The following is a 71,449-nucleotide window of genomic DNA, read 5'->3' as shown; positions in this document are numbered from 1 at the left end:
AAAAAAAACTGGAACTGGCACCGGGCTCTAGGTTAATAGGTTAGTCCCAAAAATCATATAAAATAGCATATTAATGCATATAAAACATCCAAAACAGATAATATAATAGCATGAAACAATCAAAAATTATAGATACGTTGGAGACGTATCAAATTCACGTTAAATAGGGCACCGTCTAAATCCGTTGAGATGACACCATATCAACTATGGTTTGGCAAGAAACCCAAGTTGTCGTTTCTTAAAATTTGGGGTTGTGACATTTATGTCAAAAGGCTTCAGCCTGATAAACTCGAACCCAAATCTGAGAAGTGTGTCTTCATAGGACACCCTAAGGAGACTATTGGGTACACCTTCTACCACAAATCCGAAGGCAAGATATTTGTTGCCAAGAATGGAAACTTTCTAGAGAAGGAGTTTCTCTCGAAAGAAGTGAGTGGGAGGGAAGTAGAACTTGATGAGGTAATTGTACCTTCTCTCGAATTGGAAAGTAGCTCATCATAGAAAACCGTTCCCGTGATGCCTACACCAAGTAGAGAGGAAGCTAATGATAATGATCATGAAACTTCGGATCAAGTTACTACTGAACCTCGTAGGTCAACCAGAGCACGATCCGCACCAGAGTGGTACAGTAATCTTGTTCTGAAAGTCATGTTACTTGACCATGACGAATCTATGAACTATGAAGAAGCTTTGATAAACCCAGATTTCGATAAATGGCTTGAGGCCATGAAATCTAAGATAGGATCCATGTATAAGAACAAAGTGTGGACTTTGGTGGACTTGCCCGATGATCAGCGAGCCATTGAAAATAAATGGATCTTCAAGAGGAAGACGGACAGTGATTGTAGTGTTACTATCTATAAAGCTCGACTTATCGCAAAAGGTTTTCTACAAGTTCAAGGTGTTGACTACGATGAGTTTTTTCTCACTTGTAGCGATGCTTAAGTCTGTCCACATCATGTTAGCAATTGCCATATTTTATAAAATCTGGCAAATGGATGTCAAGACTGCATTTCTTAATGGATTTCTTAAAGAAGAGTTGTATATGATGCAACCGAAAGGTTTTGTCGATCCTAAAGGTGCTAACAAAGTGTGGAAACTCCAACGATCCATCTATGGACTGGTGCAAGCATCTCGGAGTTGGAATATACGCTTTGATAAGGTGATCAAAACATATTGTTTTATATAGACTTATGGTGAAGCCTGTATTTACAAGAGAGTGAGTGGGAGCTCTATAGCATTTCTGATATTATATGTCGATGACATATTGTTGAATGGAAATGATGTAGAATTTCTGGATAGCATAAAAGCATATTTGAATAAGAATTTTTCAATGTAAGACCTTAGTGAAACTGCTTACATATTGGGCATCAAGATCTATAGAGATAAATCAAGACGCTTGATAAGACTTTCAATGAGTACATACCTTGACAAGATTTTGGAGGAGTTCAAGGTGGATCAGTCAAAGAAGGACTTCTTGCCTGTATTGTAAGGTGTAAAGTTGAGTAAAGACTCAAAACCCATCCACGGCAGAAGATAAAGAGAGAATGAAAGTCATTCCCTATGCCTCAGCCACAGGTTCTATAAAGTATGTCATGTTGTGTACCAAACATGTTATGTACCTTCCCATGAGTTTGGCAAGGGGGTACAATAGTGATCCAGGACTAGATCACTGGACAGCGGTCAAAATTATCCTTAGTTACCTTAAAGAGGACTAAGGAAATGTTTCTCAGTTATGGAGGTGATAAAGAGTTCGTCACAAAGAATTATGTCGATGCAAGCTTTGACACTGATCTAGATGACTCTAAGTCTCAATCTAGATACGTATTGAACGTGGGAGCAATTAGCTAGTGTAGCTCCATGTAGAACATTGTAGACATAGAAATTTACAAAATACATACGGAACTGAATGTGGCAGACCCGTTGACTAAACTTCTCTCACAAGCAAAACATGATCACACCTTAGTACTCTTTGGGTGTTAATCACATAGCGATGTGAACTAGATTATTGACTCTAGTAAACCCTTTGGGTGTTGGTCACATAGCGATGTGAACTATGGGTGTTAATCACATAAAGATGTTAACTATTGGTGTTAAATCACATGGCGATGTGAACTAGATTATTGACTCTAGTGCAAGTGGGAGACTGAAGGAAATATGCCCTAGCGGCAATAATAAAGTTGTTATTTTATATTTCCTTATATCATGATAAATGTTTATTATTCATGCTAGAATTATATTAACCGGAAACTTGATACATGTGTGGATACATAGACAAAACACTGTGTCCCTAGTAAGCCTCTACTAGACTAGCTCGTTAATCAAACATGGTTAAGTTTTCTAACCATAGACATGTGTTGTCATTTGATGAACAAGATCACATAATTAGGAGAATGATGTGATGGACAAGACCCATCTGTTAGCATAGCATATTGATCATTTTTTTTATTGCTATTGCTTTCTTCATGTCAAATACATATTCCTTCGACTATGAGATTATGCAACTCCCGGATACCAGAGGAATGCCTTGTGTGCTATCAAACGTCACAACATAACTGGGTGATTATAAAGATGCTCTACATGTATCTCCAAAGATGTTTGTTGGGTTGGCATAGATCGATATTAAGATTTGTCACTCCGAGTATCGAAGAGGTATCTCTGGGCCCTCTCGGTAATACACATCATAAGCTTGCAAGCAAACGACTAAGGAGTTGGTCACGAGGTGATGTATTACAGAACGAGTAAAGAGACTTGCCAGTAACGAGATTAAACTAGGTATGAAGATATCGACGACCGAATCTCGGGCAAGTAACATACCGATGGACAACGGGAATAACGTATGTTGTCATAACAGTTAGACCAATAAAGATCTTCGTAGAATATGTAGGAACCAATATGCGCATCCAGGTTCCACTGTTGGTTATTGAACGGAGAGGTGTCTCAATCATGTCTACGTAGTTCTCGAACCCGTAGGGTCCGCACGGTTAACGTTTGATGATGATTTAGTATTATATGAGTTATGTGATTTGGTGACCGAATGTTGTTCGGAGTCCCGGATGAGATCACAGACATGATGAGGAGTCTCGAAATGGTCGAGAGATAAAGATTGACATATAGGACGATAGTATTCGGACACTAGAAGTGTTCCAGAGTGTATCGGATATTTATCGAAGTACCGGAGGGGTTACCGGACACCCCGGGAGGTTAATGGGCCACATGGGCCAGAGGGGAAGGGGCACACCAGCCCACAAGGGGCTAGCGCACCCCTCCTAGGCCGCCGGCCAAGTGCGAGAAGGAAAGGGGGGAGTCAGCGTCCCCCTTCCTTTCCTCTCCCCTCTCTTCCTTTTCCCTTCCGGCAAATATGGTGGGGGGGTGGAATAGGCCTCCAAGTAGGATTACTCCTACTTGGGGTGCCCCAAGGCTATTCCCCTCCCCTCCCACTATATATATGTGGGGAGGGGGCGCCTAGTGATGAAGACATGTACCTAGGGTAGGGACACGGACCTGACCAAAGAGTCCTACCCTAGGACACCCCTAGGAGAAGTCACCTTTCAATCGACTTAAAGGTATCCCACTCGACGGACTCAAGACACTCGACCAGAAAGCTATCACTCGACCATGAAGCCAACCACTCGACCGCCAGGAGACCTACAGTCACTCCGCAGGCAAACGGTCAGCTGTTAAGTAGTTTTTATGGTCATCATAGCACTTTATTAGGGGCGTTACCAGTAACGCCCAACCTTAAATGTACCTTAAACCCTGCATTACTGAGGGCAGGAGGGGGCCGGCGAACTCTATATAAGCCACCCCCCTCCTCAGTATGAAGGGTTCGCACCCCAGTTATTCACACGCCAGTAATCCAATCGACCGCCTCCGGGCACCGAGACGTAGGGCTGTTACTTCCTCCGCGAAGGGCCTGAACTCGTACATCTTGGTGTGTTTACAACTTCCCAATAGCTGAGATCTAGTCTCTCCATACTTACCCCCCCTACATCACTGTCAGAGTTAGAACCACGACAATTGGCGCCCACCGTGGGGCAAGAATCTTAGCGTCTGATTGGAGAAGTTGCGATTTTTCCGATCCCTTTGATCATAGTTTCGTGCGGAGTTTTGGCGGAGGGCCGCGACATCCGTCTCGGCGCGCTCACGTTCATCGCCGAAAACTCCGCCTGGCTTCAAGAGGCGCCACTCGACGTCGACGCGCTCCCCGTCCGCGGTGCGACGCATTTCCGCGCATTAGTTCGTGGCGTCCTCCTGCGGCAGCCGTCGACCCAGTATCGGTCGGCCCCCGTATCGCCTCCCCGCTCTGTCTCCCACCGGCGCAAGCGCTCCGGTCGGTCGAGACTTCAGAGGTGGGTGAGGCATGCCGTGGCTCGCCAGTCGGCCACCCCGCATGTCGCGGCAATCGAGCCCGACGAATCCCTCTGCGGCCTATTCGACTGGCTCCGCGGAGACCGCATCCGAGTGCGACAGCAGCGACCCAGCGGCTGAGATCCTGGCGGTCGATGGAACACACAGTCCTCCCGGTTTCCCTCGCGCTGATGGGGGCGCGGGCGGGGGCGGCCTGTCGCATCCCCACGATGAGTATCTCCCCGAACCTCTCACGTCATCACAGCGAGAGGAGCTTCGCCGCCGGAACATGGACGCCCTCCGCACCCCTATCGTCGGAGAATCCCCCGAGGCCCGGGCCTTGGAGGACGCGCGTTTGGCTAATTTGGCCGAGCGCACTCGACTGGAGAATCTCCAGCGAGCACTCGACGAGCGAGCGCGTCAGCGCGCTCCCGAGTCCAGTCGACGCCAGCTCTTCCCGCCGACGCAGGTATATCGAACCCCAGTTCAGAATTTGGCCGCTGCGGCCCGTATAGCAGAATCAATTCAGCCCTCCCAGTCGGAGGCTGGCAGGGGCTTGTTACAGATCAGAGCGTTGCTCCGGGCGGCGGGAAACCAGAATTCCGCTGTTTCTCAGTCACGGAACAGGATCCACAGTCGATCCGTTGCAACCGATACAGTCCAGTCGGCTCACAGCCCGCGGTCGCCCCCGAGGCGTGAGGGACGTGGCGACCGGCATGATCAGTACAGAAGGAACGAGCAGTATGATCACCGATCCGATCGTGATGATCGACGTCGAGTGCCAACCCCTCCCCCGAGGAGTGGGTCATATGCGCCTCGACATCGAGATGACAGGCGCCCTCATAGCGTTGGGCAGAGGGTTCCCGTCGACCCCAGGGACCCAGGCTTTGACGCGAGATCTGTCCTCGTTCAAGGCTTGGTTGACAGGAACAGGGCTCATCGGGAAGGCCAGAACAGAGATGCGCCCGCCAGCAGCAGAGTACATGCTTCAGGGCCAGAGTGTTTCAGTCGAGCCATCAGAGCCGCAGTGATTCCTCCCAATTTCAGGCTGGCGACTGGAATCAGCAAGTTCACCGGTGAATCTAAGCCTGACACTTGGCTCGAAGATTACCGAGTGGCGGTACAGATTGGCGGTGGCAATGATGAGGTGGCCATGAAGCATTTACCTCTCATACTAGAGGGCTCAGCCAGAGCGTGGCTAAATCAGTTGGCACCCAGCAGCATTTACACTTGGGAGGATCTCTCCCGAGTGTTTATCACAACCTTTGAAGGAACATGCAAGCGACCTACAGGCCTTACAGAGTTGCGGTCTTGCGTGCAGAAGCCGAATGAAACCCTGAGGGAATACATCCAGAGGTGGATCACACTGCATCACTCGGTTGAGAATGTGCCAGACCATCAAGCAGTTTGTGCCTTCAAGGAAGGCGTTAAATACAGAGAGTTGAATCTGAAGTTCGGTCGAACTGGAGAGATGTCTCTGAATCGGATGATGGAGATTGCCACCAAGTACGCTAATGGTGAAGACGAGGACCGACTTCGGAGTGGCAAGCACAAGGCAGTCGCCCAAGAAACCGGAGGAAATTCCAGTCGGAAACAGAAGCGGAAGGCCGAGCCAGCCGCTCCTAGGGAGGCCCTGGCCGTAGCCCAGGGAAACTTCAAGGGAAAACCCAAGGGCACCTGGAAGCCCAAGAAAGTCAAGGATCAGGATGGAAACAATGTTTTGGACCTGCCGTGTCACATCCACACCAAGAAAGATGAAGAGGGTAATTTTATTTACCCAAAGCATACCACTCGACAGTGCCGGCTCCTAATCCAGCAGTTTCAAGGCAAACAGTCCAAGGATAAGGAAAAAGAGTCAGACAGAGTCGAGGACAAGGAAGATAGCGACGACGGATACCCCCAAATCAATTCCACCCTGATGATTTTTGCTGATGTCGAAAGCAAAAGTCGACTGAAAGTCATCAACCGTGAGGTGAATATGGTTGCTCCGGCAACACCCAGTTATCTGAAGTGGTCTCAGACTGCCATCACGTTCGACCAGTCTGATCACCCTACGCACATTGCCACCCCTGGGAGGCAAGCGTTGGTGGTCGATCCAATTGTCGAAGGCACTCGACTGACCAAAGTCTTGATGGATGGTGGCAGTGGCCTGAACATACTGTACGCCAAAACTTTGAAAGGAATGGGCATTCCGATGTCCAGACTAAGTACCAGTAACATGAGCTTCCACGGAGTCATTCCTGGCAAGAAAGCCGAATCACTCGGCCAGATTGCTCTTGATGTGGTTTTCGGTGATTCAAAGAATTACCGCAAGGAAAAGTTGACATTCGAGGTTGTGGACTTCCAAAGTGCTTATCATGCCATTTTGGGCAGGCCAGCTTATGCACGCTTCATGGCTCGACCATGTTACGTGTACCTCAAACTGAAGATGCCTGGCCCTAAAGGGGTAATCACTGTTACAGGCAATCGGAAGAAGGCAGAAGAGTGCTTTCAGAAAGGCTCAAAGATTGCAGATGCTCAGATGGCAGTGGTCGAGCTGCAAGAGTACCAAAAGACTGCCGATCCGAGTGAATTGCTACGGGCCAAGAAGCCTGCTTCAGAGTCAGCTTTTCAGTCGTCCGGTGAAACAAAGACAGCTCACATTCACCCGACCGACCCCGACGCTGCTCCGACTCACATCTCGACGACGCTCGACTCCAAATAGGAAGAAGCGCTCATCCAGTTCCTCCGTGAGAACTGGGACGTCTTCGCATGGAAGCCTTCTGACATGCCTGGAGTTCCCAGGGGGCTGGCTGAGCACCGTCTACGAGTCGACCCAAAGTTCAAGCCTATGAAGGAACATCTTCGACGGTCCGCCGTCCAGAAGAGGAAAGCCATTGGCGAGGAGGTGGCTCGGCTTTTAGCAGCGGAGTTCATCCGAGAGATTTACCACTCCGAGTGGCTCGCCAATGTCGTCATGGTCCCCAAGAAGGACAAGTCACTTCGCATGTGCATTGATTTCAAACATATCAATCAGGCCTGCCCGAAAGATCATTTCCCTCTCCCCCGCATCGACCAGATAGTGGACTCGACCGCGGGATGTGAGCGTTTGTCTTTTCTAGATGCTTATTCAGGGTACCATCAGATCCGTCTGTATGGACCCGACGAGATCAAAACGACTTTCATCACTCCATTCGGATGCTTCTGTTACGTCACCATGCCGTTCGGCCTCAAGAACGCCGGAGCCACGTTCATGAGAATGATTCAGAAGTGTCTACTCACTCAAATCAGTCGGAATGTGGAGGCATACATGGATGATATTGTGGTCAAGTCACGGAAAGGTTCCGACCTGCGGGCTGACCTTGCTGAAACTTTTGCCAACCTCAGGAGGTATGATATCAAGCTCAATCCATCAAAGTGCACGTTCGGAGTTCCAGGTGGAAAGTTACTCGGTTTTCTCGTTTTCGAACGGGGGATCGACGCCAATCCTGAAAAGGTTGGCACCATACTCCGGATGAAGCGTCCTGTACGCGTGCACGATGTCCAAATGCTTACAGGCTGCTTGGCCGCTCTAAGTCGATTCATTTCTCGTCTCGGTGAAAAGGCGTTGCCTCTTTACCGACTGATGAAGAAGTCTGACAAGTTCGAGTGGACTCCAGAAGCTGACGCAGCATTTGCAGAGCTCAAAGCTCTGCTCACCACCCAGCCGGTGCTTGCTGCCTCAATCAGCAAAGAGCCTCTGCTACTTTATATTGCAGCCACAGGACAAGTTGTCAGTATAGTACTTACGGTCGAGCGGGAAGAAGAAGGAAAGGCCTTCAGAGTTCAGCGCCCAGTCTATTATCTGTCTGAAGTTTTGACCCCTTCAAAACAAAGATACCCTCACTACCAGAAGCTTGTATATGGGATTTACATGACCACGAAGAAGGTTGCACATTACTTCTCTGACCACTCCATTACAGTCGTCAGCGACGCCCCACTTTCAGAGATTCTGCACAACAGAGATGCAACTGGTCGAGTGGCCAAGTGGGCGATTGAACTCCTTCCCTTAGATATCAAGTTTGAAGCAAAGAAGGCTATCAAGTCCCAAGCAATCGCAGATTTCATCGCCGAGTGGATTGAACAGAAACTTCCGACTCAAGTTCACTTGGAGCACTGGACCATGTTTTTTGATGGATTTAAGATGCTGAATGGTTCCGGTGCTGGGGTAGTTCTAGTCTCCCCCCGAGGAGATAAGCTCAGATATGTTCTCCAGATTCACTTCGATTCCTCCAATAATGAAGCAGAGTATGAAGCACTTTTGTATGGGTTGCGCATGGCCATTTCACTCGGCGTCCGTGCGTCATGGTCTATGGCGACTCAGATTTGGTGGTTAATCAGGTGATGAAGGAGTGGGACGTCAGAAGTCCGGCTATGACTGGTTATTGCAATGCAGTGAGAAAGCTAGAAAAGAAATTCGAGGGGTTAGAGCTTCATCACATCCCCCGACTGAAAAATCAGGCAGCTGATGATCTGGCAAAGATAGGCTCCAAGAGAGAAGCCATTCCCAGCAATGTGTTTTTGGAGCCCATCCGCTCGCCGTCAGTCCAGGAGGATCCTTTCACAGAAGAAGCCCCACAACCGAAAAGTGCCACAGATCCGACTGAAGTCGAAGTTCCTACTGTGGTTGACCTAATCATGGAAGTCTTGGCAATTACTCCCGACTGGACGATACCGTACATCGCGTATATCCTAAGGAAAGAGCTCCCAGAGGACGAGGAAGAGGCTCGACAGATCGTCTGCCGATCCAAGGCCTTCACAGTCATAAAGGGGCAGTTGTATAGAGAAAGCGCGACTGGAATCGGTCAGAAGTGCATAACACCAGAAGAAGGTCGGATAATCCTTGATGATATCCACTCGGGGACCTGTGGCCACCATGCGTCCTCTCGGACCATTGTGGCTAAAGCATACCGAGCGGGATTTTACTGCCCTAGAGCAAATGAGATGGCAAAAGAGATAGTCGACAAGTGTGGAGGGTGCCAGTTCTACTCCAACATGTCACACAAGCCTGCATCAGCCCTGAAGACCATTCCACTCATCTGGCCCTTTGCTGTTTGGGGACTAGACATGGTTGGTCCACTGAGAACAGGCAGAAGTGGTTTCACTCATGTGCTTGTGGCAGTCGACAAGTTTACCAAATGGATTGAAGCTAAGCCTATCAAGAATCTTGATGCATGCACTGCTATCAGTTTCGTTAGAGGGCTAACATTCAGATATGGAGTCCCGCATAGCATCATCACTGACAATGGGTTAAACTTCGATTCGGACAAGTTCAGAGCTTTTTGCGCCTCTCAAGGCACTCGAGTCGACTACGCATCGGTCGCCCATCCCCAGTCGAATGGACAAGCTGAAAGAGCAAATGGTCTGATTCTCAAAGGACTAAAGCCTCGACTGATGCGTGATCTCAAGCACGCGGCAGGTGCTTGGGTCGATGAGCTTCCGTCAGTTCTGTGGGGATTGAGGACCACCCCTAACCGGTCGACTGGAAGAACTCCATTCTTTCTGGTTTATGGAGCCGAAGCGGTTCTGCCAAGTGATCTTCTTCACAACGCGCCCCGAGTCGAGCTTTACACCGAAGATGAAGCAGAACAGGCCCGGCAAGACGCAGTCGACCTCCTAGAAGAAGAGAGGGAGATGGCCATGGTCAGATCGACCATTTATCAGCAAGACTTGCGTCTATTCCACGCCCGGAATGTGAAGAGTCGAGCCTTCCAAGAAGGAGATTTGGTCCTCCGAGTGGATCAACAGAAGCCACACAAGCTTGCTCCTACTTGGGAAGGCCCCTTCATCATCACCAGAGTCCTCCACAATGGAGCGTATCACCTCTACAATGTTGATCGCCAGATCGACGAGCCACGAGCTTGGAATGCGGAACTACTCCGCCCCTTTTACACTTGAGCTCTCCCTTGGACGAGACGTAATAAGAAAAATTCCTGCAGTTCGTTTTTATCAAAGGCAAGAGTGTTCCATTAATTGTTGTCACTTTTGTTTACATATGAAATCCCCCAGTGGGTGACTTAGCTGCGAATCCGTTTCGCCTAAGTTTGAAAAAATCCTACCGAGTGGAGAGCAAACCTCCCACTCGGGGGCTTAGCTGCAGCCCAGTGCTCGCCTAAGTGTTTAAAAACCCTACCGAGTGGAGAGCGATCCTCCCACTCGGGGGCTTAGCTGCAGTCCAGCACTCGCCTAAGCTCTCTCACTTAGAGACTTAGCTGCAGTCCGGCACTCGCCTAAGTTTGAAAAAATCCTACCGAGTGGAGAGCGATCCTCCCACTCGGGGGCTTAGCTGCAGTCCAGCACTCGCCTAAGTTCTCTCACTTAGAGACTTAACTGCGGTCCGGCACTCGCCTAAGTTTGAAAAAAATCCTACCGAGTGGAGAGCGATCCTCCCACTCGGGGGCTTAGCTGCAGTCCAGCACTCGCCTAAGTTCTCTCACCTAGAGACTTAGCTGCAGTCCAGTGCTCGCCTAAGTATTGAAAAAATCCTACCGAGTGAAGAGCAAACCTCCCACTCGGGGGCTTAGCTGCAGCCCAGTGCTCGCCTAAGTGTTTAAAAACCCTACCGAGTGGAGAGCGATCCTCCCACTCGGGGGCTTAGCTGCAGTCCAGCACTCGCCTAAGTTCTCTCACTTAGAGACTTAGCTGCGGTCCGGCACTCGCCTAAGTTTGAAAAAATCCTACCGAGTGGAGAGCGATCCTCCCACTCGGGGGCTTAGCTGCAGTCCAGCACTCGCCTAAGTTCTCTCACTTAGAGACTTAGCTGCAGTCCGGCACTTGCCTAAGTTTGAAAAAATCCTACCGAGTGGAGAGCAAACCTCCCACTCGGGGGCTTAGCTGCAGCCCAGTGCTCGCCTAAGTGTCGAAAAAATCCTACCGAGTGGAGAGCAAACCTCCCACTCGGGGGCTTAGCTGCAGCCCAGTGCTTGCCCAAGTGTTTAAAAATCCTACCGAGTGGAGAGTAAACCTCTCACTTGGAGGCTTAGCTACAGCCCAGTGCTCGCCTAAGTACAAGACTCGACCCAATCCGCGAGTCGACTGCTAACTCCCCCTTCGGAATTGCGCCGCAAATACAAGGTCATTCCGAGTGAAGATCAAGTTCCACTCGACGAATCAAACCATGAAGATGCCCAACGAGAAATCAATTTCGGATAAAGCCTAAAAGGTCCCAGACCTCTAAGTACTCGAGCCCTCGGCTCGGCAAAGTTTAACTGTTACAAGTCCACTCGGCATCCCGAGGCAAATTTAAGGCAGAGTTTAACGGTTACAAATCCACTCGGCATTCCAAGGTAAATTTAAAGTTTTTCACTCCTCAGGAGGAGGACTGGAAGGGGCGACGAACTCATCCAAGTCGATCCCGTCAGCGATACGGGTGGCAGCGGCGATGAAAGTCTCCATGAAGTCTTGAAAGCTGTGCTTCCTGGTATTTGCAACTTGGATGGCCGCCAGCTTTTCTTCTCGCGCCTCCTTGCAATGGACACGGACCAGAGACAGAGCGACATCAGCACCACATCTAGCAGAAGATTTCTTCCATTCCGCCACTCGACCTGGGACTTCGTTAAGTCGAGCCATCAGAGACTCGAGGTCGTTCTGAAGCGTCGTCCCAGGCCAGAGTGATGTATCGACATTGCAACTTTCAGCCGAGCCAGATAATCAACGACGCTGGTAACACGAGACTCCAGTCGGAGCACGTTCATGGCAGCCTCGTCCTTCACGAGAGAATTGGCGGGATCCAAGCTTGGCTCCACTCGACCGGTTTCCTCTTCGAAGTTCTGGCAGAATTCTGCAAACACAATTCAAGAATAAGACAGTGGCCGTACGCGGGCTCGGCAATTACAAGAGAGTCAGATTGGAATAATTACCTTCGAGCATGACGAACAGCTTCTTGGCGAGCCCATCGAGATAAGCCTCCAGATCTTTTGCCTTCCCCGCCAGCTCGCCCGCCTTGTCGTGCAGAGCCATCTTCTCCTTCTTCAGTCGACTGGCATCTCGATTAGCTGTCTCAAGAGCAGCTTTCAGTCTGGAGTTCTCATCTTCAAGAGTCCCGACCGAAGCCAACTTCTCTTCTACGAGCTTCGTTTTGCTCCAGGCCTCCTTCAGCGCCTCTGCAAGGTCTTGATCCTTCTTCTTCAGAGCTTCCTCCAGTTTATCTGCGGCGCGTTGAGTGGAACCAACATCAAGAATGGACAGGAAAGAAAAGCCACCTGTTAAGAGTGGAGAACCTCACCAGCCATACCTTTTGCCTCTTCTTGCGCCTTCTTCAAATTCTCCTAAGCGAGCTGCAAGTTAAGGTTGAGCTGGATCTGCTGATTCTCCAACTCAGTATAGCGAGCTACAAGTTCGCAAGATTTCTGCAAAAAGAAAAATCAGTCGACAGACGTCCAAGATAAGTTGCTTCCGAGTAACTCAGAGACAATGATGACGTTTCTAAGACCACAGCCGAATCAAAAACATTCGACAGTAGTCTCGGGGACTACACCCAGTGGGTGCACTCAGCATGCCCCACTGGTTTTAAAAAAAAAAGAAAGAGAGAAAAAGTCGACTGCCCGCAGTCGACCGGATACAGTTCCACTCGACCTGGCCCGACCAAACCGAGTGAAGAAATACACCTACAGCAACACAATAAAAAGACTACAGTCGACTGCCAGCAGTCCACCGTAGTCTCGGGGACTACACCCAGTGGGTGCACTTAGCGTGCCCCCACTCGTCCAAGGATTGGCAGACACACCCAGTGGGTGTACAGATACAAAAGATCTTCGGAAAAGAGACTCTTCAAACAGCATATCATAACAGACCAAGTGTTGAGTCGACTGACCTGGACGTTGCTCTGAAGAGCCGAACTCGCGTCATAGGCTGCTTGGCTGGCCTCCCGAGCCATCTTCACTTGCTCCATCATGATCCCCGCCTGGCGTATAGCCTCCTTTGCAGCAGCCGCTTGGTCCTCAGGGACGGGGTATGCGGCAAAAAGTGAAGACGGATCCGCAGTCGACGACGAGGGCCGCGCACTCGCCAAGGGAACGGCGAAGGTCACAGAGGCCCGAGCGGTGTCACCACCATCCCGAGCCACGGCCTCGGACGCCGGAGCGGATTGGGAGGTCTTGTCAGCCGACGCCCTCTTGTGCCTCCTCACTCTCAATGGACCGTTGTCGTCGTCATCCGGGAGGTCGATAACATGAGGAGGGGCTACAAAGGAAAAGTTCAATCGACCAGAGTTGCAGTAAATGATCAGTCGACTCAATACAGAACGTCAGTAATCGTACCAGGGTTGGAGGTAGCAGCATCCTCCATCTCTTGGTCGTCACCCTTGGCGGAGACCTCAGAAGTAGCAGCACTGCAAAACTCAAAAGTCAGTCGGTCGGCTCAATGAATCGACCAAGGATCTGTCCATGGTCGACGATGGAAAACAAGTTTTATTATTACCCAGAAATGGTAGGGACAGCTATCTTCATCTTGGGTAGAGCCTTGGGCGGCTTGGACAGCGTCGTGCGTGGGAGCTTGGGGACCTTCCCAGTCGGCGTAGGGGAAGAGGTCCGAGGGCGTTTCGACGACTGCCCAACAGAAGCAGTCGCCTTGCCACGTTCCCGCGCTGGGTCGTGTGTGTGCTTGGACCGCCCCTCTGGGCGAGGGGGTTCGACCTTCTCCTCCTCCTCCTCTTCGCTGGAGTCGACATTGTCGTCTCCCTCTCCTTCACCGTCGGACTCCCACTCGCCTTGGTCGTCCCCGCTCTCACCTCCGCTCGCCTCCCCTTCCTTAGTTGGCCCCTGAGCCCCGTTGGGCGTCGAGTACATCTCGGTGGTCGCCTGGAAAACAATAGACAAGACGAAAGTCAATCGACCAACTCAAAGAAGACCAATGCAGAAAACAAGATTTTAGTCGGGAGCATTTTCAGTCGGAATGCAAAGAACAAGACATACCTGGTCCACTTCATACGAGTTGTCGAGTGGAGTTACCCTCCTGGCTCCTCGGGGGTTGTCTTTGTTCCCCGTGATGCTCGACAGCCACCCCTCCAGCATCTCATCGGTGACCTCCTCCGGGTGGATCTGAGTGGTGTCATCAAGACCAGAATACAACCACATCGGGTGGTCACGGGCTTGGAGCGGTTGGATGCGCCTCTGGAGGAAGACCTCCAGTAGGTCCATCCCAGTCACACCCTCACGGACAAGCTCGACCACTCAACCGGCCAGCACTTTGACTTGGGCCCTTTCCTCCGGCGTCACTTTCAGAGAAGCGGATTTTTCAGCTCGGTCGAGGGAGAAAGGAGGAAGACCAGTCGACTGTCCTAGGGTCGCCTGGTCCTGACAGTAGAACCAGGTTGACTGCCAACCACGGACCGACTCCGGGAAAGTAATGGATGGAAAACAGCTCTTCCCCCTCGCCTGGATCGCCAAGCCCCCGCACAACTGGATCACCTGCGTCCTCTCGTCACTCGACTTGGCCTTCTTGACCGATTGAGAACGGCAAGTAAAGATGTGTTTGAAAAGTCCCCAATGGGGGCGGCAACCCAAGAAAGCCTCACACATGGAAATGAAAGCGGCAAGGTAGACAATGGAGTTGGGAGTGAAGTGGTGGAGCTGCGCTCCGAAGAAGTTCAAGAAGCTCCGGAAAAAAGGATAGGGCGGCAGAGAAAACCCTCGGTCGATGTGGGTGGCTAGGAGCACGCACTCACCGTCGCGGGGTTGAGGTTCGATCTCTCCCCCCGGGAGACGCGCAGCTTGGTGGGGAATGACTCCCCCCTCGACCATGTCGTCGAGATCCTCTTGCCGGAGCACCGACGACATCCAGTCGCCCTGGATCCAACCTTTGGGCAGAGCGGTCCTAGAGGAAGATCCGCCCCGAGCTGACCTCTTCCCTTTCCCCGCCGCCGCCGCCTTCTTCGCGCGCTCCAGAGCGGAGGTCTTGCTCTTCGTCATCGTCGCCAGCGAAGTCTCGCACGGGCCTGCTGCGCTGGGGCGGGAACGGAGGTGGCGGAAGGACTTGCGAAGGGGGAGAGGCGGAAGAAAGGAGGAGAAGAGAGCGCACTGCTTGGAAACCCCGAGCCGGCGATTTATAAGGGACCGCTTTCGAGTGGCTGACTGGTAGGCCCAGGCTATCCAGTCAAATCCCGCAGCAGACGCGCGCGCAGTACGTGGCGAAAAAGGCGACGCGGGGATCAAGGAGCTTCCGCTTTATCGCTTCCGATTACTGCGGCCGCTCCCGTCCCGCGCGCTTCCCAAAATCCGAATCCCGCAACATCCGCGGGCCACAAAAACAACTTGTCAAAACAGAAGACCCCGATCGCGCCGGCGCTCGGTATGTCACAAACAAAGAAATTCACTCGACGAAAGGCCTGGAATGGATCAAGGCGACTGAAAAAGGTTGGCAACGTCATCCGTGACGATTGACCCAAAACGAGGCGCTCATGTAGCCCGAAGAACCAGTCGGAAAGATCTCCAACTCTTTCCCCACTCTAACCTCGATCCATTCGGGGGCTAATGATGAAGACATGTACCTAGGGTAGGGACACGGACCTGACCAAAGAGTCCTACCCTAGGACACCCCTAGGAGAAATCACCTTTCAATCGACTTAAAGGTATCCCACTCGACGGACTCAAGACACTCGACCAGAAAGCTATCACTCGACCATGAAGCCAACCACTCGACCGCCAGGAGACCTACAGTCACTCCGCAGGCAAACGGTCAGCTGTTAAGTAGTTTTTATGGTCATCATAGCACTTTATTAGGGGCGTTACCAGTAACGCCCAACCTTAAATGTACCTTAAACCCTGCATTACTGAGGGCAGGAGGGGGCCGGCGAACTCTATATAAGCCACCCCCCTCCTCAGTATGAAGGGTTCGCACCCCAGTTATTCACACGCCAGTAATCCAATCGACCGCCTCCGGGCACCGAGACGTAGGGCTGTTACTTCCTCCGCGAAGGGCCTGAACTCGTACATCTTGGTGTGTTTACAACTTTCCAATAGCTGAGATCTAGTCTCTCCATACTTACCCCCCTACATCACTGTCAGAGTTAGAACCACGACACCTAGAACACACACACCAACAATGGTTAGCCGTGTGCGGCACCCCCCTTCACAGTTTACGCCTCCGGTTATATCTCCGTAGTGCTTAGGCGAAGCCCTACGCGGATCACTTCACCATCACCGTCACCACGCCGTCATGCTGACGGAACTCATCTTCTTCCTCGACACCTTTGCTGGATCAAGAGGACGAGGGACGTCATTGAGCTGAACATGTGCAGAACTCGGAGGTGACGTACGTTCGGTGCTTGATCGGTCGGATCCAGAAGAAGTTCGACTACATTAACCGCGTTCAAATGCTTCCGCTTTCGGTCTACGAGGGTACGTGGAGACACTCTCCCCCTCTCATTGCTATGCATCTCCTAGATAGATCTTGCGTGAGCGTAGAATTTTTTTTGTAATTGCATGCTACGTTTCCCAACAGGGCCTATATATACTCATTTCACACCTCCTCTCTAGGATTAGCAAAGATCATAACTAAACATAGAACTTTGCTCATGTATCTCCCCTTGTGGGAACCCCCCTAGAGGAGATCAAGGCCTCCAGAGGGAGAACACTCGGTTGGAGTACAAGGCCAATATTGGTGAAGACTCCAAAGAGCATTGTGATTCCTCGTAATTTCCCCCCTGCTTTTTGTTCAATTTGTGAGGATCGGGCCAGCCCTACGGTTTGCCATGTATCACTTAATCTCCATGGTTGTCAACGATGTCAACGCTAGGGTTATCCCGACCATGACATATATTTATTAATATTTTGTATTCTCTCCATTTCAAAATAGTATAAGTCTTTTTAGAGATTTCAATATGAATTACGTATACAAAGCAAAACGAGTGAATATATACTGTAAAATATGTCTATATACACCCATATGTAGCCCGTATTGGTATTAAAATCACTAAAAAAGTTATATTTAGAAACATAGGGAATACATAGTAGCATGTCTAGTTTCTCTTCTGGATTAAATTAACTCGATGCTGCTAATTTTTTTCAACACATCGCTTATACAAAATTACTTTCAGAGGCTCCCATGTACTATGTTTTTGTTTCTCGGTGATCCTTTTTCCAAATTGGTGGAGTAAATGTACACAACGTTCTGTATCAAGTGAATCTCATTATTTGGGCCCCATTGCAACGCAAGTGCATCCTCTTCCGCCAGTAATTGGACCCACTGCATCATCATCTTCCTGACTATGTTGGAAGGCCCACGCATGACCCCGCACGCACAAGCAAGCACCCGCACATGAGAGACCCCAGTTAACCGGACAAGATCAGCAATGTCAATGTGCCACATCTCGTATTATTTTTTCTCGAATATGTGAGTGTGCATATCATTCATTAAAGAAGAAAGGGGAAGAAGCCCCGAATCCACAAGTTCATAGTTACATGATTATTTACATTCGGGCTTCGCCCGAGACCACCCCAAACTTACAAAGGACTACTCGATATTGCCCCGCGCTACCGGCTCTACTTCAAAGCCTACCATGTCTTCTTTTAACATTCCGGCCTTTGCCCATAGTCTACCTTCATCTTGGATGCATTGAATGATTCGTGGGACGAACGGCCTCTCGCCATTAAAGACCACATTATGCCTGTGTTTCCAGATCATCCACATCACAAGAAGGCACTTGGCTTTATGAGCACGTCCACTAGTTGAGTTCCCGTCCTGCCTCAACGCCCATTGTTGTATTTGTTCGTTTTGCCTCGGTTCCAGGTCCACCCTCCTCGTTAGTCGTCCCATGCTTGACCATATCTGCCTCGCGAATACACAATCCATCACCAGGTGCTGCATGGTTTCGTCGTGTTGGTTGCATAATGGACATGAATCCTGGTGGGATAGTCCGCGTCGAGCTAGTCTATCCGAAGTCCAGCATCTGTTTCTTAGCGCCAGCCAAGAGAAAAATCGGCATCGCCTTGGCGCCTTAGTCTGCTAGGAAAACGAAGCAGTTGGGGACACCTCTCTCCCCATGAATCTCGCCGCATACGCCGAACGGGCCGAGAACTCGCCGTTCTGTTCCCACATCCACCTCACTGTGTCTTCCAACTCATCCAATAGTTGCACCTCCGCTACCCTTGGCCAAAGATTCAGGAACTCATCTATAGCCTCTGGAGATAGGTCAGTGCCAACATCATGTGCCCAACTGTTATTGTCGAGCGCCTCCGCCACCAGCTTGTTTTGACGCACTCTCTTCGGGACTCGGCTGTAGATGCGCGGGGCCAGCTCAGCCACCCGAAAGCCATCAATCCATCTATCTTCCCAAAAGAGTGTATTCCTGCCGTTGCCGATCGATGCTCGTGCACCCGCTTGTACCAAGGCTTGCGAGTCAGTTGGCACGATGATAGTGAACTCTGCCTAGGGCCTTTCCTTGTCTACCCTTTGAAGCCATGGCCATCGCGCCCGTAGTGCTTTATTCAACCAAAACAGATTCGAAAGTCCCAAGCCTCCTGCCCATTTGGGTGTACAAACTTCGCTCCACGCGACCATACAAGATCCACCATGTGCATCCTTCTTCCCACACCAAAGGAAGCCCCTGCAGATCTTGGTTAGCGCTACCAAAGTCTTCCTTGGCAGGTCTAGAGCCAGCATCGAGTGCACCGGGATGGCACAGAGTACCGATTGGATCAGCAACAGCCTGCTACTTTTTGGCAGCAAGGCTGCTTCCACATTGGCAAGCAATCAGCCACTTTGTCTACTAGATCTTGAAGTTGCGCCGCGGTGGGTTTTCTTATAGTGAGCGGCATGCCCAGATACTTGCACGGGAAGTTTGCATTGCCACATCCAAGGGAAGACGAGACCAGATCCATCTCCACCTGAGAGCATCTAATCGGTAAGGCCACACTCTTTGCCATGTTGACCGCAAGTCCAGAGGCCTGACCAAAAAGCGCAAGTATTTCTCGGCACGTCCTTATTTCCAGCTCATTTGGCTTGAAGAACACAACCACATCATCCTCGAACATGGAGACCCGTTGCTGCAAACCGTTCCGTGCCAAAGGTGCTAACATACATCTCTCCATGGCGAATGAGAACATGGCCCTTAGCGGCTCCATGCACAGTATGAATAGCATTGGTGATAGGGTATCACCCTGCCTTAGGCCTTGACATGCGAGTATTGGCTTGCCCGGAATGCCATTCACCATAATCCTTGTCGAGGAGGTTGCCAACAGCCCACAGATCCATGCAATCCACTTTTCTCCGAAACCAAAACGCCTCATAACCTCAATGACAAAAGGTCAGCTGATGGAGTCAAAAGCTTTGGAGATGTTGAGCTTGAGGAGGACCGTTGGGGATTTCAACACATGTAGACGTCGTGCCGTGCACTGAACAAGCATGAAGTTGTCATGTAGGGAGCGTCCCTTAACGAACGCGCTTTGGTGTTGTCCAATTAGCTTGGGTAGATCCGCCGCTAGCCGAATTGCTAGAACTTTGTCAAATATTTTGATGGGTCCACTTATGAGGCTAACCGGCCGGTACTCCTTTATGTCCATAGCGCCTTTCTTCTTGGGTAGCAACGTCACCAGGGCCTTGTTGATTGCAGACATGCCCCGCATATCCTCTCTATGAAACTGCTCAAGAGCCCTCATGAAATCCACCCTCACAATGTGCCAGCAAGTTGCATAGAACCTGCCCGTGAATCCATCGGGCCCCGGTGCCTTGTCCAGAGGCATGCCTTTGATTGCTTTACAAACTTCCTCGTCCGTGAACGGTGCCTCAAGCGTTGACAGATCCATAGATGGTAAGTCCAGTACATCCAGATTAATAGTGGCCTCTCTAGCCCCTGCTGTTCCCATCAAACCCTGAAAGTAGCCATCCACCGCATCTGCAATCCTCTCCTGCCCAGTGAAGGTCTCCCCATTGTGCTGCATGACCGTTATAGAGTTCTTCCTCTGTCGATGTCTCGCGTGACTTTGGAAGAAGGTAGTGTTTGCGTCCCCAACCTTAAGATGCAACAGGCGCGATCTTTGCCTCGCGATCATTCGTTCCAAGGAGCACAACCCAAGCAACTTCCTTTTTAACAATTTTCGGAGTTCGTGTTCCTTATCGGATAGCTCTCTAGATTCAGCCGCCACGTCCAATCTTGAGATGATCTCCATTGCCAAAGCAATCTGGAGGCGGGTGTTGCCAATCCAACGATCACTCCAACTCTGCAAGGCCTTCGCTGTGGTACGCAGCTTCCTGTCCAGAACTAGGAACGGATTGCCCACGGAGGGAATGGACTTCCACGCCTGCTCCACCGTATCATAAAATCCTACTGCTTTAGGCCAAAAGCACTCAAATTTGAAGCGGTGGCCCACCTCGAATTCCGCATCCAAATCCACTAGCAACGGGCAGTGGTCCGAGATTGCGTACCGAGAGTAGTAAGTAGACTCCTTGGGTATATATCTTCCCAACAGTTAGTAACGAACACGCGGTCTATTTTCTCCATCGTTGGCCGTCGACGTTCATTGCTCCACGTGTAGTGCCTTCCATTAAGGTATAACTCTTTGAGCTCTAGCCGATTAAGCATGGCCCTGAACCTAGCCCTCATGCGCCTATTGGACGTGGCCTTATTCTTGTCCTCCGGATTAACAAGCAAGTTGAAATCACCCACAATTGCCCACGGCCCTGCATGCAGGTCTCGGACATCACGAATCTCCTTAAGGAAATTCACCTTTTCCGCATCGCCCTGTGGCCCATAAACTCTAGTAAGCCACCACAAAGGCAGCCCATCCTGTTTGATGAGTGCCGTAAGGGTATTCGGCGTTAAGTGTCGATTGGTGACAGACACCACCAAGTGATCCCATGCAAGTAAAATTCCACCTCTAGTGCCCACCGCAGGAACGTAATAGAAATTCTCAAATCTATTGCCAAGGGTTTGTCGTACAATATCATCCGAAATGACCTCCATCTTAGTTTCTTGAAGACACACTATATCCACCTTGACCGCATCTACCACTTGGAAGATGGTATTTCTACATGCCGGCGAGTTAAGCCCTCTCACGTTCCACACCAGGATTTTAGGAGGTTGCGATGTCATTTTAGCATCCCACATCCACCATGCAACTAGGGACTAAAAGCCCTCCACCACCGCATCATCCTCCCCTTGAAGAGGTAAGATGGACTCCTCCCAACCAAACAACGCCAAGATCGCCTTGACATGGCAGTCCATGAGCGGCTTGTCGAACAACCTTGCGTATGCTTCTAGGGTGTCATCGCTTATCAGGTCAGCTTCGTTCGCAAGGCATAATTTCTTGATCAGGACAGCCTACTGTTTCGAAGCTCGAGATCCCCGTCCTCCCTTGGCGAGTCGCACGCTACGTCTGGGAGTTGTCACTGGTGCCCTCTTCTAGCGTGGTTTCCGCTGTCTCGGCTCTAGGCCCCTCGATGCTGGTTGTTCCAGGATGGGCATGGTGTTGCCCCTGAGCTCTGCACACACCTGTATCGCCCTATCCTGAGGAGATGGGTTCGGAATAGCAGGGGTAGGCAACAGGTCTGGTTCGTCAATATGCTCTGAAAGGCTCACCAAAAACCATCCATCTCCACGCCTGCATGGCTGCGTCCCATCCACATGCAGCTCGGGCCATGCCAGTCCCTCCTCGGAGCCATCTCCATGCATGCATGGCTGCGTCCCATCCACATGCCGCTCGGACCCCACCAGTCCCTCCTCGGAATCCAAACGGTGAGACAAATCCACCAGTAGGGAACTACCACAGTTGTCGCTGTCGAAATCCTCCTCGGTCGGGTCGCGTGTCTCCCTCTGCGGGCTTTCCTCAACATGAGAGAGGCGCAGCTCCCAATCCCCAACTCTGATCCCTGGCGAATCTCCTGTTACCACCAGGCCACCGGGCCCCCCGATCTAATGCGACCCAGACTGGCCCAGCATTGTTCGCCCAGCCACCGCCTCGGGCGGCACAAACTCCCCTTCTGGTTGGTTGATCGAAGCCACAGAGTTTTGTCGTATCAACAGCCTTGGCCCACAGCCCGCATGGCCCTCCCCTTGGAGACAAGAGGAGCCCACCCTGCTTTCCACCGACGGGGCCTCCATGCACCTCGAAACTCCCAGAGCCCGCTCCTCCACCAACGGTCGTTCCACGCTGACCTCACCCACGATCAGGGCCGCATCAGCCGAATCAGCCGCACCAGCCTTGTCGCCCGTACATTCCACCCGGTCATGTTGACTGGCCGCGCGGTTTCGAAATCCACCACCTTGCTGCGGCTGCGGCGGCGAGGGGGCCGAGCCCGCCGAGGAAGGTTTCGGCGAAGCCCTGGGTGGCGGCGCCGACGGACCCCCGTTCGCATCACCACGGCATCCACAACCATCATCATCAGCCGAAGGCAGAGAGGGGGGCGGCGGTGGAGGTGCCGCCTTGGCCAGCTCATCTACCCGCATCGCATCACCAACCTGCCTGATAGAAACCGGGTACCACAGAGCATTATCCTGATTCCCCGCGGCCATGGCCTGCTGGCCGCGTCCGCCCTGTTCCTCCACTACGAGAATTCGCTTGGCAGGGATCCTCGCCGGGTCGTCCGTCCGAAGCCAGACCCTGAACTCCGAAATATCATTACGGGACGCCGTGGAAGACGCAACCTTAATCACTAAACCAAGCCCATGAAGCAACACCTCTGCAGTCCGCCGCGTCCAGGCATTCGCCGGCACCCCACGGAGCGCCAGTTGCACTAGGAATGGCATGGTGATTCCGGTTGCCCGCGAACGGCGAGACCATGGCGAGAGCACCAAGTCGAATAGCGGCGTCCCAGCGCGGCCACGCCTGAGCATCCTGTTCCTCAGCTCAACTGATCTGCACATGACGATAAAATCCTCCGGAAAGTACCCTCTGATTGACATGTCACCGGGCAACAGCTCGAAATCATCCACCAAAACAGCTGCAGCCGAGGCCAGATCTGCAGCCTGATGCGAACCCACCACGGTCACCACCACCGCCCTGGACAGCTCCTCTTCCAGAGCACATAGGTCCGGACCGGACTCCAAGAAGACGCAGTCCACTGGCTCTTCCACCTGCGTGCGCGAGAGCACCGGCGACACCGCCGGCTCAAACGGGACCGAAAAGCCCGGACCTTGAACGCTGCCCGCTGATTCCTCCCGAACGATCTGGCTCCACGAGACGCCGAGACGGACCGCCCCGGCAGGCGGAGGCCCAGGCGGCGGAGGGGGAAGCCGCGGCGAAGGCGGCGACTGCCGTCCCGGCCGAGCGGCCACCAGGGGCGGCCCCGGCAAGGGGGGGCGCTGGCGCAGCGCCGGGGGCGCGCGGGGAGGGTCCGCCAGCGAAGGGCTCCGAGGGCGTCGGCGCGGGTTGGTGCAGAACCTGGAGATGTGGCCGTGCTCACCGCAACGCACGCACACCGGCGGATTTGTGCATTGGGCAGATATGTGTCTATCACTTCCACGGTTGTAGCAGCAGCCAATCAGCCCGGCCGGGATGCGGCCCCTCGGGGGTCGGGAGGAGGGGAGAATGTTCGGCCAGCGGCCCGGCGGCGAGCGCCTCCCCTGGGCCGGTGGCGAACGCAACTCCGGACTGGCCATCCGGCGCACAGGCCGGGACTGCCACGCCCCGGCCGCCGCAGCAGGCGCCAGCGAGGGGGACGAGATGAAGCGCCGCGCACGATGGGACCTCGCGCCGTGCCCACGATGTCCGGGACAAGGACGAGCGAGCGCAGCGCCGGCCTCGCCGGAGCCGGAGGGAAGGGAGGGCAGAGGAGTCCGACGATCCCGCTGAGAGTGACACCCGCGAGGCCATGGTGGCCGCCGGGTCCGGAGCGGAAGCCGGCGGGGTTTGGTGGGCGCCGGGGCCGGAGTGGCCGCCGGCGCTAGGCAGGAGCGCGGGGGGCGGAGCGCTCCGCGAGTTAATTTCACTGCGGCGACAGCCATCTCGTATTATTAGAAGTCAAGAGAAAACAGTTCCTGACTAATACCCCTGTATGACAAATGCATGCATGGCTCTTTTTTATTAATCACGATGAAATCAACACGTATCGTATTATTAGCAGTCAAGAGAAAACAGTCCTTGACTAATACCCCTGCATGATACATGCATGCATGGCTCCTTTTTATTAGTCAAGATAAAATCAACCAAGATCCCAGTTTTGATTAGGTCCTGTGCTGCACAGGAGTGTGCGTATGCATCCAGCCATTACCACTCACATCAGTTACTGCGGGGGTCATCGGACAATTGAAGCGTAGCACTAGTGCTGCATGTGTATGCCACGCACGGATGATGCACGCCGTGCTCGCATGTCGCGTCTCGTGGGCGTTGGGAGCTCCACGTCGCCGGGCTCGATCGTTGCCCTGTTCCCATGGACAAGAGTCGCTTTTCCGGCATTTATTTCCCACGTGCCTCCCGGCTCCCCCAGAGCTTGGTATAGCACTTTCGAATGGTATTACGTTCAGATCACTAAAGTCTAAACGCTCTCATATTAGTTTATGAAGGGAGCACATGTCATTGTATGCATCTTGCGATGGAGCCAGCGCGCGACACCCGCTCCCATTCTACCCTTGTGTATCAAAGGACCTCTCATGTCCTAGTTTCATTATCAAATCATGATTACAAATCCTTCACTAGAGTCGGTAGGAGGTTAATCTCGTCAACCATAGGGGTTTGCGGTAGGAAGTTAATCTCGTCAACCATAGGGTTTTGTGGTAGGAGGTTAATCCTTCTGTAGAAGACGCTCCTCCATTCAAACGCGTTTAGTGCACTGGCGGCTATGCATTCCCTGCAAAACCTTCTGGTTTCTGGTGCCGTGATCGCTTCTCAAATGCATTTGCATTAACTGCGTTTCGCAATAATTCTGTGGGGGAGTATAGCTTGCACCAACTGGAAAAGAGGATCGGTCCTGCGGATGTCGAGCAAATGGGAGGACGCGCCTTCGTGATTGCAGCTAGACACACGCCCCCTCACTTTCTTTGGCAGGTCCAAATGAATTTAGAGCAACGTGCGTTAAGCAACTTGATTTGCATATATGCCTCTTGGAGAGAGCACTTTGCGATGCATTAGAGGACGTGTTTATATTAAAGGATGCATGTAGCTGGGCTGGAGAGAAGAGGACTCGCGGCTGGATCGTGCCAAGAAATATTGGCGATGGGTGATTCAACGAGGACCACCACCCTGTGGGGGAACAAAGTGTTAATTGCACGAAAAAGAGCTCCATGGCCCCCATTAAATCCTACGCCGACTTGACACCAGTTATCACGTCGTGAATCAACAACGTGCACGTTTGGGTTTTCCGCTCTGCCCAAGCTAGGTCAGTAGGTTGGTTAACTAGTACTAGGTCATAGATAGATTTGGTCTAAGGAAATACAGTGCACTACCAAAACAAAAACAAAGATAATTGACAGGTTAGGAGAGGGCCCTAAGCTCACCACTGACTGTACTTTTCTTTTCTTTTAACATCAAACAACAGGGAGTTTGGTTGAACATGTCATCGTGGGAGCGCTATAATAACTGATAGCCATGGATATGTACGGGCGGTCCCTAGCTACTAGTTAGCCCCCCGCCGTCGATCATCTCGTGGATCGGCGCAGGCGCCTCCTTGTCAAGGCGTTGGGGATCCGGCGAGGGGGGCCACTGATTATCGCTCCTACTTACACTAGTTAATTATAGGAGTAGTACCTGATTAGTTTGGACCACCTGGACAGGGGAACATCACAGTCGTATCCTACTGTCGGAGAAGCAAGCAGGGCTAGGCTACCTCTACCTGTGCCTCTGTGTGGCCTGGGTCATACGGTGCCACACCGTGACATCGATGTCGCCAACCATTGCCACTGCACGTCTTCCTTGTTCTTCGCCTCGCCTGTGGGTTTTTGGACATGAGCAGACTGTTACTTTTCCCGCTCACAGTTACCCCATGATGCTCTAGGAAAACGAAAGTACACACACAATGTATCCTACTACGATATAACAGAAAACCTACGTATAACAAATTTTTTTTGGGGGAAAGATCTTCATTATATGTCATGAGCTCATGATCACGATTCACTGGGGAGCAAGGTCTAGCTGGGGATGTATGGGACTTGGGGGCTCCATTTGCTTGCAATTTGCATGCTCGATCTCCGGATAGCATATATTTATAAGCTTCATAACTTTTGCTCGATCTTCTCCTCTTCATGCACCAACCTTATACTGTTTCTTTCATACCTAACCTATCAAATCCACCCTTGAAACAATCTCTGACAAAGGGTGAATTTTATTGGCTCAAACTGAAGCAACAAGGGGATACAAACACAATGAGTGCATGCCCGGCCTGTTAGAATATATTGTATAGAGATAGGAGAGTAGTTTTAAACTTTGTAATCTTATCTCCTCTTATCTCTTCTTATGTTTTAAACCTCCTGTAACCGAACAAGATCGATCTCTCTTTCTCGATCGATTCCTCCTTTCTTGTAAGCCACGGCGTACTCTCTATATAATGCAATGCGGCCCAGACGAAGGGTTCTACGCTTCCCAATTCTTCTCACATGGTAACAGAGCCTCTTCCTCAATAGATCAAGAATAGATCGTATCTAGCTACCGCAGCGACCGAGCAGCATGTCCACCACCACCGCCACCATGACAGCCAGCACCATGGGCACGCTCACCACATCATCATCATCATCCGCTTTTGCCTCCTCTTCTTCCTCCACCTCCACCAACACCTCCCTGCTCGGATCACCACCCCAAGAGAAGCTCACGAGGGGAAACTTCCTACTCTGGAAAGCCATTGTGCTGCCCCAGATCAAGGGGGCACAGATGGAACACCACCTCAACCCGCAGAGCCCGCCACCGCCGGCCACGCTCACCATCACCAAGGACAGCAAGGACGAACATGTAGTCAACTTTGCACGATCCCTCTGGTACGCACAGCAGCAACAGCTCCAAGGATTCTTGATGGGATCCCTATCCCGCGAGATCCTCGCACAGGTCGCGACGCTCTCGACGCCGACCGAAGTATGGAGTGCGATCCATGCCATGTTTGCTGCTCAAAGCCAAGCTCAAGCAATCAACACGCGCATTGAGCTCACGAATCTTCAAAAAGGTAACATGTCTATGGCAGAATATCTTGGAAAAATCAAAAGCCTCATCGATGAAGTCGCCTGCACCGCCGCCGCGCTCTCCGATCCGGAGATCGTGTCCAAAATCCTTGCCGGCCTCGACATGGACTACAACCCTATGGTCTCCGCCCTCGCCGCTCGGGTGGAGCCGATCACCGTTCAGGAGCTGTATAGTCAGCTCTTGAGCTTCGACACCCGCCTCAGCCTTCTTCACGGCGCCAACGTCCGGCAGTCCTCCGCCAACTCTGTCTCTCGTGGCCGCGGCCGTGGGTGCGGTCACCAGGGGCAGCGCAACGGCGACCGTGGGCGCAGCAACGCCGACTACTCCAACAATGGCGGCAGCGGCGCAGCAACTACAACAACAGGGCCGAGGGTGGCGGCTTCCACAACAACAACAGCCGTCGCCCTTCTTCTTCTTCCCGAGCACGTCCTCGCTGCCAACTCTGCAAGAAGTCGGGCAATGAAGTCATGGACTGCTGGCATCGCTACGATGAGAACTTCGTTCCTGATGCTAAACATGTTGTTGCGCCTATGCGCAAACAAGGAGGAGAAGGGGTGTGGTACGTGGACTCTGGTGCCACGGATCACGTCACAAGCGAGCTAGAACAACTTGCTCTTCGTGAACAGTATCATGGCGGCGATCAAATTCACACCGCAAGCGGTGGAGGTATGGATATTCAACACATTGGTCAGGCCCTCATTAATTCCCCTACACTTAAACGTGATCTAGTCCTCAAAGATGTTCTTCATGTGCCTCAAGCGGATAAAAATCTTGCATCCATGTCTCGTTTAGCTCATGACAATAATGTCTTCTTTGAAACTCACCCTCATTACTTTTTTATCAAGGATCGGGCAACGAGGGAACTCCATCATGGTAGATGCATTGGAGGTCTCTACCCCATCACATCCGGAGCACTTAGTCGCAAGCGTCGTCAAGTTTTCTCCGTCATCAAGCCCTCTTTGGCAAGGTGGCATCAAAGATTAGGACATCCATCTTCGATCATCGTTAAACAAGTAGTCAATAAAGGCAACCTCTTGTTGTCACATAGTTCAATTAGTGAGTCTGTTTGTGAAGCTTGTCAATATGCCAAGAGTCACCAACTACCTTATCCGAAGTCGAATAGTATATCTCATGCTCCTTTAGAACTTATTTTCAGTGATGTATGGGGACATGCAAGAGATTCCTTTGGAAGAAAGAAATACTATGTTAGTTTCATTGATGATTATAGCAAATTTACATGGATTTATTTGCTTAAGTACAAATCTAAGGTTTTCTCTGTGTTTCAAGAGTTTCAAAAACTTGTTGAACGACACTTTGATCGAAAATATTTGACAGTCAAAGTGACTGGGGAGGGGAGTATGAAAAACTCAACTCCTTTTTCCGTAGCATAGGCATTGAACATCATGTTTCTTGTCCTCATGCTCATCAACAGAACGGCTCCGCTGAACGGAAACACCGTCACATTGTTGAAGTTGGTTTATCCCTTCTTGCTCATGCATCCATGCCTCTCAAATATTGGGACGAAGCCTTTATCATTGCCACATATCTCATAAATCGTCTTCCTAGCAAAGTTATTGGCAAATGTCACTCCATTAGAGCGCCTCTATCATCAAACTCCGACTACAACTTTCTTAAAATATTTGGGTGTGCTTGCTATCCTAACCTACGTCCATACAATCGTCATAAACTTGAGTTTCGTTCTACTCAGTGCGTCTTTATTGGTTATAGCAATCTTCACAAAGGTTATAAATGCCTAGAAGTTGGAACTGGACGCATATATATCTCTCGGGATGTTGTGTTTGATGAAACCCTTTTTCCTTTTGCCAAACTTCGTCCAAACGCCGGAGCCCTTCTTCGTGCTGAGATAGCACTTCTTTCAGATCACGGGGGTGAATTACATAAGGCTGACAGTGTGCAAAATTCCACTCAAAACGGTGGTTCTGATGATATATGTGCAGGAACAGGCTGTGATTTTACGTGTGCAGGAAAGGACAGACTTGGCACAGAACACGAGGCTGATCTCCCTGACAGCAGCGACGCGCGATCCCGTGCCGATCCGCGCGTTAGGACTGCGCCTGCTGAGCGCCCCGAGCCGGATTGGCATGCAGCCATCCGGTGGCTTCCAGCCCTCCCGCGGCAGATGTGGCCGACCGGCTGCGTCTGGTGGACCCAGCCAGCCCACACGCCTGCCCCCGCACGGGAGGAACCGTGTCTCCACATGGCGCGCCGAACGACGAGAGCCCGCGCCTCGACCCAGCCGACGAGAGCGACACGCCTGTGGGGCCGGGATCCTCCTTGGATCACGCGCTGGATGCGCCAGGATCTGCTGCAGCTTCTCCACGGGCATCCTCCTCGGATCAGGAGCCGGGATTTTCTGCGCCTGCTTCTACATCACCATCAGCCACAGGATCTCCGGCGCCAGTTTCTGAACCGGGATTTTCTGTGCCCACGCACACATCACTAACACTTCCGCGCCGGCACACCAGATCACAGTCAGGTATTATCAAGGAAAAAGAATACACTGATGGTACGGTCAGGTATGACAAAGTTAAGCGTGCTTTCCTCAGTCATATTGGAGAACCAACTTGTTTGAGTGATGCTCTTGCACATAAAGATTGGAAAGAAGCTATGGATCATGAATATGATGCACTCATGAAAAATAAAACATGGCATTTAGTACCACCAAGGCAGGATCATAATGTCATAGATTGTAAATGGGTATATAAGATAAAGAGAAAATCTGATGGAAGCATAGACAGGTACAAGGCTAGACAAGTTGCCAAAGGTTTCAAACAGAGGTTTGGTATTCATTATGAAGATACTTTTAGTCCTGTTATTAAGTCAGCTACCATTCGACTTGTACTGTCTATGCTGTTTCCAGAGGTTGGAGTCTACGCCAGCTAGATGTTCAGAACGCGTTTCTTCATGGTGTTCTTGAGGAAGAAGTGTTCATGCAGCAACCACCAGGATATGAGGATCAAAGTGCACCACACTATGTCTGTAAGTTGGATAAGGCTCTATATGGTTTGAAACAGGCCCCAAGAGCTTGGTATTCCAGGTTAAACATGCAATTACAACAACTTGGGTTTACACCATCTAAAGCAGATACCTCATTGTTCTTTTATCATAAAGATAAGGTCACTATATTTGTGCTCGTTTATGTTGATGATATAATTGTTGCTAGTTCAAGTGCACATGCTACCATTTGTTTGCTTAAGGATCTGAAGTTGGAATTTGCCCTCAAAGACTTAGGTGATCTTCATTATTTTCTTGGTATAAAAGTTAAACAGATAAAGGATGGAATACTTCTTACACAAGAAAAATACACCACTGATATACTCAAGAGAGTAGGATTGGAACATTGCAAACCCGTGAGTACACCAATTTCAACTTCAAAAAAACTTACAATTGACAGTGGAGAAGCACTTGGATCAGATGATGCAACAAAATACAGAAGTGTTGTTGGTGCTTTACAGTATTTATCTCTTACACGTCCTGGTATTTCTTACTCTGTCAATAAAGTTTGTCAATATTTGCATGCACCTAGAACAACACACTGGACTGCACTAAAAAGGATTTTGAGGTATCTCAAATACTCCAAAGGCCTTGGACTTCAGATTACCAAGTCAATGTCTTTGCTTGTTACTGCTTATTCTGATGCAGACTGGGCAGGGTGTGCTGATGACAGAAGGTCCACATGTGGTTTTGCTGTATTTCTGGGAACAAATCTTGTGTCATGGGGTGCAAGGAAACAGGCCACTGTTTCTAAGTCCAGTACAGAAGCTGAGTATAAAGCTTTGGCTAATGCTACAGCTGAGGTAATGTGGATACAAACTCTGTTATATGAACTTGGGATCAAGGCTCCACAAGCTGCGAGGTTATGGTGTGATAATATTGGTGCAACCTATCTCTCAGCTAATCATGTTTTCCATGCACGAACCAAACATATTGAAGTTGATTTTCACTTCGTCAGAGAAAGAGTAGCTCGCAACCTACTTGATATTCGGTTTATACCAACTGGTGATCAACTTGCTGATGGCTTCACAAAACCTCTTACCACAGAAAGATTGAATGACTTCAAGAACAATCTTAACCTTGGTAGAGATCACTCGGTTCAGATTGAGGGGGAATGTTAGAATATATTGTATAGAGATAGGAGACTAGTTTTAAACTTTGTAATCTTATCTACTCTTATCTCTTCTTCTGTTAAACCTCCTGTAACCGAACAGGATCGATCTCTCTTTCTCGATCGATTCCTCCTTTCTTGTAAGCCACGGCGTACTCTCTATATAATGCAATGCGGCCCAGACGAAGGGTTCTACGCTTCCCAATTCTTCTCACACGGCCTCGGCATAGTTACGATGCACACAGCCAAAACACCAATAAACACGTAGGCAAAAGACCAAAGCTATGCCTAAGCGATGAAAAAGGAAAAGAAACAAAATGATCTAAACAGCGATCGACAAACTACAACAATCACCATCCACACCAATCATATCTTGACACCATAAGGACAATGAGAAAGATTCTTCAGCAGCCTTCAGAAAGGGAACGGCACCAATAATACTACAGATCGATTCACACTTACTAGGCTAGAAATATTTTGCTGAATCTAGGTTCGTCTGGACCAAAGAATCTCACAGTATACGTATCTTTTCATGCAACTGATATACTGTACGTCCGTACCAATCAGTTCCTCCTCCCATCCTTTAATTTTTTTAAACATCGTGTTTCTTATTGTGAAAAATGTAGTTCGACAACGCCAAGCATTGGTTTACATGCAGCCTAGTGTTCATAAACCAAAAATCTGGACCACCATATTCGTTTGTGCGTACGTTCCTGAAACTTAATTCTAACTATCTGTAAGCTACCATGATTTTTCTCTAGCATAAAAAGTGAAAATCTTAATCAAAACATTCACGGTATTTTTTTTTCACTGGACCCTGTTGAATTCCTGTAAAATTCATGCAAATTTGGGAACCCTGCATGTGTATGTACAGTGGAGATTTATAGCCAGGACATGTACGCTTTCGTGACCCAGGAAGCCATGCATGGACTGGACTAGTAGTAGTATTCATACTGCCTACCTATCGTTCCTTTCCCTTTTTTCTTTGTATCTCTAGAGATTAAGCTCTGTTGTTGATGGATGCATCTTTGTGACAACTGAATCTAAATACACTGCATATGTAAGTGCGTACCTGAACCCAGATGGAGGTGTGGTGGCCTACTGACTCAGCATAGAAGCGACAAGACCGCAGCACCTGCAGCAATCACCATGGATTCACTCACGAAAGAGTGGTCATCTGGCAACACCGGGCAGCCATGAATCTGAGCCAATCCAAAACGTGAACAAACCAGTTAGGGTTCATCATATGCCGTCAGCTTCTTCTTGGTGCACCTGTTTAGGCCTGTAGAGGCGTCACTCTTATTTGGATAGGGATTAACAATGCTAGTGCACTAGCAATTAATCTATGTTTCATTACCTATCTAAATATGCCAAATATTTTTTTCTTACTGTAGGCTTTGATCCTTGATGCTAGTGCACTAGTTGTTTCACGTCAGTCTCCCCAATTGAAACCTGCAATATGTTGTCAACAAACAGCACAAAAATGGAAAGTAAAACCTTAATGGCCATAAATAAGTGTACTCGCAAAAACAAATGTAAGAGTGTAGGTACCGTTTGGAACTGTATTTTTTATTCTGTAAAATTCCTTCAGTACAAGCAGCAAAAACACAAGCAAAGCGGGGACAGAGTTTGATAATGGACTGGCAGTGACTTCCAAGTTCCAACAAAGAGAAAGTCATTGTAATGGGCAGCATCACCAATGCTAGCCAAGGATCTAATGAACAAAATACAGTGGGGAGAACAAAATGTTCTGTGACCTCAAATCCTGAGGGAACAATTTAACTTATACCAGCATTCATATGGTACAAAACTCATGGGCCTGGTGCTAAACAAAGATCTGGAAGCTCATTTTGTGGAAAATATCCTGGAAAATTATGATATCAGCGAGAACACCACAGGCATGGTATCATTCCCGGTTTCTGCACCCTGCATCACCAGAGGGGTGATCTTGTAACATTTTCTGTGCATCTTCTGCACCTGCGTCAAGAAGCATTTTTCAGGTAAGAGAGCAAAAACATCACGATATCAAGGCGATATGAATAACCAAGCTAGTCACCATTTCGCTCGTCCCAATTTTATCAAGGAAAACGAATCAAGAAACACATTCAAACATAAGAACGATAAACGCGAATGATCAGTTTTTGAAATATTCACCAGTCGCCAACTATGCACCAAAGAGTTCAACTGAATCCCAAGCTATTATATCAGCAAATGATAGTACATATATTCCATATCGATTGCATTTTTTCCTTTTTAGACGAAATATGCAGCACATTTCACATCTTGAATGCAGAATACAAAGACTCAAGAAAAGAGTGACGAGGTGCAGGACAAACAGTACCTTTTGAATAATTAAATTCCCTCTAAGCAAGTGCCTTAGAAGTCAAGTGACATTCCAAACATATCATTTATCTCCGACATGACGTCACGGGTAGTGATAGTGGGCTCAAATAGACCACTCTCAGATCCAAATGTACAGGAATTGCTTGATTTGTCTTTAGCAGCAGGGTCCTTGCTAATGTCATCATCAGCTAATATGGAGAAACCAGAAACAGGAGCTGCTTTTCTCTCTGATACTGCATTCGTTTTCCTGTTTGGTTTTTTACCATCCTGGAAGTTCAGTGGTTTTCCAAACATGTTGTTTATATCAGACATAGCCTCCTTCAAATTGATAGTTGGATCAACTAACCCATGGTGGCATGCATTTTCCACTTTAGGCTCATCAACAACAGCAGATCCCACAAACCTACGAATGATTGTGTCTTCTCGAAGTCCAAAATTTAAAGGATTCTCACCTTCGCCATGTCTTGTTTCTTTATCAGCTTGTTCTGCATGGAGCATAGTAAGCTTATTATGAGGATGCATACTTCTGGAATTTATCCTAACACCATCATCATTGTTCGCACATTGTTCATCTTCATCATCCGCCAATATTGCAAACCCTCCCACAAATGGCTTTTGGAAGTCACCCGTGCCCTGCTGCCTTGCTGAATCATGTAATGGTCGAGGACACCTAGTGTTCTTGTGACACATGACATTTTGATCATTGCCCTTAGGCTCATTTTCATCAACAAAGATTTCAAAGCCATTTGTTTGCTGATTGTTTTCCTTATTACTTTTCCTGTTTTGGCCCACATTTTGGTTGGTAGCATTAGGACAATCTTCATCAACAAATATTTCAAATGCACTTGTTTGTTGACTGAACTTTGGATGGACTGACTTTGTGTTCTTGCCATGGAGAATGTTTGAATCACTACTGTTAAGTTGTTCTTCATCAACAAAGATATGAAGTGCACTTGCCTGCTGATTAAACTTTGGTTGATCACGCTTCGAGCGTTTCTTGAGCATTGTCTCGGGTTCCACTGGCTCTAGAAACATGCTATTGATGTCATCCATAGCCTCCTTCAAGTTTATAGTTGGTTCAACGAGGCCATGATGACAAGCATCTTCAGTTTCTGACTTTCCAACCAATGCAGAGCCAACAAATCGTACAACTACAGTGTCATCACCATTACAACGAGACAAATTCTTGTTATCTCCTGAGGTGCCTCTGGATGGTACACCATCTTTAGCATGACCTAATGGAGGATGACGGCACAATGAAGAATTTGAACTACTTCCCAATTTTTGCACTGGATTGGACTTAAGTTCTGTATAATTTCTGCTTTGACCTGCAGCATATTCCCAATGACATGTAAGTTCCACTAGAAACTGATTTAGATAGCCTGAGTAAAGTTTTTTTTTCTAAACATACCATCAACTTGGTTTGCACATCTAGGAAGTGGTTTAACTCGGCTAGGCATTCCTTCCTGCAGATGAAATGCATATAGTAAGAAAAGAGTACATACACACAATATTTGCCAAGGTGAAGTGAGAGCCATACTTTATCTTTCCTCTTCTGGTATAACTCCATGCGATAGATAAACTGATCATGTGCTTTGTGTAACTCCTCGATAGGCTCTGCAAGGCTATTGAACACTTGCATTAAGTACCCAGGTTTACACAATCAGACTTATATTCAGACAATAATAACAAACTGTAGAAGCAAACGACAGTATCCTCTACAGCGTGGCGGGTAAGAGATTACTTCTGGATTCCCACGCGGTACATCTGCTCCGCGTCCTGAAACCTCCTACGCTTCTCATAATATATCGCGTAAGCCATATAAAACGCAGCTCTCTTGAGGCCTATTCTGTTCCTCTCCAACTTCTTCAGCAATGGCTTTGCGTCCTTCACATAGTCCATCTACACCATCAACACCATGCAATCACAATATAACCTCGCAACAATCCAGGAGAACATTCCTATCTCAAAGAGAACCCGAGCGAAAGGGAGCTCAATAACTGTGGTGTTTCAACGAAAACATTCAGTAGGAGGCAACTCCTAGCATGGCAAATTAGCAAACAGATAGTCTGCCGTTAAATATACCAATCAATCTCAACATCTCTCAGTAAATCCCCAACGAAATGAAACCCTTGCGTAGTCAGCCGGTACTATGGTTTGGTATAGCAGCAAGTGGCTCACCATCTGGATCCAGACGCGGAGGTACCGCGGGTCGTCGCGGTACCGGGGCTCGTCCTGGAACTCTTCGGCGCACTTCTGGAGGAACCTCGGCAGCTTCTCCCGCAACGTCGCCGGCGGCAGCGCCCCCTCCAGCCTCCGGATCCCCCTGTAAGACGGAATCAGTTCGACCAGAGAGGAGGAAGGGAGGGGCGCAGTGCGGGTAGGCGTGGTGATTGGGAGCAGGGCCGTACCGGAGCCATGGGCGGAGGGGGTCGGAACCGGAGTAACAGCGGATGTCGCCAACCACCGATGAGAGGAGCTCCTTCTCCTTCTCCTTGTCGATGTGGCCGTGCTGGTGGTCGGCGTCGGCGGCCATGGGTGTATTGGTAGGGTCGCTGGCCCGCCGCCGGGACGAGAAGCAACCGAGCAAGCGGCGGCTTGGGATTTGAAATCAGGGCTGCAATTTTGCTAATTTCAGACGCATATACTGACATGTGGGCCCACCTGTCGTATATATTATATGGCCCGCCTGTCAGCCTTGGTTGCCCAATGGTCTGGTCCGAGATTTCCCTTTTTTTTTCTAAAGCATCTACAAATCGAGAAAAATGGATATTTGACACTTTCAATACGCGGCTTCTCAAAATTGCTATTTTCAAGATTGACTTCGCAAATTTGCCACTCTGCTCGTTGGCTCCTTAATCACCATGCCACTTCCCTCTTGTTGATTTTCTTTTTTCCTTTTCCATTTGTAAGCACGGGAAAAAACCATACTACCCCTGATGCTATATACACGTAATGTCCACATACTAATTGATACTTGAAGCAGATGAGAGCGTACTAGCCGCTGAGAATACCGTGTGTGATCCATCACTGATTTCCTCGTTGCAGAGTGCCACAGATCACCTAGACGTCGCGTGCCGCCGATCTTCTGGACGTCGCGTGCCGCCGATCTTCTGGACGTCCCATGCTGCCGATCGCCTAAATCCAGAGTGCCGCCGATCTCGTCAACGCCACGTGCCGCTGATCTCGCCGACGGCACGTGCATGGATTCTGGACCGTATCATGTCGAGCCTTATCCTTGCTTTGTTCAAAAATCTGTAGCAATTGATCTCTTGTTGCACGGTTCGTTAGCAAAGTTGTGCATCATGTGACGTATGGAATCTGTGGCCACGTGCCCATCTCCGTCTGCCTTCTCTCGTCCTCCCTGGACGCGCCCTCCTGCATCCTCTTCTCAGCCGAGAGGTCAGGCGACCAGGACTAGCGGCGCAAGTGCAGAGCAGGCGGCCGGCCTGAGCGGCTATGGCGCGAAGGCAGATGGGGCGAGCCGCGGTGGCAGTCGGGCCGAGCAAGCAGCCGAGTGGCGCGGGCGACGGCGGTGACCAGGCCGGCGGTGTCAACAGACGGTCAGACGCTCTTACTAACGACGAGCTCTGTCGAACGAGAATAACAAATGCATATGCATAAGCTGAATACATGTACTGTGTACTAGCATAGCATCAGGGGTAGTATGGTCTTTTCCCGTGCTTATAAATGGGAAAGGATAAAAGAAAATCAATAAAAGGAGGGAAGTGGCATGGTGATTAAGGAGCCAATGAGCAGAGTGGCAAATTTGCGAAGCCAATCTTGAAAGTGGCAATTTTGAGAAGCCATGTATTGAAAGTGGCAAATATCCAATTTTCTCCTACAAATCCAGCCAATTGTCTTGTCGAACCAGCAATCCCCATACCCAACCCATATGTGGGGCGGATATGGAGACGCCCAAAAGCGTCCGAACGCGAGTGTCACATATGACTGACTGCAAAGGCCCTCCGGTTCGTTTGGAGACGTCCCCTCCTTGCCCAACATGCCATGTTCCTCTTCTCTTTTCTTTCTCGTCCACACAGCCGCCATCATCGCTCCACCACCATCGTTGTTTGCCGTCGTCCGCAACCACAACTTTGCCATTGGAGGCGCCGCCACCGGACAAGGTCACTGTCAACGAATGCCGCCGTGGTACGTCCAACTCCTCAGGATATACACCTCGCGGTCTATATGTTTGATGAAATGTCCGAGCAATTTTTTGATTCTTTGGTCATTTGTAGGTCATCGATGGGCTCCTCCTGGGATGAGGAAACATGGACCTTGATGAATTCATATTCAACGAGTTCATCTATTCTTTGGATTCGGGCGACGAAGATGCTGAAATGATGATGATGATGATGATGATGATGATGATGAGCATCCAAGAGAAGATGGAGAAGGCACAGGGTTGTTAGGGAACGTAGCATAAATTCAAAATTTTCCTACGTGTCACCAAGATCTATCTATGGAGTCATCTAGCAACGAGGGAGGAGTGGATCTACATACCCTTGTAGATCGCGCGCGGAAGCGTTCAAGAGAACGGGGTTGATGGAGTCGTACTCGTCGTGATCCAAATCACCGATGATCCTAGCGCCGAACGGACGGCACCTCCGCGTTCAACACACGTACGGAGCAGCGACGTCTCCTCCTTCTTGATCCAGCAAGGGGGGAGGAGAGGTTGATGGAGATCCAACAGCACGACGGCGTGGTGGTGGAAGTAGCGGGATTCCAACAGGGCTTCGCCAAGCGCTGTGGGAGGACGGAGATGTGTCATGGGAGGGAGAGGGAGGCGCCAGGGCTTAGGTTGGTCTGCCCTCCCTTCCCCCCACTATATATAGGGCCAAGGGAGAGGGGGGAGGCGCAGCCTTGGCCTTTCCTCCAAGGAAGGGTGCGGCCAGGGAGGAGTCCCTCCTCCCCAAGGCACCTCGGAGGTGCCTTCCCCCTTTAGGACTCTTCCTCTCCCTTGATTCTTGGCGCATGGGCCTCTTGGGGCTGGTGCCCTTGGCCCATATAGGCCAAGGCGCACCCCCTACAGCCCATGTGGCCCCCCGGGGCAGGTGGCCCCACCCGGTGGACCCCCGGGACCCTTTCGGTGGTCCCGGGAAAATACCGGTGACCCCAAAACTTGTCTCGATGGCCGAAACAGCACTTCCTATATATAATTCTTTACCTCCGGACCATTCCGGAACTCTTCGTGACGTCCGGGATCTCATCCGGGACTCCGAACAACTTTTGGGTTACCGCATACTAATATCTCTATAACCCTAGCATCACCGAACCTTAAGTGTGTAGACCCTACGGGTTCGGGAGACATGCAGACATGACCGAGATGACTCTCTGGTCAATAACCAACAGCGGGATCTGGATACCCATGTTGGCTCCCACATGTTCCACGATGATCTCATCGGATGAACCATGATGTCAAGGACTTAATCAATCCCGTATACAATTCCCTTTGTCTAGCGGTATGATACTTGCCCGAGATTCGATCGTCGGTATCCCGATACCTTGTTCAATCTCGTTACCAGCAAGTCTCTACTCGTTTCGTAACACATCATCCCGTGATCAACTCCTTGATCACATTGTGCACATTATGATGATGTCCTACCGAGTGGGCCCAGAGATACCTCTCTGTTTACACGGAGTGACAAATCCCAGTCTCAATTCGTGCCAACCCAATAGACACTTTCGGAGATACCTGTAGTGTACCTTTATGGCCACCCAGTTACGTTGTGACGTTTGGCACACCCAAAGCACTCCTACGGTATCCGGGAGTTGCACAATCTCATGGTCTAAGGAAATGATACTTGACATTAGAAAAGCTTTAGCATACGAACTACATGATCTTGTGCTAGGCTTAGGATTGGGTCTTTGTCCATCACATCATTCTCCTAATGATGTGATCCCGTTATCAATGACATCCAATGTCCATGGTCAGGAAACCGTAACCATCTATTGATCAACGAGCTAGTCAACTAGAGGCTTACTAGGGACATGGTGTTGTCTATGTATCCACACATGTATCTGAGTTTCCTATCAATACAATTCTAGCATGGATAATAAACGATTATCATGAACAAGGAAATATAATAATAACTAATTTATTATTGCCTCTAGGGCATATTTCCAACAGTCTCCCACTTGCACTAGAGTCAATAATCCAGTTCACATCGATATGTGATTAACACTCAAGGTCACATCCCCATGTGACTAACACCCAAAGAGTTTACTAGAGTCAATAATCTAGTTCACATTACCATGTGATTAACACTCGATGAGTTCTGGGTTTGAACATGTTATGATTGTGAGAGATGTTATAGTCAACGGGTCTGAATCTTTCAGATCCGTATGTACTTCGCAAATCTCCATGTCATCTTGTAGATGCAGCTACTACGCTATATTTGGAGCTATTCCAAATAACTGTTCTACTATACGAATCCAGTCTACTACTCAGAATAATCTGGATTAGTGTCAAAGTTTGCATCGGCGTAACCCTTTACGACGAACTCTTTTACCACCTCCATAATCGAGAAAATTCCTTAGTCCACTAGTTACTAAGGATAACTTTGACCGATGTCATGTGATCCATTCTTGGATCACTCTTGTACCCCTTGACTGACTCATGGCAAGGCACACTTCAGGTGCGGTACACAGCATAGCATACTGTAGAGAGCCTATGATAAAAGCATAGGGGACGACCTTCGTCCTTCCTCTTTCTTCTACCGTAGTCGAGCTTTAAGTCTTAACTTCATACCTTACAACTCAGGCAAGAACTCCTTCTTTGACTGATCCATCTTGAACACCTTCAAGATCATGTCAAGGTATGTGCTCATTTGAAAGTACCATTAAGCGTTTTGATCTATCCTTATAGATCTTGATGCTCAATGTTCAAGTAGCTTAATCCAGGCTTTCCATTGAAAAACACTTTCCAAATAACCCTATATGCTTTCCAGAAATTCTATGTCATTTCTGATCAACAATATGTCAACAACATATATTTATCAGAAATTCTATAGTGCTCCCACTCACTTCTTTGGAAATACAAGTTTCTCATAAACTTTGTATAAACCCAAAATCTTTGATCATCATCAAAGCATACATTCCAACTCCGAGATGCTTACTCCAGTCCCTAGAAGGATTGCTGGAGCTTTGCATACTTATTAGCATCTTTCAGGATTGTCAAAACCTTCCGGTTGTATCACATACAACCTTTCCTCAAGAAAATCGTCGAGGAAACAATGTTTTGACATCCTATCTGCAAGATTTCATAAATAATGCAGTAATCACTAATATAATTCCAACAGACTCTTAGCATCGCTACGAGTGAGAAAGTCTCATCGTAGTCAACTCTTTGAACTTGTCGGAAAACATCTTAACGACAAGTCGAGCTTTCTTAATGGTGACATTTACCATCATTGTCCGTCTTCCTTTTAAAATCCATCTGCACTCAACAGCCTTATGACCATCGAGCTGTTCTGTCAAAGTCTACACTTTGTTTCCATACATGGATCCTCTCTCGGATTTTATGGCCTCGAGCCATTTATCGGAATCCGGGCCCACCATCGCTTCTCCATAGCTCGTAGGTTCATTGTTGTCTAGCAACATGACTTCCAAGACAGGATTGCGTACCACTCTGAAGTAGTACGCATCCTTGTCATCCTACGAGGTTTGGTAGTGACTTGATCTGAAGTTTCATGATCACTATCATAAGCTTCCACTTCAATTGGTGTAGGTGCCACAGGAACAACTCCCTGTGCCCTGCCACACGCTAGTTGAAGAGACGGTTCAATAACCTCATCAAGTCTCCACCATCCTCCCACTCAATTCTTTCGAGAGAAACTTTTCCTCGAGAATGGACCCGATTCTAGAAACAATCCCTTATTGCTTTCGGATCTGAGACAGGAGGTATACCCAACTGTTTTGGGTGTCCTATGAAGATGCATTTATCCGCTTTGGGTTCGAGCTTATCAGCCTGAAATTTTTTCATATAAGCATCGCAGCCCCAAACCTTTAAGAAATGACAGCTTAGGTTTCTCTAAACCATAGTTCATACGGTGTCATCTCATCGGAATTACGTGGTGCCCTATTTAAAGTGAATGTGGTTGTCTTTAATGCCTAACCCATAAACTATCATGGTAATTCGATAAGAGACATCATGGTATGCATCATATCCAATAGGGTGCAGTTATGATGTTCGGACATCACACTACGGTGTTCCAGGCTGTATTAGTTGTGAAACAATTTCCACAATGTCTTAATTCTGTGCCAAACTCGTAATTCAGATATTCATCTCTATGATCACATCATAGATCTTTTATCCTCTTGTCACGACGATCTTTCAACTTCACCCTGAAATTACTTGAACCTTTCAATAATTCAGACTCGTGATTCATCAAGTAAATGTACTCAACATCTACTCAAACCATCTGTGAAGTAAGAACATAACGATGTCCACTACACGCCTCAGCACTCATTGGACTGCACACATCAAAATGTATTACTTCCAACAAGTTGCTTTCTAGTTCCATTTTACTGAAAAACGAGGCTTTCAGTCATCTTGCCCATGTGGTATGATTTGCATGTCTCAAGTGATTCAAAATCAAGTGAGTCCAAACGGTCCATTTGCATGGAGTTTCTTCATGCATATACACCAATAGACATGGTTCGCATGTCTCAAACCTTTCAAAAACGAGTGAGCCCAAAGATCCATCAACATGGAGCTTCTTCATGCGTTTTATACCGATATGACTTAAGTGGCAGTGCCACAAGTAGGTGGTACTATCATTACTATCTTTTGGCATGAACATGTGTATCACTACGATCGAGATTTCAATGAACCATTCATTTTAGGTGCAAGACCATTGAAGGTATTATTCAAATAAACAGAGTAACCATTATTCTCCTTAAATGAATAACCGTATTGCGATAGACATAATCCAGTCATGTCTATGCTCAACGCAAACACCAAATAACAATTATTTAGGTTTTAATACCAATCTCGATGGTAGAGGGAGCGTACAATATTTGATCAACCTTGGAAATACTTCCAACACATATCGTCATCTCTACTTCAGCTAGTCTCCGTTTATTCCGTAGCTTTTATTTCGAGTTACTAACACTTAGCAACCGAACCGGTATCTAATACCCTGGTGCTACTAGGAGTACTAGTAAAGTACACATTAACATAATGTATATCCAATATACTTCTATCGACCTTGCCAGCCTTCTCATCTACCAAGTATCTAGGGTAATTCTGCTCCAATGGTTGTTCCCCTTATTACAGAAGCACTTAGTCTCGGGTTTGGGTTCAACCTTGGGTTTCTTCACTAGAGCAGCAGCTGATTTGCCGTTTCATGAAGCATCCCTTTTTGCCCTTGCCCTTCTTGAAACTAGTGGTTTCACCAACCATCAACAATTGATGCTCCTTCTTGATTTCTACTTTCGCGGTGTCAAACATCACGAATATCTCAAGGATCATCATATATGTCCCTGATATATCATAGTTCATCACGAAGCTCTAGCAGCTTGGTGGTAATGACTTCGGAGAACCATCACTATTTCATCTGGAAGATCAACTCCCACTTGATTCAAGCGATTGTTGTACTCAGACAATCTGAGCACAAGCACAACAATTGAGCTTTTCTCCTTAGTTTGTAGGCTAAGAAAATCATCGGAGGTCTTATACCTCTTGACGTGGGCACGAGCCTGAAATCCCAATTTCAGCCCTCGAAACATCTCATATGTTTCGCGACGTTTCAAAACGTCTTCGGTGCCTCAACTCTAAACCGTTTAACTGAACTATCACGTAGTTATCAAAATGTGTATGTCAGATGTTCGCAACATCCACAGACAACGTTCGAGGTTCAGCACACTGAGCGGTGCATTAAGGACATAAGCCTTCTATGAAGCAATGAGGACAATCCTCAGTTTACGGACCTAGTCCGCATAATTGCTACTATCAACTTTCAACTAAATTTTCTCTAGGAACATATCTAAACAGTAGAACTGAAGCGCGAGCTACGACATAATTTGCGAAGACCTTTTGACTATGTTTAGGATAATTAAGTTCATCTTATGAACTCCCACTTAGATAGACATCCCTCTAGTCATCTAAGTGATTACATGATCCGAGTCAACTAGGCCGTGTCCGATCATCACGTGAGACGGACTAGTCATCATCGGTGAACATCTTCATGTTGATCGTATCTACCATACGACTCATGCTCGACCTTTCGGTCTCTTGTGTTCCGAGGCCATGTCTGTACATGCTAGGCTCGTCAAGTCAACCTAAGTGTTTCGTGTGTGTTCCGAGGCCATGTCTGTACATGCTAGGCTCGTCAACACCCATTGTATTCGAACGTAAGAATCTATCACACCCGATCATCACGTGGTGCTTCGAAACGACGAACTTTCGCAACGGTGCACAGTTAGGGGGAACACTTTCTTGAAATTTTAAAGAGGGATCATCTTATTTACTACCGTCGTTCTAAGCAAATAAGATGTATAAACATGATAAACATCACATGCAATCAAATAGTGACATGATATGGCCATCATCACTTTGCTCCTTTTGATCTCCATCTTCGGGGCTCCATGATCATCATCGTCACCGGCATGACACCATGATCTCCATCATCATGATCTCCATCATCGTGTCTTCATGAAGTTGTCTCACCAACTATTACTTCTACTACTACAGCTAACGATTAGCAATAAAGTAAAGTAATTACATGGCGTTGTTCAATGACACGCAGGTCATAAATAAATAAAGACAACTCCTATGGCTCCTGCCGGTTGTCATACTCATCGACATGCAAGTCGTGATTCCTATTACAAGAACATGATCAATCTCATACATCACATATCATTCATCACATTCTTCTTGGCCATATCACATCACATAGCATACCCTGCAAAAACAAGTTAGACGTCCTCTAATTGTTGTTTGCATGTTTTACGTGGCTGCTATGGGTTTCTAGCAAGAACGTTTCTTACCTACGCAAAAACCACAACGTGATATGCCAATTGCTATTTACCCTTCATAAGGACCCTTTTCATCGAATCCGATCCGACTAAAGTGGGAGAGACAGACACCCGCTAGCCACCTTATGCAACTAGTGCATGTCAGTCGGTGGAACCAGTCTCACGTAAGAGAACGTGTAAGGTCGGTCCGGGACGCTTCATCCCACAATGCCACCAAATCAAGATTGGACTAGTAACGGTAAGCATATTGAACAAAATCAACGCCCACAACTACTTTGTGTTCTACTCGTGCATAGAAACTACGCATAGACCTAGCTCATGATGCCACTGTTAGGGAACGTAGCATAAATTCAAAATTTTCCTACGTGTCACCAAGATCTATCTATGGAGTCATCTAGCAACGAGGGAGGAGTGGATCTACATACCCTTGTAGATCGCGCGCAGAAGCGTTCGAGAGAACGGGGTTGATGGAGTCGTACTCGTCGTGATCCAAATCACCGATGATCCTAGCGCCGAACGGACGGCACCTCCGTGTTCAACACACGTACGGAGCAGCGACGTCTCCTCCTTCTTGATCCAGCAAGGGGGGAGGAGAGGTTGATGGAGATCCAACAGCACGACGGCGTGGTGGTGGAAGTAGCGGGATTCCAACAGGGCTTCGCCAAGCGTTGTGGGAGGACGGAGATGTGTCATGGGAGGGAGAGGGAGGCGCCAGGGCTTAGGTTGGTCTGCCCTCCCTTCCCCCCACTATATATAGGGCCAAGGGAGAGGGGGGAGGCGCAGCCTTGGCCCTTCCTCCAAGGAAGGGTGCGGCCAGGGAGGAGTCCCTCCTCCCCAAGGCACCTCGGAGGTGCCTTCCCCCTTTAGGACTCTTCCTCTCCCTTGATTTCTTGGCGCATGGGCCTCTTGGGGCTGGTGCCCTTGGCCCATATAGGCCAAGGCGCACCCCCTACAGCCCATGTGGCCCCCCGGGGCAGGTGGCCCCACCCGGTGGACCCCCGGGACCCTTCCGGTGGTCCCGGTACAATACCGGTGACCCCGAAACTTGTCCCGATGGCCGAAACAGCACTTCCTATATATAATTCTTTACCTCCGGAACTCCTCGTGACATCCGGGATCTCATCCGGGACTCCAAACAACTTTCGGGTTACCGCATACTAATATCTCTATAACCCTAGCATCACCGAACCTTAAGTGTGTAGACCCTACGGGTTCGGGAGACATGCAGACATGACCGAGATGACTCTCTGGTCAATAACCAATAGCGGGATCTGGATACCCATGTTGGCTCCCACATGTTCCACGATGATCTCATCGGATGAACCACGATGTCAAGGACTTAATCAATCCCGTATACAATTCCCTTTGTCTAGCGGTACGATACTTGCCCGATATTCGATCGTCGGTATCCCGATACCTTGTTCAATCTCGTTACCGGCAAGTCTCTTTACTCGTTTCGTAACACATCATCCCGTGATCAACTCCTTGATCACATTGTGCACATTATGATGATGTCCTACCGAGTGGGCCCAGAGATACCTCTCCGTTTACACGGAGTGACAAATCCCAGTCTCGATTCGTGCCAACCCAACAGACACTTTTGGAGATACCTGTAGTGTACCTTTATAGCCACCCAGTTACGTTGTGACGTTTGGCACACCCAAAGCACTCCTACGGTATCCGGGAGTTGCACAATATCATGGTCTAAGGAAATGATACTTGACAATAGAAAAGCTTTAGCATACGAACTACATGATCTTGTGCTAGGCTTAGGATTGGGTCTTTGTCCATCACATCATTCTCCTAATGATGTGATCCCGTTATCAATGACATCCAATGTCCATGGTCAGGAAACCGTAACCATCTATTGATCAACGAGCTAGTCAACTAGAGGCTTACTAGGGACATGGTGTTGTCTATGTATCCACACATGTATCTGAGTCCTATCAATACAATTCTAGCATGGATAATAAACGACTATCATGAACAAGGAAATATAATAATAACTAATTTATTATTGCCTCTAGGGCATATTTCCAACAAGGGTTCCATAAAGGGTCGGATAGTTATTCGAGATAGGATTGCCGGTGCACGGCTTCTATATGCGGACTACTTCACAATGGAGCCAACATACCATGAAGGTTTCTTTTGACGTCGCTTCCTGATGAGTCGATATTTGTTCTTGCGTGTCATGACTATCGTGGAGAAGGCTGAAGACAAGTTCAACCTAAGGAAGGATTGTTGCGGACAACTTTCTTTCTCCCCTCTACGGAAAAGCAGGGCTGCTCTCCTATGGTAAGCCCGCAGATGCCATTGATACTGAGATCCGAATGGGAGAGACTATAGTCTTGAGCACCACGGTGCACTTTTGCATGCACTATGGTGAAGGTGTTTGGAGTAGAGTACCTAAGAGAGCCAACTGTGGATGACACTAAAAAATTGTTGGCAAATGGAGTAGCAAGAGGATTCCCAGGTATTCTCGGTTCAGTTCATTGCATGCATTGACAATGGAAGAATTTACCAAAATGTTTGTGTGGGAAGTACCAAGGTCGCGTCAAAGAAGCCACCATCATACTTGAAGAAGTGGCATTGAAGGACTTGTGGATGTTGCATGCTTTCTTTGGCATGCCTAGTTCTAACAATGACATTTGTGCTCCAACGACCTCCTTTGTTCAAGAGACTTTGTGATGGGGAAGCTCCGCTGTTCAACTACACCGTCAACGACCACAACTAAAACATGGGTAGTACCTTGACGATGGTATCTACCCTCAACGGGTGGCTTTCATGAAGGCTATATCGGATCCTCATGGTAACAAGCATTATCTCTTTTCACAAGCACAAGAAGGTGCTAGGAAGGATGCGAAGAGGGTATTCTTCTCCAAGATCATTGGGGTATAGTTCATGGAGCCGCAATGATGTGGTAATCGAAGACACTTTGATAACTCATGACATGTTGCATAATCTTGCACAACATGATTATCGCGAATGAGGGTGAAGGGGCTTACTGCGTGCATAATTTTGAGAAGCTCGGTGTTTAGGTCCACCTCCCAAAACAAGAGGCGGAGCATATTGCCAACCTTTTGAAGATCCATCAACAACTATGAGATCAACACATGCATATGCAACTTCCCAATGATCTTGTGGAGCATATGTGGATCCACGCTAGAGATCACTGAACTTTGATTTTTTTTGCTTTCAATTATGGACTATGAATAATTTTTATGTTTGGACTATGTTTGAATTGTGTATTCTTAAGTATGAATAATTTGTATTTGTGTGCACTACTCATTGTTTGGCTGCGGTGATCAACGTGCATGTGTTGCATGCATTTGATGTTTCAAAATTAGGGGTTGTGGTTACAAATGGGATCATTTGAGTGTCGACCGGGTGCTGTCATGGGTGCGTGCCTGGACGTATAGAATCCTGGATTTGGCAACTCCGGTTGTAGATGCTCTTAAAGTTCTTTTCTTTGAGTTCATAAAAAAACTTTTTCTTTAATGGGAATGTCTTGTTCCTGTTGAAAAAAAGAAGTTTAGGAACATGTCATTTCTGTTGTGCTTGTGCTCTACAATGTTGGTATTGGGTAACGCAGTATAAAACAAAAAAAATTCAACTTACTTACAAGCCTAGGACCACTGTGAAGATGCATACAAGGTTAGATCTGATCGTTACCAACTCGGAGTTGCAGCGAAAAGAGAGTTGGTGAAGATCGTTGGCGCAGATCCCCACAACTAGGATTTACATCCTCCCAACCGCGAGTCCCTCAAACAAAGAACTAAATCACAATCTCTCTACCGTATTGCACGCATCGGGTGTCACTGATGGCTCAAGAATTTGTGATGTTTTAGTAGTGATTTTTGCTTGGTTTCATTGGAATTCTTATTACTCTTCTATATTTCTAACGCTAATCCCTTGGAAGAGAAGAACATCCACTTTCCCAATGTTTGGCGGGAAATATCAGTTATGGAAGGAAACCAAGGAGGATTACTGCAAATCAAGCCAAATGGAGCAACTTTCCTGAAGAAAACCAAGTCAACAGTCGCACCAGAGTAAAAGACAATGTTCCATACGACCGCGAGCGCTCGTATGAGTGGCCGTATGGACTACCATCAGCTCCACCATGTCTATACAAGCAACTTTTGTGAAGGGCCTGAGGGAGAAGAGAACACTAGTCGCCGCCACACCACCCAGAACAGAAGAAGGGAGGATCTGAAGAACTTTTGAAGATCTTCTTAGTCTTTGGTTCTTTCATCCCCATCATCATCATCACCCCTTTCACTATTGTAAGAGGAATTCCAATTGGGAGAACAATTATAACTTTATTCAATCTCATCTAGAGATCAAGACTATGTGAATTATCCATTTCATAGTATTGTGGATCTTCACGGTATTATCGGTATGGCCACTGGTGCGCGTCGGTCCTAAACAAACTGTTTTTAACCCCTTTCTGAGACGGCATTTGGAACCATCGCCAAGTGAGTGTGGGCGATAGGAGGGTCCTTCCCACACGACCCAAAAACCATCGGGGATAGGGCCCCTATAGTACTCCTACTCCTTTCTGCTCGCATTGCCATCACAGTCAGTATTCTGTGGTGCTAAGTTTACGATGCGCGGCCCATCACAAACAGTTCACTATTATAGGACGTGTATGATGCGCGGCCCATCACAAACGGTTCACCGTTAAGAAGATTAACTAATCGGCATACGAGTGTTGGATAGGATTACGAAACGTTGGACCGTCGTAACATCGTCGTACACGTCAACTATCGCACACGCTATTCTGTGGTGCAACGTTTACGATGCATACTTCATCAGAAACAGTTCATGGTTGCGAATCGCGTACGATAAGGCAACTAACACAAATGTTTAGTTTGCCCGCACCGTTTGTAATATTGTCTGACATCACACACGGTTTGCAAACGGCAACTGTGTGCATGCTTGCACATGCTTCCTCTCTGTGAACCATCTCGGATTATGGTGCATATCGCAAACGTTTGTGTTTTACCAACCGTGTGTGCCGTAACAACCTGGTGAGAATAATTTCACCCTAATTTAACTGCTGCTTTTCCAAATTGTACCAGATTTGGATTTGAATGTATGCTACAACTTTATTCATACCCATCAGGTTCAAACAACCAATGCATTATTCAATTCATAGGTACATATGTTCAAGAATTACATAAGAACCAAATAAAGAACGATGAACCACAATTGTATACTTGTACTATTAAAGACGGTAAAGAAAGAGGCAAAATATATTCTGGTTGCTGAACAAGGTGAAGCGGAATGCCCATATTGTGCCCTCCTCCATGCAGAAGGCACACACGACTCTAGTCCAACCCCTTGTGATGGACGACCACCCATCCTTCATAGTCTTCATGAAAACATCTAGATAATCATCGTGTTCTGGTAGAAATACTTTAACCTTTGCATGCCCACCAATCATGTAGTTTGAGAGGTAATCTTGAGTAAACTGCTTTGGCAACCACTGCAAAGGAAAAAGATTCAAACATTGTCATCTAACACAATTCATTATGGGCAGTAAAAAGAAGGTTGCGGAGTTCTTACTTACCATCCCACAGTTTGCTGTTGTCTTGGATAAAGTGTAAACAAATAGTTTAATTGCCATCTTTGGAACCATTTTACTAACAATCTTTATCAGCTTCCTCACTTGATGCTGGTTCATCGATATCTCATTGGCCCATACGCAGAAAGGGTCGAAGCGCGGATCTTTACCAATGACATATGTACCTAAAAGCACCAAGTTAATATTAGAAGCTAAATAGCAATTGCACAATGATGTAGCACAACACTCTTTTATAATATGTCTATATACATCTGTATGTGGCAGTCCATTTGAAATCTCTAAAAAGACAAATATTTAGGAACGGAGGGAGTATCTTATAACATCCAATATACTCACATATTAGATGAATTAACATCTTATATTATGGACCGGAAGGAGTTTAGTGCGTTCTTACAAATTATCGGGTGATTAACTGCTGTTGTATCCAGGGGTTATAGTTAGTTTGAGCTAGTTTGGGCTCAAATAGCCCTAAAGTATATCTAAACATGAGAGCTAGTTTGAGCTAGTTGCATCTATAATCCACCCAAAAAAACTATCCAACCCAAGAGGTGCTAATTGGAGCTAGTTCTCCTAGTGCATTTATTGTCAATCTAACCCTGCCATCCAAACAACTCTTTGGATGGAGTTAGTTCAGGGTCAGTAATGAGCTAGAAACTAACTCTAACCTCTAGCTAAGTTGAGTATACAAACAGGGTTGTGTTGTTGTTGTTGTTGTTGCTGCTGCTACTACTCTTCTACATATATCTAGACATCATTAGAACATTAATGTAACACTCTTCCTTGTTGCTATGTAGCCTAGGATGGCATATTTAGACATTAAGTACAGTGCATGTTGCTATGTAGCCTCAGATATATTACATATGGCCCTAGTTAACCTAATGATAAATGGGTTGCAGATATATTCAGTTAAAAGTCCGATTCACCGATTAGTCCCTTATCAGCCGTCGGCCTATATGGTATCAGCTACCGATATCCTGAACAGTGAGAAGATATAAGCCATGGGATGAAACTAACCTCAATGGAAAACAACAGTCATTCCCAAAATTGTCCTGTGTAGGTACATCGAGAAGCATGTTAAGCACAACAGTTCATACTTGCACATATAGAACATCACGTTGTGAATAACTGGAATAAACAAGGCATACTACGAACAACCAAAGATAGCATTTTAAACTAGACATATGCTGACTACAAACAACCGAACAATCAAAAAACTTTAAAAGAGGCATATGCTAGCTATAACAGGCTTAATAGCAAGCAAATATATGCATTCCTGTCGGTATGTTTAAAATTGGATTGATGAAATGTACTGCACAGTAAATAATTGCACATATAGAGCATCACATTGTGAACAACTGAAATAAACAAGGCATACTGCAAACAACCAGATATAGCAATTAAAACTGGACATATTCTCACTACACTACAAAAGGGACTCGACAAAACAAATCATGGGTTTCCCCCTGTGAAGAGGCACGACAAAACAAATCATGTGTTTCCTCACTTGTCACAGATGGGCTCGTTCCCGTGGGAAGAGCATGGACCCTGGAGGCGCTCCATGTTGTCGCAGATGGGCTCCTTCCCCTTGGAAGAGCACGGCTGTAGGGTGCCCTCCCTGATGTCGCAGACGGGCGCTTTCCCCTTGGAAGAGCAGATGGGCTCTTTCCCCTTGGAAGAGCCAGAGAGGGTGCCCTCCTCGTGGTCGTCCTCGATGAGGTCTGACTTGGAAGCTGTGGATCCCAAGCCAGCATCGTGGAACGTGTCCTTCAGAAATGACAAAAGGGGCTCAATGGCGATGTAGAATGGCAAATTGTTGACAACGAGTGAGAGGAGATCAGTGGCAGGGCCATGGATGAGATCGACGGTGATTGAACCCGAGGGGTTGGGTGTGGGCCACTTAACTTGTGACATAGCCCGCCTCAGGCCGTCGTTGTTGATGACCTCGATGTCATAGCCGGCGGACGAGACATGCCCGCATACTCTAGCCCGCTTCTTGAGTGCATGCCGCCAGTAATGGTCGTCAGCTTCCTCGGCGACGTCGAGCGAATGTCACGACCGGTTTTCTGGGTATAAATTTCCAGAAAATGGCCATTGTGCTCACCAGCCCCAGGATTACTGTTAGCTGATGAGGCACCAACTTGATACAGAAGTTCCAAGCAAAAATACAAAACATGTAGTACAAGACCATTCGGGCCTGAGAGTACAACAATTGGTTTCTAGTGGTCGATAGCGGAAGCGGTTTGTGAGTCATCAGTGTCTATGGGACTCCATTTCCCACAGGAACAGCTGACCAGGTCAACTCCTATCTTCACGAGGCTGCTATCACCGTTGCTTAGTTTCCGGGACTGTCACCGCAACGCTCCTCTCCATGCAGAAATCTGGCCAAGACAATAGCCAGGGACAAGCCAGTGAGTACTTTTGAATGTACTCGCAAACATTATGAACACGGGTATAATATAGCAAACGTTAATCATGCTCTGAAAATATTCTATAATCATAACATCCGTCATGAAAATAAAATCCCGATGCATGCAAGCAGGTTATTTATATGCTACAGGAATATGTAATGACAGAATAGTAATAAAATGCACCGATCGGATGTCTGAAGCGACGTCTCGAAAGGATAGTAAAAGTGAGCATGCCTCAATCGGGCGTCTTAGCGACACCACATAAAGGGCTTATAAGGTAAATAAATAACAAGCATGCCACAGTCGGGCGTCTCAGCGACACCACATAAAGGGCTTATGAAGTAAATAAAATAACAAGCATGCCACAATCGGGCGTCTGAGCGACACCACATAAAGGGCTTGTAAGTAAATGAAATAACGAACCTGCCACAGTCGGGCGTCTGAGTGACGCCACATAAAGGGCTTATACAAAAATGAAATAACAAACATGCCACAGTCGGGAGTCTGAGCAACGCCACCTAAAGGGCTTATATATAAACATAATCATAGTGAATATCCAGGAGGTGGTACCGTCCCAGGGATATTCATTATTTCAAACAATGCAAATGGTTAGTTCACAATGATAATAATCATAACCATCATATATCACAAGTCACAATCAATATTCGGGTTTAGTAGTTTCTCCTCCGAAGACCGACACTAAGACCGACACTTGACCCATCCCAGACTGTAGTCCTTAACCATGGACACGACTATTCGAATAGGTTTAATATCTCTGCAGAGGGTGTACTCTTTACCCACGAGTAACGGATTTCTTTAGTTCATCGGAACTAATTCCGTCTACGGTCTTTTAGTTGAAAACATGCTTGACTTGCACACACCAGCTTAACTCTACTCATGTCTGGAATCACCCATGACACCTGTTAAGCAAAACTCTAAGTGGGGAGGCTACAACCTCGCGTAGCATGGGATCAAATTTCTATCGCGCGCTCTAAGGGGTGCCCCCCTCTCGGTCCCAACCGGAAACACCCATGCCCCCGGACCAGGTGGCATGCCTACTGGCTACAACCGGTATCTTCCACCATGGCCTCTCTGTACGGTGTGTGCTTGAAAGGGGTTGGCGACTTACTGAACCGTACCCCACCTGCGGCAGGGACAAGTGGTAGTACAAAACAAGTATGGGGGTTACTGGAACAAGACTTGATCTACGGTCGACTCAGGAGGTTTATGAATTCCCTGCATGACATGTATAACAAATATATTTCAACCAACAGAATCACCACCCATTATACCTTACTATGCCATACCGGACATAACCGTCCCGACGGAGACCGGCGACAAGCTCACGCCTACCCAAGGCAGAGGCTTTCCCGGGTTCCTTTCCGGCATGCATGCAAGGCACATGAGGATGATTACCATCACATGTATATTCATTTCCAACAGCAAGGAAATCACTAATATGCATCCATGCAAATGATCGTATCACCACATAAAATAACGAGTTCTCCGAAATGAGGTGGTGCTATAATCGTATCAACTAACACACCAGAAATATTATGCCAGGGTTCAGAATGCTTGCCTTCAAGGTGTGGAGAGGTGGGGGTGCTCTCCAAAACTTTTGAAAGTTTTCTTCCTCTCTCCAAAATCCTATTTTCAATAAATTTGAATTAACACACAATTTCAAAACAGCACAAAAAAAGTTGTTTGAATTTTTTTTCAAATAAATATGATAAAAAACTAGACAAAAATTTAAAGAGGACAGAAAAAGAATCAATCAAAAATCATTTTCTGTTTAAAAGTTATAAGAGTTTTAATCCAGGGACTTTTCTGTAATGAAAGAGAAACTTCTCAGGGGGCTGAACAAAAAAAGATCAGAAAAACGCTTCAGACTGAAAGCGTATTTGCCCGAATGCGTTTTCGGAAAACGTTTCGTTTAAAAGAAAAGGGAGACTGACGGGGGGTCCCACCCATCGGGTTTGAATTTTCAAACGGGGAAGAAACAGAGCTCGTCGGCGCTCGAGAGCTGCGGTGGTCGCCGGCGGCGATCCACGGCGAGTTATGAGGATCGGAGAGTACCTACATGCTCAGCGTGTCCTTCCGCGTCGGTGGGTGGTGGTGGTGGTCGTCGGCGAGCACCACGTCGACGACGGTCCTTGCTCCGGCGGACGGCGGCTCGGGTGGAGTTGGATCTCGTCGGGGAGGGCTGCGAAGGTCAAATTGAAGCCTGGGTTAGATCACTGGGTGCTCGAGGAGACTACTGACGAGGTCTGGGCGGTGGGGATGGCCTCATCGGAGTGAATCAAGACGGAGGCCGAGGCGGAACGAGGCGGCTGGATTCGAGGAAGAAGGGCCCCTCGAGGCTCTTCCAGTTGCTGGGCGGGGTCCAGTGTGGTGGTGGAGGTGTGCGGGGGCGAGAGTGAGCTTGGGGGCGCTATATATAGCCAGCCTGAGGCGGTTGCCGTGAACGGGATAAGTCCGGCGAGTGATTACGGCGGCGCTGTGGTTGGGCAGTTGGATTAGGGGCTTGGGCATCGACTAGATGAAGTAACGAGTCCATCCCGGTGCGTAACTCAGCAAGGGGGAGGAGGTTACGGCCTGTCCCAACAGAACGGCCGTGCGGCACGTCGGCGGCAGGGAGCGCGCCCTGCGCGTGCCAGGCCACGGCGACGGTGCTGCATGTGTGCGCTGGCAAGGGAGACAGCCACGCGGAGCTCCCAGGTGGCTTGGGCGGTGCAGAACGGCGTTGTGCCGTAGGGTGCCTTCTGTCGGCCGCCACGGGAGGTCCCGACGCCGCAGAAGACGCCGACGAGGGTGGGCCAGCGTGCCACCGACGCCAGGAACCGGCCAAGCGTGCATGCGGTGCTCCGGACAGGGAGGAGGGGCTGTGCGCAATGCGCCAGGGCGCACAGTTGATCGATGACAAGTCCCTGACGAAAAACGACACTGTAAAACTCTGAAACTCTGAATTTTACTGAAAGTGCACAGTAACAGTGCCGGCCAGGTGTTCGACGAAATGATTTTGGCATGTGGAGAACTTTCCTTGAGCTGATTTTTGGTGGGGTGGCCTCTCATTGCACCTGGAGGCTGCCTGAATTTTGGTAGAATTTTTGGAGAAGAGAAGATATGAATTTCACCAAATTGGACAAATCTGGTCCAAACTTGCAGAGGCTGAAACTTGAAAATTTTGAAAAGAAGAAGAGTGGATCTTGATGGTTCTAGGCTGTGGGTGCTAAGGACTATCCAGAGGAGTTGGTTTGAGATCAAAACTCAAAGGAAATTAGGTACTTGCTTTGCAAATCACCTAGGCTTAAAATAATTGACAGAATTGTTTTGGGGAATAGAATAAATGAAATAAAATTCAAAAATGGGTTGGACTTGTTGGAACAGAATGAAAATGAGGTTTATTCACTCAAAAACTTCAAATAACATCATTGGGTTTTTGCATAAAGTTGAATCATAAGCTACTACCAACATCCCATAATTTTGGTGGAGGCTAGAAAGAAATATTTAAATGGGTTGTAGTGCAAAATTGCACTCTGGACCAGAGAAGAAAAATTGATGCAGAGCTCAAAATATTACATGAATAAAAGATATTTTTGCATAAAAGTGATTTAAAAACATCACATGACATCTCCAAATTTTGGTTGGAACTTTAAGTGAATTTATCAAATGGTTGTAGTTCAAATATGGTCATGTAACCTTGAAAACCAATTTTCAAGAAAATAAAGATCAGGCAAATTAATTATGTAATTAGTTCTACTAATAAAAGAAGAGTTTTTCTTGAGAGGTTAAACAAGTCCAATAAGATATTTTGCAAAGTTTTCATTTTGGGGAAAAAAACTCCATAATAACAAGGGAGAAAAAGGTTCAAAAATAAAAAGGGAGCCCAGAAAATAAAAGTTTTAATTTCCTGGCAAAATTTTAATTTATTAAAACAAGGTCAAAATTTTGGGGTGTCACAGCGAAGAGACTGCTATACACCTCTTTTGGGCCAGTCGCTCCTCGAGCTCCACGGGAAGCGTAGCCGGGCTTAGGCTGCGATGCTCTGGAGTGGGGGATGGGGATGGGGATCTGTGGGAAAGGGAGCATTTGGCAGGCGTCATCTAAGAAACTCAGGGTAGCCTGGGTATGGAGATCGGTGGGTAAGCTGCACGGGCAAACCGACAAATGTTGACAATGGAGGCCTTGCGGCGGCGACAGGGACCTTGCTAGGGTTTCGAGCGAGGGAGGGTGTGTGTGTGTGCTCGTACGCCCGAGGAGGTTTTGGTGTGTGTGTGTGTGTGTGTGTGTGTGTGGAGGGGGGCATGGGGTATTTGAGGAAATGACGCGGGTACTGAAAAATTTACTACGCGGGAGTCAAACATGGGATTGAAATGTCAGGCTATTGAAAATTTTGATGATAGTGCATCGCACACAGTCCAGAGATAACAACCATGTGTTATGAAACAGAAAAACCCTCAAGGCGGGCAGATATTTTCTAGGGATGTAGGCGGGATTGGGAACAAGAAACATCGCACACGGTCCGGAGATAACAACCATGTGTTATGAAACATAAAACCCTCGAGGCGGGCAGATATTCTTGAGAGGGGGAGCCTCGTGGAGCCCAATGTACTGTGCGGATGTGTGCGTGACAGGTGCACCGGCGTGGCACATGGTTAGCTTGAGTGAACCGTGTCTGTTGCGTCATTCAACTTATCTAATGTTCATAAATTTGGCGAAAAATGACGCGAGAGAGGGTCAGTACACAAACACACTTGCATGTGGACCAAATTTATGTATCAAAAGGGTGGTTTGATTTTCAAATACCAAATGCAACTTCGATGTGGAACCTCTCTCGCAAAGCGCACTATATTGCTTGCCCCCACCCCCCCTCGTGTCGGCACGAAGGGAATCCTAAGCTATGAATGCATGCCCCCTCCCCCCCAACTGAGGTTCACCCTAGCAAAGTGCGAAGTAGCTAGCAGCCCCCCTCCTCCCTCATGTCGGCACGAAGGGAATCCTAAGCTATGAATGCATCCCCCAACCAAGGTTCATTCACCTAGAAAAGTGCGAAGTAGCTAGCAGCCCCCCTCCCTCGTGTTGGCACGAAGGGAATCCTAAGCTATGAATGCATGCCCCCAACCGAGGTTCACCCTAGAAAAGTGCAAAGTAGCTAGCAGCCCCCTCCCTCGTGTCGGCACGAAGGGAATCCTAAGCTATGAATGCATGCCCCCCCAACCGAGGTTCACCTAGCAAAGTGCGAAGTAGCTAGCAGCCCCCCTCGTGTCGGCACGAAGGGATTCCTAAGCTATGAATGCATGCCCCCCACCCGAGGTTCACCTAGCAAAGTGTGAAGTAGCTAGCAGCCCCCTCCCTCGTGTCAGCACGAAGGGAATCCTAATCTATGAATGCATGCCTCCCCAACCGAGGTTTACCCTAGAAAAGTGTGAAGTAGCTAGCATCCGCCCCTCCCTCGTGTCGGCACGAAGGGAATCCTAAGCCATGAATGCATGCCCCCCCTATCGGTGTCAAAACCGGCGGATCTCGGGTAGGGGGTCCCGAACTGTGCGTCTAAGGTTGATGGTAACAGGAGATAGGGGACACGATGTTTACCCAGGTTCGGGCCCTCTCTATTGAGGTAATACCCTACTTCCTGCTTGATTGATCTTGATGAATATGAGTATTACAAGAGTTGATCTACCTCGAGATCGTAATGGCTAAAACCCTAAAAGTCTAGCTTATGTGATTATGATTGACCCTACGGACTAAACCCTCCGGTTTATATAGATAAGGAGGGGACTAGGGTTATACAAGGTCGGTTACAGAGAAATGAATCTTCATATCCGAACGCCAAGCTTGCCATCCATGCCAAGGAGAGTCACATCCGGACACGGGTGAGAGTCTTCGGTCTTGTATCTTCGTAGCCCATCATTCCGACCCATGTCCAACAGGCCGGACGCCCGAGGTCCCCTTAGTCCAGGACTCCCTCAGTAGCCCCTGAACCAGGCTTCAATGATGAGGTGTCTGGCATGCAGATTGTTTTCGGCATTGCAAGGCGGGTTCCTTCTCCGAATACTCCAAAATAGCCTTCGAACACAAAGAACGTGTCCGGCTCTACAAAACAAGTCTGCACATCACCGCAGAGAGTATAATATTTCATGAGTCCCATCTGCTGACAACTTTTTGCAATGTGACACTACATCACCACCCGGACATTATTTCGAACCATTTTTTCGGCCAGCCGCTCCATATTTCGAGACACGGCTTTATTGGCACGCCTTGTCAAGGCAGAGATCGTGTCCCCCTATTGCGGGATTCTCATCAATACGCGTATGGGTAATCCAACCGTGCCATCAGCACGACCCCTGGGGAATAGGCGAGTTTTATGGCGAGTGTGGAGGCGCTTGTTATTCACTGCCTTTATAAGGAGATAAGGATTCACATCTTTCACCCACGCCTTCTCTCTTCCCACCTACCCACTCTCGAGCTCCAGCGCCCAAGGTCTCACCCTTTTCGCCTCAAGAAAGCATTCCAACCATGTCCGGAGCGCAGGGCAAGTGGATGGCCTCCACCATTAGGGAGAAAGACATCGTCCAGCTTCGGGAGGCCGGATATTTGGCCAAGGAAATCGCCCATCGGCTTCCGGCTAAGGGACAGATCGTCCCCACTCCGGAGCCCCATGAGAGGGTCATGTTCATCCCTCACTTTGTCTGCGGGCTGGGATTTCCTCTCCACCCATTCGTCCGCGGACTCATGTTCTACTACGTGCTAGATTTCCACGATCTGGCCCCCAACTCCTTCCTCAATATATTGGCATTTATTGTTGTGTGCGGGGATTTCCTTCGCATCCCACCCCACTTCGGATTATGGCTGAAGACCTTCAATGTGAAACCGAAGGTGGTGGGCAGCCAACACGCAGAGTGCGGAGGCGCCATGGTGAGCAAAATGTCCAATGTCACGTGACCCAAAGGCACCTTCATGGAGACCATCAAGGGGTGGCAGAAGCTGTGGTTCTATTTCACAGAGCCCCACGACACTGCCTGGGCCGCGGCTCCCGAATTCAAATCCGGGCCCCAATGCGGCTTACCTCCTGGCAAGAGAAGGGCCTGGATTGGTCTTCGTTGGACGAGTTGACAGCGCTTCAGACGCGCATCAGGAGCATGATGGACAAGAACGTCAAGCTTGTCAATGTGATTCAGGTGATGCTAATTCGCCGGATCCTTCCATGCCAGAACCGGGCTTGCCATCTATGGGAGTTCGATCCGGCCGAGCACAAGACCCTGCAATGATTCTTTGGGACTACGTACGAAGATATCTGGAAGGTGCTCTTCAAGGCCAATGAGATGTGGCCAGAGACAACCGAGGACCGTGGGCACGATCTGGCCCATCCCGCCAGTTCGGTAGGTTTTCCGTGCTTCAAGGCATATCCCTTTCTTGCTTGCTCAAAGAGGATGTCCCAACTTCCTTATTTGCTTTTTCAGGGTTGGACAAAGAAGGCGGAGCGAATTCAGTGTTCGGCTCCACTGCCCGAGGAACCAGCCATCCCGCTTTTGACGAAGATGCTGGTTCCGGCGCCCTACGTGGCGCCGGAGAAGAAGGCCAAGGGGACCAAAGGAGGCCTCCGTCCCAAGGGTACTTCGGACATGGCGCCCGAAGATGCCGAAACTCACTCCTCCGTCGCCGAAGATGACAAGGAGGAGGAAGAGGAAGAAGAAAGCAACTCCCCCCTCCCCGAGGGGGAAAGAAGAGGGCGGCCTACACAGATCTGGAGGCGGAGGCATCCAAGAAGGGGAAGGTCTCCCTCGCGGATAACTCCATGTGGGACATCGATAGCAGCCCGGAATGGCGCCCCCGAGACAAGCCCCTGGCGGAATCGTGAGTATTCAAAGAACCCAACGCATTCATATATCAGCCTTTTTAATTCATAGTTCTAACATGTTGAATCATGCATTTGTAGTCCGGCTCGTTCCCCCCTCGAGCGATCCTCGTCTTCGGGGAACTCGTTGGACCCGAAGGTGATGGATAGCGGGTCCCTTTCGGCAGCCTCCTCTCCCAGGGCAATGGATGACACCGAGGTGTTCTCCCTAAGGATCCCAGGCCAGGGAGAGATGCATGAGGTCGTCAGGGCCGCGCCAGAGGGCGAGACCTCGGCCGCCGGACACATGGGGGAGCAGATCCCCATGGAGACTGGCGATGGGGGCCATGTCCAATTCGGCCCCAAGCCGGATACGGCTCCGGAGACCTACACGGCTCCGGAGTCCGGCAAGAAGACTCCTTCAAAAGAAGGAGGTATGCCTATTCTGCCAGTGACCTCTGTCCAACCATAGGCACCGGATACTCTACTGGAAGTGTTGTGAAGTGCTTCCATCGTCGAGGAACACTGTACCCTCATGGGTGTGGTGATTGAGAAGATTCAGTCCGCGAAGAGTGGACTGACCGAAGCCTGCGCAAGCCTTCTAACATGCTTTGAGGTAAGCGCTGCATTTATGTGAAAAGAAAGTTACAGTATAGACAGTAGCCCCTGAGACTATGTCTGGTGTTCAGAAAGAAAAGCCGAACAGAGGATCAAATATTTTTTCGCAGGAGACTAATCATATATGTCTTTGTGAATAAGCAGGCGTCACTGCTAGCCACGACTTCTCATGCTCCCGAAGTATCTGGACTAAAGCAGAGGTTGGAACGGACTGAGGAAGAGCTCAGTCGTACGAAAAAGCAGCTGGAGGATACCCAAGGTATGCAATGATCTTGTGTATGTCCGGAAGGGATGAATGATGTGAGCTGATCATAGTGCCATGACATTTATTAGGGGCGGCGGCCAAAGTGGAGGCCCTTGAGAAGGCGTTGGCAGAGGCCAAGGAGAGAACGGCAAAGGAACAAACCACTCATGAAGAACACGAGGCCAGGGTTAGCGAGGTCCAGCAGGAGCTCCAGGATGTTGTGCAGAAATGCGAGTCCTTGGAGCGCCAGAATGCGGACCAAGAGTTTGAACTTGCTAAGGCCTGCCGAAGCACGCAAGAGGCCCGGACCGAATCCCAAGGCGCCCTCCAAGAAATCCAAGAGGCCAAGAAAATCGTGGTGGGTAAGGCTTTCATTATGCAAAGCAAGTATGTGAAGAAGAGGTATCTCTTACTGACCCGGATTTGGAGTTCTGCAGGGGCGTTTGTGGATCTGCCGTGTAGTGTTTCTGATGCGGTGAAATTCTTCTGAGCCAAAGAGGGGACCTCAATGGAGAAGTTGTTCTGGTCACAATACCTTGAGCCAGAACATCCGGTGCCCTTTAGCGACCAGCTAAAACAGCTGGTCGAGCTGCATAGGGTGGCCGGACTAGCCATGAAGGATTTAATAATTCGGTTGTGGCCTGCGGAAGCCCTACCCGGCAGCTACTTCGGACTCGTGAAGCGGCTGGTCAATGCCTGCCCTCGGCTTGACGCCATCAAGCGGCCGGTCTGCATAGAAGGTGCGCGGATGGTCTCTGCCCGTGTCAAGATACAATGGGCGAAGATGGACGCCGTCAAGCTCGTGACCGAAGGACCGCCCGAGGGCAAGGAGCACCGCATGCCCAAGCGGTATTTTGGGGATGTTCTTAAGGGATCCCGCATTGTGGCAGAACAATGTACTAAGGACATTATGTTTGAATGAATACATTCATGTTATCCCGTCCTGTATGATGAAAACAAGGCTTGATTTGTAATATAATGCTTTGCTGTTTGTTTATTTAAAGTTTTACCTCATATGCGGCCGTTTTATCAAGTCTGAGAGTTGGCCAGTCGTCGGCTTCAGCCCCCATGTAGGTAGTATGGGGGTGTTCGGGATGAATCTAAACACTCTTTATCCAAGGGTTTGGTCCTTAAAGGAGCTGTTTAGTGCAACGAACCAGGAAATCGGACTATGTGGCTTTATCACCCTCACTTAACCATAGGAGTTTGACAATAAAAGTGTAGGCGCAGCCCCTAGTATCTTAACTAGGGTGTTGTAAACACCTGATTGGATAAGAACCGATTCGTCGCATAATGCGGAAAAAATCGCTAAAGATTTGAAACCTCCGAAGAGCTGACCGGCTCACGCCGCATCATGGCAGTTAGTTTTCGGCTTTCTCTACTGAGGTGCTCATCCGGATAAACCAGGACACAATCAAAGTAGTTCTCCCTTTACCACCCTAGCCGATACAACGAAACGTAAGGTAGTAAGCACAGGAGCCGGGCAACCCAACTATTGACCAAAGACATGATTTAGAGCCAATGCATATAATGCTAAATTCGGGGTACCGAACTATACTGTAAAAGTGTTCGGACTTGTTACCATAATGTGGGGCGCAATGAAGCCCCTGGGGAATTATGGCGTACCAAGGTGTACGGATGCAAATTAAAATAGCGAAATAAAAAATAAAGTAGTAAGCTAGTGCCACATATGTTGGGCCGCAAACTGTTTTCATTATAATTTTGATTAATACGTCAAAGCGTACTTGAACAAAAAAGTGCGATAAGTAACAGTGGCTATTTAACATGCCAAGACCAAGGGGGAGCTGCGTACGGGTCGTGAAAACAGGTAGAATGATTGCTAAGAAGGACATCTAGAGATTCCCCCATACTTCTGTACTACTTGTCACCTTGGTGTGTTCGTCCTTCGAAAGGACCACTTTATCAGGTCGTCGAGAGGGGCCTGTGAAAAGAAACCTAAAAAAGGATAAAAGGAAAAGTAAGCGTATGTGTGTCCCGGGAAGGTCGAGCCGTATTATGGATCACAATATGGTTATGCCTCCGTCTCTGCCCATGGTATTTTTAGTGCGTAGTTATGTACGCGTGGTACGTCTGCCGCCACTTGGTCAGGACTGAGACGGAGGTCGAATTGCTAATCGAGCTCCTGACGAGCTGGACTGTCCTGCCGCAGAGTTGTCCAGACTCGTTTGACAGTGTCCGGGAGCATGGACGCCGAATTAAGGTTCTGCTTGTGAAGGCCGCTATGTACCTCTGCTTCCAGGGCAGCGGTGGGCTCCTCGGTACGAAGGGAGGGCTCCGTGTTTCCATTGACTGTTATGACACCGCATGGTCCGGGAATCTTGAGCTTGAGATAAGCATAGTGCGGCACTGTGTTTAATCGGGCAAACGCGATTCGTCCGAGCAGTGCATGATAGCCGCTGCGGAAGGGGACGATATCGAAGATTAACTCTTCGCTTCGGAAGTTGTCTGGAGATCCGAAGACGACCTCCAATGTGATTGAGCCCGAGGAGCGGGCCTCTACACCTGGTATAACTCCTTTAAAGGTAGTTTTGGTGGGCTTGATCCTTGATGGATCGATGCCCATTTTGTGCCCTGTATCCTGATAGAGCAGGTTTAGGCTGCTGCCACCGTCCATGAGGAATCGTGTGAGGTGGAATCCATCAATTAGTGGGTCGAGGACCAGTGCGGTTGAACCACCATGACGAATACTGGTTGGATGGTCCCTGCGATCAAAGGTGATCGGGCATGACGACCATGGGTTGAATTTTGGGGCGACTGGCTCTATCGCATATACGTCCCTGAGCGCACGCTTGCGCTCCGTCTTGGGGATATGGGTAGTGTATATCATATTCACCATTTTGATTTGAAGGGGAAACTTCTTCTATCCCCCTGTGTTCGGTGGACGGGGCTCCTCGTCGTCATTCTCGCTTTGCAACCCCTTCTCCTTGTCTTTGGCATTTAACTTGCCAGCCTATTTGAAGGCCCAACAACTCCGGTGAGTATGATTGGCTGGTTTATCAGGGGTGCCATGGATCTGACATGGACGATCGAGTATGCGGTCCAGGCTGGAAGGGCCTTGATTATTCCTTTTATATGGCTTCTTCCGCTGTCCGGACTTGGAGCCATTGAATCCGGCATTGACCGTCGTGTCATCGGTATTATCACCGTTGCTTCGACACTTGCGTCTGTTGCGTCGGGGCTTGCCGTTGCTATTTCTGGCTTCCGAAGTGCCAGGTTCGCTTGCATTGTTATTGCTACGGGCTAGCCAGCTATCTTCGCCCGCGCAAAAGCGGGTCATAAGCGCCGTGAGGGCTGCCATGGACTTCAGCTTTTCTTGGCCAAGGTGTCGGGCAAGCCATTCGTCCCGGATTCTATGTTTAAAGGCCGCTAGGGCTTTGGCATCCGGACAGTCGACGATCTGGTTCTTTTTAGTTAGGAACCTAATCCAGAATTTCCTGGCTGACTCTCCGGGCTGTTGAATCATGTGACTTAAGTCGTCGGCATCCGGAGGTCTAACATATGTACCTTGGAAGTTGTCAAGGAAGGCTTCTTCCAAGTCCTCCCAGTTGCCAATGGAGTTTGGTAGGCTGTTCAGCCAGTGCCGGGCTGGCCCCTTGAGTTTTAGGGGGAGGTATTTGATGGCATGAAGATCATTGCCACGGGCCATATGAATATGGAGAATGAAGTCTTCAATCCATACCGCGGGGTCTGTGTTTCCATCATATGATTCAATATTCATGGATTTGAACCCTTATGGGAATTCATGTTCCATGACTTCATCAGGGAAGCAGAGAGGGTGTGCGGCGCCTCTATATCGGGTCAGTTCGTGATGTAGTTCGGATGGAGTCTGTCTGTGGTTTTTGGCTCGGACGTAATTGTGCTTTCCATGCTTGGCTTGATAGCTATCATCGCGCGTCGGGGCACGCCCCCGCGATCCGTAGATCGATCTGGCCAGACCTGCTTTATTCTTCAGGTCCTGCCGCAGGTCATACATATATGCCTGAGCTGTTTTATCCCTGCCTTTATAGCGAGGTAGTACGGGCTGGTGTTCGACCTGGGTTGCCGCTTTGTCCCGACCATGTGGTGGTCGGTCAACCGCATTGTGCGCTGATGGCACGGGCTCCAACGCCTCGTCATTGAATTGAAGTAGTAATTTGCACTTTGGGTAACTTTTGAGTGGTCACTCGAGGACGTATTCCTCGGCTGTCATGACGTTAGTCCATCTATCATTAAGCAGATCTTGATCAGCCTGAAGCTGTTGATGCTTCTTTTTCAGGCTCCTGGCAGTGGCTATTAGCCGGCGTTTAAAGCGCTCCTGCTCGATAGGTTCCTCAGGCATGATGAAATCCTCATTGTCGAGGCTCGCCTCATCCTCGGAGAGTGGAAGATAATTACTGTCCTCTGAGTCTTCGTGTACGACCTGTTCATCAGGGCTGACTCGCCCATCTTCCTGTTCATCCTGTTCGGAAGTTGGCTGAACGGGGTCTTCATTGTCTCCGGCATCATCTAGAGTATTGTTTTCTCCCGTGCCGGTGTTGCTGTCTTTTTCACGATGTGATTTAGAGCGGCGCCACTGTCGTCAGCGCTTTGGCTGTATCTCAGGAGGTTTGTCTTCCACTGGGTCTTCTTTGTCATCGCCATTGATTTCTTTGGGTGTCTCCACCATGTAAACGTCGTAGGAGGAGGTGGCCGTCCAGCGCCCGATAAATGGCGGGTTTTGGGCGTGCTCCTCTTCGGCATCATCGTCCATACCGTCGATGTCTCCGGAGTCGTAGTTAAGCATGTCGGTTAGATCTTCGACAGTGGCTATTAAGTGGGAGGTGGGTGGGAAACGAAATTCCCCGTCATCAGCCCCCAGTTCAAACCGGATATAATTCAGTTGTGAGTCCCCTGCTAAAGAGAGGGTTTTTAATGAGTTTAGCACATCGCCTGAAGGTGAGTGCCGAAAGATGTCCGCGAAACTGAATTCGACGACCGACGCCTGGTAAGGCTCGTCAGACATGGATGCACATAGTTCAGAACCAGTGATCGAAGATGAATCCGGGGTCCGGTGACGCAGACCTCGCTCGAAGTTGGGTCTGTGTGTGGCTCCAACGCTGCTGAGTCTGCAGCTTCCGTGGCGGGGTTAAGCTTCTTGTTTTCGGATGGCGCAGGCTGCTCCGAATCCAGGGCCAGAGCGCTTACAGGCGCAATCTCCTGTGTATGGTCCGATGATAGATTTAGGTCATGTTCATCGTGATGGCAGGGAGTGGCTTCCATGGGCTCAAATATGTCGAAGATCAAGTCTCCGTGGATATCAGCAATGTAGTTCAAGCTTCCAAACCTGACCTGACAGCCAGGGGCGTAACTGTCGATCTGCTCTAGATGGCCAAGCGAGTTGGCCCACAGTGCGAAGCCACCGAATAAGAAGATCTGGCTAGGGAGAAAGACATCCCCCTGGCAGCGTTGTTGTAGATGATGGATGGGGCCATCGAACCTTCTGACAACGGCACAACGGAACTCTCAATGAAAGCACCAATGTCGGTGTCAAAACCGGCGGATCTCGGGTAGGGGGTCCCGAACTGTGCGTCTAAGGTTGATGGTAACAGGAGACAGGGGACACGATGTTTACCCAGGTTCAGGCCCTCTCTATGGAGGCAATACCCTACTTCCTACTTAATTGATCTTGATGCATATGAGTATTACAAGAGTTGATCTACCTCAAGATCATAATGGCTAAAACCCTAAAAGTCTAGCCTATGTGATTATGATTGTCCCTATGGACTAAACCCTCCGGTTTATATATACACCGGAGGGGACTAGGATTATACTAGGTCAGTTACAGAGAAAGGAACCTTCATACCCGAATGCCAAGCTTGCCATACATGCCAAGGAGAGTCCCATCCGGACACGGGTGAGAGTCTTCGGTCTTGTATCTTCGTAGCCCATCAGTCCGGTCCATGTCCAACAGGTCGGACGCCCGAGGACCCCTTAGTCCAGGACTCCCTCACCCCCCCGACCGAGGTTCACCTAGCAAAGTGCGAAGTAGCTAGCAGCCCCCCTCTCGTGTCGGCACAAAGGGAATCCTAAGCTATGAATGCATGCCCCTCCCCCCCAACCGAGGTTCACCTAGCAAATTGCGAAGTAGCTAGAAGCCCCCCACCCCCCTTGTGTCTCCACGAAGGGAATCCTATGCTATGAATGCATGCCCCCCAACTGAGGTTCACCTAGCAAAGTGCGAAGTAGAACCCCCCCCCCACACACACTTTCAGTCGGCGGGCCAGAGAGGCATATATCTCACCAAGATGGATCATAAACGGACCAAGAATAATTCACCTTGGTCGTACAACCTCTCTCTTGTTTTTGGTCAAAGTGATGGCCGTCCATGCGACCCCGGAGATGGGCTAGCTCTCCAATAATCACGCAAGTAGCTAGTCCCCGAAGACAACCACTGCATGCGTGTGGCCCAAACATATGTATGGAGAGGTGTGTGTTTTGGTAACGATGGAACAACTTTGATGTGGCACCGTGATTTCGAACTAGAAATCCCCAGACCGAGTGAGGGTTAGGTTCATGATGCATATGTATGTTACACCACACTTCAAGCCAACGACGGGGATTCATGCATGCATGCGTGCATAGTATATGTGCTCAAACTTAATTAGGTCTGAATCTCACCATGACCTATACTACGATAACACGAACCAAATGAAGAATCCACCATGGTAACCTATCTTGTTGTTGGTCAGGTGATCATGGATGCCCATGCGGGCCCACAAATATATAGGCTTGTCGTCGATAACCACGCCAGGGAGTGTACTGTTCAAAGGCAACCAGTACATGCATATGTATGGAGGTGATGCGTGCATGCATGTTTGAATACACAACATTGATGTGGCACATGTGTCAAAAAGCATACACTATCTCCCCACACAGAGCGAGATCGGTTCATGATGTGTCGTTGTACTAGCCTCTTCGACTCGATGGGAGGGATTCATGTGTACACATGCATGTGTGTGTGCTCAAGCTGTATCATGCATGTCATCCCAGAGCAAAAATAATAATCCCCTCCTAAGTCAAATTAACCTCTCTTGTTGTCACGCAAAAAGTAGTGATGGACCAAGCGGGCCCACAAATGGAAAGCATCGATATCGCTGATAACCGCTTAAGTGGGTGCGAGAGGACAACCACCACCGCTTTGCATGTGGGCCAAACATATATATGTTGAATATCCAAAATGCACAACTTTGATGTGCCACATGCCTCAAAAACCGTAAACCATGCGCCCCCACAGAGCGAGGTTCATATCAAGCGTACTACATATGATGGTCCCCTTCTCCCCTCTTCACTGTATACTATATGCTCCTGCCGTAATATATGTAACCCAAAAGAATCCTCATCGATGGTGAAATTAATTAACCTCTCCCGATGTAGGTCAAAGTGATGCATGCATGCATTGACGATGTCCTCGTGGGCCCGCAGATGGAAGCGTCACACGTCAGTGTCCTAGGTAGGATATGCATGTGGCCTAAAAAGGTGTTGTGTGATGTTTGAATAACCAATTTCATAATTTTAATGTGGCACGTGCCTCGGAAACCAAAAAGTCCCCACACTGAGTGAGGTGTACTTGTTCACGGATGTGCGTATAGTATATATGCTAGTCCCCTCCCACCTCTTTGACACGTACTATATACCACCATAACACAAACAAAAAAATCTACCTTGCTGGTCAAATTAACCTCACTGCCGACTGTTCATCAAAGTGATGGACGACGACCTCGCGGGCCCATAGAAAGCGTCACACACGAGTATCGAGTGTCGTGTAGGACAACCATCGACTGCATGTGGCCAAAACATCTATGTATGACAGGGTTGTGTAATGTTTTAAATAACGAGTTCACGACTCTGATGTGGCACCAACCTGCCTAACAAAATGGCCAACCCACACGGTGGCTCACAACTCGTAGTGTACTGCGAGCCACCTGCCACTCCCAGACGCACACACCCACACACACACACACCGCGAATCTACCGCAACTACGATGCATGTTAAATTAATTACCCCGCGGTGAACATACATGTTACCAAATGAGGGATGTTTTAATTTCAAAAAAAATCACAGAGATCATTAAGACGTTTTAATACATTGATTGATTGATTTTCTACGGGTATAATGTGCAAAAATCAAATTTGAGCTACATGCACACGTGACAGTGCACCTAAATGGATTGCAAAAACACATGTGTCTCACTGGGTGCATGTTTACTCCCCGTGCAACAAATTTCAAACATTGAGAATCTTGATTTCTAAATTGTAGTACATCCAAAACTTATTTGAAGTTCATGAAACTTATCGTGTTGTCATATGGACACCAATACAAAGTGGCATTGTACTTTTTTGGTCAAATTTGAGACCAGTGCTGATGTAATTTTTATCTAATTACAGACGGGAGATTATTAATAATTGGGAACCAATATCCCAAACGGATTATTTATTCGAACTGTGAGCGTTAGACCAACAATGGATACGTGCCATGCTTCGGTTAAGCAATAAAGCGGCAGCATTAATCATCCAAATAGAAAAACAATATATGTGCCGCCGCGTGACCTGTGTGGCATGCGAGCAGGCGTGAGTTGACGGGACGCGTCCGCTGCGCAGGCAGACGGGGAGGCATGCGTGCAGGTGTGTGAATTGACAGAGGCGTGCTCACTGCGCAGTGTCATTGGGAGGCGTGCGAGTAGCTGTGTGAAACTTTGATAGGCATGCCAGCAGTCTGGTGTGCAGGCTCACCGGGAGCGCGAGCCATCGCTTTGACCGCCGCCCGCCTCTCCCCCACAACTCCCACTACTTCATATTAATGGTGCGCCTGAGCGGCCCCACCCCCCATCCTCGCTACGCACACACAATCCTCTCTCTCCGCTTGCATCCTCGACGCTGCTCTCAGTCCTCAAAGCCGTCAATGTATGAGGATGCCGCTGAAGCGCCTCATCGGAGGGAGTGGCGACGCCGGGGCTGCTAAAGCACTGGAGCATGGCGTGGAGATGGAGACAGAGGTTGCCTTCACCGCCAGGGAGTTATCACTGCACCCTGACATCGTCGAGCTTCTACAGCCTGAGGCAGAGTTCCACACCGACTTCGACGACCACTCCGGTAACGACTCCGGCGACGACGGACAGCTGATTAGTCATATATATCCATTTATGTGTCAAATAGATCATAGGGTTTCTCTGGTTACTCCTGCCTCCCCCTTTTTGGAATATAAATCATATGGTTATGCTCTCCCAATCCATGAAATATGAGTAAGTTTCGTTAGATCCGTGTAGTGTATTGATTGTTTGAATGGTACAGGTGATAAGTGATTAGTTGTTTCATCTGTGCAAATGATTTCTGCTGGTAATCCGACTGGGGTTAGTGTTCGTGCTAATAATTCCTAGCCAGGGCTTGACAATTGATTTTCAATGACCTACATATGTTTGTGCCATTATTTTCTTCAAGATTGGTCTGTACATAGATGACTGCGCTTAAAACTCGAATCATAATATCGGGATATGTATAAATAAATAGCCATAAATTCCTTATCCTACTTCACAGCGTGTAATCATTGATTTGATGCCAAATTTATTTTACTATTTGTATAGGTGCTGTCTGACGATGTGGAAAACGAGGATGAAGATGCCCAGAGGAGGTACAATAGGCAAATCCTGAGGGAGCTTTATGCAGGAATGCATAACAGGCTTATTAGGACCTGGAACGGCGGCTATGGATGCCCATTTTGCAACCAGAAGCTTCATGACGCGTATTTAAGTGTTCTGGCGCATGCAAGAGGACGAGCCGTTGGCTCCTTCAAGCAGAAGTATTCTCGCAGGGTGGCGCACGACGCGTACGCCGAGTACCTAGAGAAGCTTCAGGATCGTGCCGGCCTGTGA

General features: G+C 48.6%; 3 protein-coding genes and 1 pseudogene across 4 annotated transcripts; 1 reads left to right on the top strand and 3 right to left on the bottom strand.

Moving 5' to 3' along the window:
- Positions 1-12,594: 12,594 nt before the first annotated feature.
- Positions 12,595-13,691, bottom strand: LOC147971198 (uncharacterized). The gene is made up of 3 exons (XM_087522746.1): positions 13,626-13,691; positions 13,181-13,548; positions 12,595-12,716 (listed from the first exon to the last, which is right to left on the bottom strand). Exons 1-3 carry the CDS (start codon positions 13,651-13,653, stop codon positions 12,636-12,638), a joined length of 477 nt encoding a protein of 158 aa, XP_087378872.1. The 5' UTR covers positions 13,654-13,691; the 3' UTR covers positions 12,595-12,635.
- Positions 13,692-14,338: 647 nt separating this feature from the next.
- Positions 14,339-33,215, bottom strand: LOC147971196 (uncharacterized; annotated as a pseudogene). Its single transcript, XR_015604576.1, has 3 exons — positions 33,079-33,215; positions 32,600-32,979; positions 14,339-26,163 (listed from the first exon to the last, which is right to left on the bottom strand). The product of XR_015604576.1 is annotated as an uncharacterized LOC147971196 (transcript).
- LOC147971197 (uncharacterized) lies at positions 26,919-31,537 on the top strand. Its single transcript, XM_087523864.1, has 5 exons — positions 26,919-27,857; positions 29,360-29,463; positions 29,510-29,938; positions 30,283-30,401; positions 30,534-31,537. Exons 1-5 carry the CDS (start codon positions 26,919-26,921, stop codon positions 31,535-31,537), a joined length of 2,595 nt encoding a protein of 864 aa, XP_087379990.1.
- LOC125508771 (Mad3/BUB1 homology region 1) lies at positions 33,076-36,489 on the bottom strand. Its single transcript, XM_048673563.2, has 7 exons — positions 36,282-36,489; positions 36,052-36,196; positions 35,615-35,772; positions 35,411-35,495; positions 35,282-35,336; positions 33,869-35,198; positions 33,076-33,504 (listed from the first exon to the last, which is right to left on the bottom strand). The coding sequence occupies exons 1-6, from the start codon at positions 36,404-36,406 to the stop codon at positions 33,904-33,906; spliced, it is 1,863 nt and encodes a 620-aa protein (XP_048529520.1). The 5' UTR covers positions 36,407-36,489; the 3' UTR covers positions 33,076-33,504; positions 33,869-33,903.
- Between the last annotated feature and the right edge of the window lie 34,960 nt (positions 36,490-71,449).

Source organism: Triticum urartu, chromosome 5A (genome assembly GCF_056163025.1).
Source record: "Triticum urartu cultivar PI428250 chromosome 5A, HENAU_Tu73, whole genome shotgun sequence".
NCBI lineage: Eukaryota > Viridiplantae > Streptophyta > Magnoliopsida > Poales > Poaceae > Triticum > Triticum urartu.
The sequence above is the reverse complement of the archived record's forward strand: the minus strand, read 5'-3'. Positions and strand labels throughout refer to the sequence as shown.

What these genes read in the sequence shown, in the direction of transcription:
- LOC147971197 (XM_087523864.1), top strand. Translation starts at nt 26,919, where the DNA reads ATGACAGCCAGCACCATGGGCACGCTCACCACATCATCATCATCATCC. An exon ending in TACACTGATGGTACGGTCAG is followed by an intron (nt 29,939 to 30,282) that starts GTATGACAAAGT and finishes TGCTGTTTCCAG; the next exon opens with AGGTTGGAGTCTACGCCAGC. An exon ending in AAGTGCACCACACTATGTCT is followed by an intron (nt 30,402 to 30,533) that starts GTAAGTTGGATA and finishes TTTATCATAAAG; the next exon opens with ATAAGGTCACTATATTTGTG.
- LOC125508771 (XM_048673563.2), bottom strand. Translation starts at nt 36,406, where the DNA reads ATGGCCGCCGACGCCGACCACCAGCACGGCCACATCGACAAGGAGAAG. An exon ending in TCCGCGTCTGGATCCAGATG is followed by an intron (nt 35,773 to 36,051) that starts GTGAGCCACTTG and finishes TTGATGGTGTAG; the next exon opens with ATGGACTATGTGAAGGACGC. An exon ending in ACCAGAAGAGGAAAGATAAA is followed by an intron (nt 35,337 to 35,410) that starts GTATGGCTCTCA and finishes TTTCATCTGCAG; the next exon opens with GAAGGAATGCCTAGCCGAGT.
- LOC147971198 (XM_087522746.1), bottom strand. Translation starts at nt 13,653, where the DNA reads ATGGAGGATGCTGCTACCTCCAACCCTG. An exon ending in TGCTGCTACCTCCAACCCTG is followed by an intron (nt 13,549 to 13,625) that starts GTACGATTACTG and finishes TTTCCTTTGTAG; the next exon opens with CCCCTCCTCATGTTATCGAC. An exon ending in CTCTTCAGAGCAACGTCCAG is followed by an intron (nt 12,717 to 13,180) that starts GTCAGTCGACTC and finishes TTCTTTTTGCAG; the next exon opens with AAATCTTGCGAACTTGTAGC.